The sequence below is a fragment of the Triticum urartu genome, chromosome 3 (assembly GCF_003073215.2).
Source record: "Triticum urartu cultivar G1812 chromosome 3, Tu2.1, whole genome shotgun sequence".
NCBI lineage: Eukaryota > Viridiplantae > Streptophyta > Magnoliopsida > Poales > Poaceae > Triticum > Triticum urartu.
This window is the reverse complement of record NC_053024.1, coordinates 25,006,850-25,078,938: the sequence shown is the minus strand read 5'-3', so window position 1 is coordinate 25,078,938 and position 72,089 is coordinate 25,006,850.

Genomic DNA, 72,089 nt, shown 5'->3' with positions numbered 1-72,089 from the left:
GGTAGTCGTACTCGACGTGATCCAAATCACCGGAGATCCTAGCACCGAACGGACGGCACCTCCGCGTTCAACACACGTACAGTCAGCGTGACGTCTCCTCCTTCTTGATCCAGCAAGGGGGAAGGAGAGGTTGAGGAAGATGGCTCCAGCAGCAGCACGACGGCGTGGTGATGGTGGAGATGCAGTACTCCGACAGGGCTTCGCCGAGCTCGATGGAGGAGGATGAGGTGTTGGAGGGGAGAGGGAGGCGCCTGGGGCAAGGGTATGAGGCCCTTCCTCCCCCCCCCACTATATATAGGGGGCCTAGGGGGGCGCCGGCCCTAGGAGATGCAATCTCCTAGGGGGGCGGCGGCCAAGGGGAGGGGGCTTGCCCCCCAAGCAAGGGGGCGCCCCCTTTAGGGTTTCCCCCAACCTAGGTGCATGGGCCCTAGGGGGAAGTGGCGCCCCAGCCCACTTTGGGCTGGATCCCTTCCTCATACAGCCATAAGGCCCTCCGGGAGAGGTGGCCCCTCCCGGTGGACCCCCGGAACCCCTCCGGTGGCCCCGGTACAATACTGATATGCCCCCGAACCGAGATGGCTCTCCGGTCAATAACCAACAGCGGGATCTGGATACCCATGTTGGCTCCCACATGCTCCTCGATGATCTCATCGGATGAACCACGATGTCGAGGATTCAAGCAACCCCGTATACAATTCCCTTTGTCAATCGGTACGTTACTTGCCCGAGATTCGATCGTCGATATCCCAATACCTTGTTCAATCTCGTTACCGGCAAGTCACTTTACTCGTACCGTAATGCATGATACCGTGACCAGACACTTGGTCACTTTGAGCTCATTGTGATGATGCATTACCGAGTGGGCCCAGATATACCTCTCCGTCATACGGAGTGACAAATCCCAGTCTTGATCCGTGTCAACCCAACAGACACTTTCGGAGATACCCGTAGTATACCTTTATAGTCACCCAGTTACGTTGTGACGTTTGGTACACCCAAAGCACTCCTACGGTATCCGGGAGTTACACGATCTCATGGTCTAAGGAAAGGATACTTGACATTGGAAAAACTCTAGCAAACGAACTATACGATCTTGTGCTATGTTTAGGATTGGGTCTTGTCCATCACATCATTCTCCTAATGATGTGATCTCGTTATCAATGACATCCAATGTCCATAGTCAGGAAACCATGACTATCTGTTGATCAACGAGCTAGTCAACTAGAGGCTTACTAGGGACATGTTGGTGTCTATTTATTCACACATGTATTACGATTTTCGGATAACACAATTACAGCATGAATAAAGACAATTATCATGAACAAGGAAATATAATAATAATGCTTTTATTATTGCCTCTAGGGCATATTTCCAACAGTCTCCCACTTGCACTAGAGTCAATAATCTAGTTACATTGTGATGAATCGAACACCCATGGAATTCTGGTGTTGATCATGTTTTTCTCTAGGGAGAGGTTTAGTCAACGGATCTTCTACATTCAGGTCCGTATGTACTTTACAAATATCTATGTCTCCATCTTGAACATTTTCACGAATGGAGTTGAAGCGACGCTTGATGTGCCTGGTCTTCTTGTGAAACCTGGGCTCCTTGGCAAGTCCAATAGCTCCAGTGTTGTCACAGAAGAGTTTGACTGGCCCCGACGCATTGGGTATGACTCCTAGGTCGGTGATGAACTCCTTCACCCATATTGCTACATGTGCTGCTTCCGAGGCTGCCATGTACTCCGCTTCACATGCAGATCCCGCCACGACGCTCTGCTTGCAACTGCACCAGCTTACTGCCCCACCATTCAAAATATACACGTATCCGGTTTGTGACTTAGAGTCATCCAGATCTGTGTCGAAGCTAGCGTCGACGTAACCCTTTACGACGAGCTCTTCGTCACCTCCATAAACAAGAAACATTTCCTTAGTCCTTTTCAGGTACTTCAGGATATTCTTGACCGCTGTCCAGTGTTCCTTGCCGGGATTACTTTGGTACCTACCTACCAAACTTACGGCAAGGTTTACATCAGGTCTGGTACACAGCATGGCATACATAATAGAACCTATGGCTGAGGCATAGGGGATGACGCTCATCTCTTCTATATCTTCTGTCGTGGTCAGACATTGAGCTGAGCTCAATTTCACACCTTGAAACACAGGCAAGAACCCCTTCTTAGATTGATCCATATTGAACTTCTTCAATATCTTATCAAGGTATGTGCTTTGTGAAAGACCTATGAGGCGTCTTGATCTATCTCTATAGATCTTGATGCCTAATATATATGCAGCTTCTCCAAGGTCCTTCATTGAAAAACTCTTATTCAAGTAGGCCTTAATGCTGTCCAAGAGTTCTATATCATTTCCCATCAAAAGTATGTCATCTACATATAATATGAGAAATGCTACAGAGCTCCCACTCACTTTCTTGTAAACGCAGGCTTCTCCATAAGTCTGCGTAAACCCAAACGCTTTGATCATCTCATCAAAGCGAATGTTCCAACTCCGAGATGCTTGCACTAGCCCATAAATCGAGCGTTGGAGCTTGCACACCTTGTCAGCATTCTTAGGATCAACAAAACCTTCTGGCTGCATCATATACAATTCTTCCTTAAGGAAACCATTAAGGAATGTCGTTTTGATGTCCATTTGCCATATCTCATAATCATAGAATGCGGCAATTGCTAACATGATTCGGACGGACTTTAGCTTCGCTACCGGTGAGAAAGTCTCATCGTAGTCAACCCCTTGAACTTGTCGATAACCCTTAGCGACAAGCCGAGCTTTATAGATGGTCACATTACCATCCGCGTCTGTCTTCTTCTTAAAGATCCATTTATTTTCTATGGCTCTCCGCTCAACGGGCAAGTCAGTCAAAGTCCATACTTCGTTTTCATACATGGATCCTATCTCGGATTTCATGGCTTCTAGCCATTTGTCAGAATCCGGGCCCGCCATCGCTTCTTCATAGTTCGAAGGTTCACCGTTATCTAACAACATGATTTCCAAGACAGGGTTGCCGTACCACTCTGGTGCGGAACGTGTCCTTGTGGACCTACGAAGTTCAGTAGCAACTTGATCTGAAGTTTCATGATCATCATCATTAATTTCCTCTCTAGTCGGTGCAGGCACCTCAGGAACATTTTCTTGAGTTGCGCCATTTTCCGGTTCAAGAGGTAATACTTCATCAAGTTCTACTTTCATCCCACTTACTTCTTTCGAGAGAAACTCTTTCTCTAGAAAGGATCCATTCTTGGCAACAAAGATCTTGCCTTCGGATCTGAGGTAGAAGGTATACCCAATAGTTTCTTTAGGGTATCCTATGAAGACGCATTTTTCCGATTTGGGTTCGAGCTTTTCAGGTTGAAGTTTCTTGACATAAGCATCGCATCCCCAAACTTTTCGAAACGACAACTTAGGTTTCTTCCCAAACCATAATTCAAATGGTCTCGTCTCAACGGATTTTGACGGAGCCCTATTTAAAGTGAATGCGGCAGTCTCTAAAGCATAGCCCCAAAATGATAGCGATAAGTCGGTAAGAGACATCATAGATCGCACCATATCTAATAGAGTGCGATTACGACGTTCAGACACACCATTACGCTGAGGTGTTCCAGGCGGCGTGAGTTGTGAAACTATTCCACATTTTCTTAAGTGTGTGCCAAATTCGTAACTCAAGTATTCTCCTCCGCGATCTGATCGCAAGAACTTGATTTTCCTGTTACGTTGATTCTCAACCTCACTCTGAAATTCCTTGAACTTTTCAAAGGTCTCAGACTTGTGTTTCATTAAATAGATATACCCATACCTACTCAAGTCATCAGTGAGGGTGAGGACATAACGATAGCCACAGCGAGCCTCAACACTCATTGGACTGCACACATCAGTATGTATGATTTCCAATAAGTTGGTTGCTCGCTCCATTGTTCCTGAGAACGGAGTCTTGGTCATTTTACCCATGAGGCATGGTTCGCACGTGTCAAATGATTTGTAATCAAGAGACTCTAAAAGTCCATCTGCATGGAGCTTCTTCATGCGTTTAACACCTATGTGACCAAGGCGGCAGTGCCACAAGTATGTGGGACTATCATTATTAATCTTACATCTTTTGGTATTCACACTATGAATATGTGTAGCATTACGCTCGAGATTCATTAAGAATAAACCATTCACCATCGGAGCATGACCATAAAACATATCTCTCATATAAATAGAACAACCATTATTCTCAGATTTAAATGAGTAGCCATCTCGTATTAAACGAGATCCTGATACAATGTTCATGCTCAAACTTGGCACCAAATAACAATTATTGAGGTTCAAAACTAATCCCGTAGGTAAATGTAGAGGTAGCGTGCCGACGGCGATCACATCGACCTTGGAACCATTCCCGACGCTCATCGTCACCTCGTCCTTCGCCAGTCTCCGCTTATTCCGCAGCTCCTGCTTTGAGTTACAAATATGAGCAACTGCACCGGTATCAAATACCCAAGAGCTACTATGAGTATTGGTAAGGTACACATCAATTACATGTATATCACATATACCTTTCGTGATGCCGGCCTTCTTATCCGCTGAGTATTTGGGGCAGTTCCGCTTCCAGTGACCACTTCCCTTGCAATAAAAACACTCAGTCTCGGGCTTGGGTCCATTCTTTGGCTTCTTCCCGGCAGCTTGCTTGTCGGGCGCGGCAACTCCCTTGCCGTCCTTCTTGAAGTTTTTCTTACCCTTGCCTTTCTTGAACTTAGTGGTTTTATTCACCATCAACACTTGATGTTCCTTTTTGACTTCTACCTCTGCTGATTTCAGCATTGCAAATACTTCAAGAATGGTCTTTTCCATCCCCTGCATATTGAAGTTCATCACAAAGCTTTTGTAGCTCGGTGGAAGCGACTGGAGGATTCTGTCAATGACCGCGTCATCCAGGAGATTAACTCCCAGCTGAGTCAGGCGGTTATGTAACCCAGACATAGTGAGTATGTGCTCACTGACAGAACTATTTTCCTCCATCTTACAGCTGAAGAACTTGTCGGAGACTTCATATCTCTCGACCCGGGCATGAGCTTGAAAAACCATTTTCAGCTCTTCGAACATCTCATATGCTCCGTGTCTCTCAAAACGCTTTTGGAGCCCCGGATCTAAGCTTCAAAGCATGCCGCACTGAATGAGGGAGTAATCATCGGAACGTGTCTGCCAAGCGTTCATAACGTATTGTTCAGCAGGGAGAACAGGTGCTTCACCTAGCGGTGCTTGTAGGACATAATCTTTCTTGGCAGCTATGAGGATGATCCTCAGGTTCCGGACCCAGTCCGTATAGTTGCTACCATCGTCTTTCAGCTTGGTTTTCTCTAGGAACGCGTTGAAGTTGAGGACAACGTTGGCCATTTGATCTACAAGACATATTGTAAATATTTTAGACTAAGTTCATGATAATTAAGTTCATCTAATCAAATTATTCAATGAACTCCCACTTAGATAGACATCCCTCCAGTTATCTAAGTATAACATGATCCGAGTTAACTAGGCCGTGTTCGATCATCACGTGAGACGGACTAGTCAACGTCGGTGAACATCTTCGTGTTGATCGTATCTTCTATATGACTCATGCTCGACCTTTCGGTCTTCTGTGTTCCGAGGCCATGTCTGTACATGCTAGGCTCGTCAAGTCAACCTAAGTGTTTGCATGTGTAAATCTGTCTTACACCCGTTGTATGTGAACGTTGGAATCTATCAAACCCGATCATCACGTGGTGCTTTGAAACAACGAACTGTCGCAACGGTGCACAGTTAGGGGGAACACTTTCTTGAAATTATTATGAGGGGTCATCTTATTTACTACCATCGTTCTAAGTAAACAAGATGCAAAAACATGATAAACATCACATGCAATCAAATAATAATAGTGACATGATATGGCCAATATCACATAGCTCCTTTGATCTCCATCTTGGGGCTCCATGATCATCTTGTCACCGGTATGACACCATGATCTACATCATCATGATCTCCATAATCGTGTCTCCATGAAGTTGCTCGCCAACTATTACTTCTACTACTATGTCTAACATGTTTAGCAATAAAGTAAAGTAATTTACATGGCGTTTCTCAATGACACGCAGGTCATACAAAAAATAAAGACAACTCCTATGGCTCCTGCCGGTTGTCATACTCATCGACATGCAAGTCGTGATTCCTATTACAATGACATGAACATCTCATACATCACATATATATCATTCATCATTCATCACAACTTTGGCCATATCACATCACAAAACACTTGCTGCAAAAACAAGTTAGACGTCCTCTAATTGTTGTTGCAAGTTTTACGTGGCTGCAATAGGGTTCTAGCAAGAACGTTTTCTTACCTACGTGAAAGCCACAACGTGATTTTTCAACTTCTATTTACCCTTCATAAGGACCGTTTTCATCGAATCCGCTCCAACTAAAGTGGGAGAGACAGACACCCGCCAGCCACCTTATGCAACTAGTGCATGTTAGTCGGTGGAACCGGTCTCACGTAAGCGTACGTGTAAGGTTGGTCCGGGCCGCTTCATCCCACAATACCGCTGAAGCAAAATAATACTAGTAGCGGCAAGAAAGTTGACAACATCTACGCCCACAACAAATTGTGTTCTACTCGTGCAAAGAGAACTACGCATAGACCTAGCTGATGATGCCACTGTTGGGGAACGTTGCAGAAAACAAAAAATTTCCTACGGTTTCACCAAGATCCATCTATGAGTTCATCTAGCAACGAGTGATTGGATGCATCTACATACCTTTGTAGATTGCGAGCGGAAGCGTTCAAAGAACGGGGATGAGGTAGTCGTACTCAACGTGATCCAAATCACCGGAGATCCTAGCACCGAACGGACGGCACCTCCGCGTTCAACACACGTATGGTCAGCGTGACGTCTCCTCCTTCTTGATCCAGAAAGGGGGAAGGAGAGGTTGAGGAAGATGGCTCCAGCAGCAGCACGACGGCGTGGTGATGGTGGAGATGCAGTACTCCGACAGGGCTTCGCCGAGCTCTATGGAGGAGGAGGAGGCGTTGGAGGGGAGAGGGAGGTGCCGGGGGCAAGGGTATAAGGCCCTTCCTCCCCCCACTATATATAGGGGGCCTAGGGGGGCGCCGGCCCTAGGAGATGCAATCTCCTAGGGGGGGCGGCGGCCAAGGGGAGGGGGCTTGCCCCCCAAGCAAGGGGGGCGCCCCCTTTAGGGTTTCCCCCACCCTAGGCGCATGGGCCCTAGGGGGAAGTGGCGCCCCAGCCCACTTTGGGCTGGATCCCTTCCTCATACAGCCCATAAGGCCCTCCGGGAGAGGTGGCCCCTCCCGGTGGACCCCCGGAACCCCTCCGGTGGCCCCGGTACAATACCGATATGCCCCCGAACCTTTCCGGCGATCGTACGATGACTTCCCATATATAAATCTTTACCTCCGGACCATTCTGTAACTCCTCGTGACGTCCGGGATCTCATCCGAGACTCCGAACAACATTCGGGTTACTGCATATTCATATCCCTACAACCCTAGCGTCACCGAATCTTAAGTGTGTAGACCCTACGGGTTCGGGAGACATGTAGACATGACCGAGATGGCTCTCCGGTCAATAACCAACAGCGGGATCTGGATACCCATGTTGGCTCCCACATGCTCCTCGATGATCTCATCGGATGAACCACGATGTCGAGGATTCAAGCAACCCGGTATACAATTCCCTTTGTCAATCGGTACGTTACCTGCCCGAGATTCGATCACCGGTATCCCAATACCTCATTCAATCTCATTACCGGCAAGTCACTTTACTCGTACCGTAATGCATGATCCCGTGACCAGACACTTGGTCACTTTGAGCTCATTGTGATGATGCATTACCGAGTGGGCCCAGAGATACCTCTCCGTCATACGGAGTAACAAATCCCAGTCTTGATCTGTGTCAACCCAACAGACACTTTCGGAGATACCCGTAGTATACCTTTATAGTCACCCAGTTACGTTGTGACGTTTGGTACACCCAAAGCACTCCTACGGTATCTGGGAGTTACATGATCTCATGGTCTAAGGAAAGGATACTTGACATTGGAAAAACTCTAGCAAACGAACTATACGATCTTGTGCTATGTTTAGGATTGGGTCTTGTCCATCACATCATTCTCCTAATGATGTGATCTCGTTATCAATGACATCCAATGTCCATAGTCAGGAAACCATGACTATCTGTTGATCAACGAGCTAGTCAACTAGAGGCTTACTAGGGACATGTTGGTGTCTATTTATTCACACATGTATTACGATTTCCGGATAACACAATTATAGCATGAATAAAGACAATTATCATGAACAAGGAAATATAATAATAATACTTTTATTATTGCCTCTAGGGCATATTTCCAACACATACCTAGTTAAATCTCATTACTGGCAAGTGTCTTTACTCGTTCTGTAATGCAACATCCCGTAACTAACTCATTAGTCACATTGCTTGCCACGCTTATAGTGATGTGCATTACCGAAAGGGCCCAGAGATACCTCTCCGACAATCGGAGTGACAAATCCTAATCTCGATCTATGCCAACTCAACAAACACCATCGGAGACACCTATAGAGCATCTTTATAATCACCCAGTTACGTTGTGTCGTTTGATAGCACACTAAGTGTTCCTACGGTATTCGGGAGTTGCATAATCTCATAGTCATAGGAACATGTATAAGTTATGGAGAAAGCAATAGCAATAAACTAAACGATCATAGTGCTAAGCTAACGGGTGGTTCAAGTCAATCAAATCATTCTCTAATGATGTGATCCCGTTCATCAAATGACAACTCGTGTCTATGGCTAGGAAACTTAATCATCTTTGATTAACGAGCTAGTCAAGTAGAGGCATACTAGTGACACTCTGTTTGTCTATGTATTCACACATGTACTAAGTTTCCGGTTAATACAATTCTAGCATGAATAATAAACATTTATCATGATATAAGGAAATATAAATAACAACTTTATTATTGCCTCTAGGGCATATTTCCTTCAGTCTCCCACTTGCACTAGAGTCAATAATCTATTGTAATGATTCTAACACCCATGGAGTCTTGGTGCTGATCATGTTTTGCTCGTGAGAGAGGCTTAGTCAACGGGTCTGCAACATTCAGATCCATATATATCTTGCAAATCTCTATGTCTCCCTCCTAGACTTGACCGCGGATGGAATTGAAGCATCTCTTGATGTGGTTGGTTCTCTTGTAAAATATGGATTCCTTTGCCAAGGCAATTGCACCAGTATTGTCACAAATGATTTTCATTGGACCCGATGCACTAGGTATAACACCTAGATCGGATATGAACTCCTTCATCCAGACTCCTTCATTTGCTGCTTCCGAAGTAGCTATGTATTTCGCTTCACACGTAGATCCCACCACGACGCTTTGCTTAACTCTGCATCAACTGACAGCTCCACCATTCAATAAAAATACATATCCGGTTTGTGACTTAGAGTCATACGGATCGGTGCCAAAGCTTGCATTGACGTAACCGTTTACGACGAGCTCTTTGTCACCTCCATAAACGAGAAACATATCCTTAGTCCTTTTCAGGTATTTCAGATGTTCTTGACCGCTGTCCAGTGATCCACTCCTGGATTACTTTGGTACCTCCCTGCTAAACTAATAGCAAGGCACACATCAGGTCTGGTACACAGCATTGCATACATGATAGAACTTATGGCCGAAGCATAGGGAATGACTTTCATTTTCTCTCTATCTTCTACAGTGGCCAGGGATTGAGTCTGACTCAACTTCACACCTTGTAACACAGGCAAGAACCCTTTCTTTGCTTGATCCATTTTGAATTTCTTCAAAACTTTATCAAGGTATGTGCTTTGTGAAAGTCCAATTAAGCGTCTTGATCTATCTCTATAGATCTTGATGCCTAATATATAAGAAGATTCACCGAGGTCTTTCATTGAAAAATTCTTATTCAAGTATCCTTTTATGCTATTCAGAAATTCAGTATTGTAAGTGCATCTAATGCCACCCCTAGTTGGTTTTGGAGTATTGATGACAAACGTGGTTGAGGGGCTAATGTGTTTGTGAGAATTGCAGGATAACATAGGTCAAAATCCCTCATTGATTCGGTTTACCAACCAGAGATGACCCCTAAAAATGTGTGAAGACATTGAAGACAATGGTGGTCTGTGAAGATATTCACAACGAACATTATAACTTGAGAAGACATTCACATGAAGACTATGGAGTACGAAGACATAGTTGATTCGTAGTTTCCTTTTCTTCTTTGTTGAGTCATAGGAACCACCGTACTGTTAAGTGGGGTCTAAGTGAACGAATTCCGAGTGACTGATGTGATGCTCAACCAAATCCTATGTTTTCGAGCGAAGACAATGAGAGAAAATCTTATCCAGAGCTGGATGAGTCAGCTTTACTTGTAGCCGAAGTCAAGCTGTCGGGTGTATTTGAAATCTGACCGTTGGACACGTGTCAGTTCCTTAGTGACACAGGGTCATTTCGGAAAAATCAGGTCGGGTTGCCTCCTGGCTATAAATAGCCCACCCCTACACCATAAATTGGTGACTGCTCAGAGTTAGTGCACTGTTTTTGTCGTTTGAGAGCAACCCACCTCCGAAGCATTTGAGAGAGAGATCCTTGCGAGGACAAAGCCCTAAACACCCAGAGCCAAAGAGTGTTAGGCATCATTGGAGTCTTTCTGTTTGCGTGATCTGAAGACTTGTTACACTTAAGGACTGTGAATCCTCCAGCCAGTTAGGCGTCGTGCTGTGAGCGTCCAAGAGTCATTGTGGATCGCCGGTGAACGAAGTCTGTGAAGGTTTGGAAGTCTACCTTGAAGAGTTACCAGAGTGATTGGGCGAGGACTGTGTGTCCATAGCTCAAGGGGAATAAGGTGAAGATGCGGTCTTCTGAGTTGAATCTCTGCCTCCCTAACCAGACGTACAGTTTTCACAGCAACTGGAACTGGTCTGCCAAATCTTTGTCTTCACCAAGCTACTAGTTCTATCCTTCACTTCCCTTTACTTTACAGTTTGTCTTCATGAAGTCATTGCTTGCCTGTATGATCTGATTGACTTCACTGAGTGAAGACTGTTTACTGTTTGGCTTCGCACTATCTTCCATCCTGATCTCTACTACCTAGCTGCTGATAGTCTTCGTGCTTTCACTTCATTGGTTACTTGACTATGGGTTGGCTAGTGTAGTCTACCTTCCACTGCATATCAATAGGTTCATCTGTACTGTTTGTCTTCAAAGCCCTCGTGTTTTGAAGACTTTCATAAAAATCGCCTATTCACCCCCCCTCTAATCGATAACTAGCACTTTCAATTGGTATCAGAGCAAGGTGCTCCCTTGTTCTGTGTGATTCGGTTTAACCACCTGGAGTTTTAGCTATGTAGACTGCAGGGATAATCAAAGTCTCCGCTGTGTGCCCTGTCTTCGATGGCACTGATTACCCCTACTGGAAGAATAAGATGTGCATGCATCTTGAAGCCATTGACATCGACCTCTGGTATGTCGTCAAGAACGGTGTTCCCAAGGTCGGTGAAGGTGTCACTACTGCTGATGTCAAGAGGTTCATTCAACTGGACTCGACTGCCAAGAACATCATCTATGGTCATCTGAACAAAGGACAATATGGTCGTGTGAGTGCTCTGGAAACTACGAAGCTAGTCTGGGACTGGCTCTCCAAGGTCAACGAAGGCGTCTCGACCTAGAGACACTCAAGGATCAGTGTTCTCCGCAACCTCTTCAACCACTTCAAGAGAAATGACAATGAGAATGTCCAGCTCACATTTGATCGCCTCACTAATATCACAAATGAGCTTCGTGCACTCGGCGCCACCGAGATCACCAAGCACGAAATCGTCAAAACACTTCTGAGATTGCTTGATAGCTGATTCGACACCCTGGCCGTGATGATTCAAGAACGCCCTGACTTCAAGACTCTCGACTCGTCTGACATACTTGAAAGGCTCAACATACATGAGTTTCAGCAATCTGAGAAAAGAGATATATATATATGGTCCCAACTATGGCCGAACTCACGCTTTGAAGGCAAAGGTTGTTTCCTCATCTGAAGAAGAATCTGACTACAGTTCTAAGGATCCTGAAGACATTGGAAAGGAATTTGCCATGCTGGTGAGGAAGTTCTAGAGGTTCACCAAGAAGAAAGGCTTCAGACTGTCTTCGAGATCCAGCTCAGGAAATGATGAAGCTTCCTCCCGTGACTACAAGAAGAGAACGTGCCACAAGTGCAAGAAACCTGGTCACTACATCTCTGAATGTCCACAGTGGGACAATGAGAAGAAGAAGAAGAATAAGAGCAAGGAATATGATTCTGATGACAAGAAGAAGAACAAATCCTCAAAGTCTTCTTCCAAGTCTTCGTCGAAGTCTTCATCACACAAGAAGAGCTCATCCAGCAAGGCTCGTGCATTTGTTGGCAAGGAGATGGATTCAGAGGAGGAGTCTGCACCCGAGGAGATGGAGGTGGAGTCTGAAGAGGAATCCAATTCAGGCATGGCAAATCTGGCTCTAGCTTAAGCATACGTCGCCAAGTCCATTTTCAACTTTGAAGACAATGGCCTCAACACCAACACTTATGCTGATGATGAGGATGACTCTGCTCCCACCTACTTCTTCATGGCACGAGGTGCCAAGGTAAACTCACGTGATGCTTACTTTCAGACATCAAGTGAAGATGACTCTGAATGTGAATCTAAACCTAGCTACAAAACACTTGCTAAAATTGCAACTAAGCAACATAATGCTATGGAACATATTGAAAAATCGTTAGACAAAAGCGATGACCTGTTGGATGCAGAAATGACCCGATCTCAGTCCTTAATAGAAGACATTAAAAATCTTCATGTTAAGTACGAAGAACTTGAAAGTCGTCATGAAACGCTCTCAACTACTCATGAAAAGCTCTCCTATGATTATCTTCAAAGGAAGAAAGATCTTGAGAACTTGAGATCAGCTCATGAAGACCTTCAAAAGGAGAACGAGTCACTCCGCGCTCAACAGACCAGTTCCGCTCAGGAAGGATTTGAACCACCATGTCTAAAATGTCTTCAGCGTGATAATGTTGTCTCTGTTGCTGGTTGTTCTACTACTCCTACTATTGTAATATCTTCAACTACTGATGTGTTAACTAACCCCTCTGCTGAGGATACCACTACTGTTGCTGATGAGAATGCCAGGTTGAAGACATTTCTTGAGACAGGAATGTACAAAAGTCTCAAAGGGCATCAAACACTATGTGATGTCCTCAAGGAACAGATTCTGAATCGAAACCCTAGGAAAGATGGTGTAGGGTTCGAGAGGAAAATGAATGTTGATGGTTCTTATTGGAAGCCTGAGCAATACCCCAAAACCACATGCGTTGCTGCAAAGGGACCTTTAGTGGATCCATCTACCTTATCTGGTTTCTGTGCTAACCCGATTATCATTGATGAATCCTTTGATGCAAACTATAAACTGTCTAAGAATCAGAATGGTGAAGTGTTTGCCAGGTATATTTGTACTAACTGCAGGAATGGACCGCCTTTGAAGAAGATCTGGGTACCCAAAAGCTGTCTTGAGAATCTTCAGGTGAATGTCATCATGACACCACTTGGGAAGAAGACAAACCCCAGACCAAAGGCTTCATATGGTCCAAAGGCTTTATACAGACAAAGGACTCAACAGAGTCACCCTAACACCAATGTTTTGCAGGGAAACCATACTCAGGCCTATGAATATGAGCGTGTTTCATCAAACCGCCATGTTCATAAGACCAAGAACTACTCTGCTTATTCTTATGAGTATTATTCACCTCTTGTAAGGCTATTTGCTAGGGCTCCAAAGACAAAGTTCTCATATGATGCACTTAGACTTATTGCTTCGAAGCCACCCCTGAGGATGTGGGTGGCTAAGAAAAATTAACTCTCTTTTGCAGGGAAAGGTCTCCAGCCTGAAATCAAAGGCGTCTGATGCTTATGCTGGGGACCTTAAACATCTTGTGGGGCGCAAGATAAAATGCCCAAATGGTCTTATTATGTATTTGTAACATCCCAAAATTCTAAATTTTGGAATGTTATAATAAATAGATAGATTGATTGTTTGTTTGATTGTTGCGAGATTGATTGAGTGAAATTCAAAACTTTTTGAAAGTTAAATGAGAGGGAATAAAAGGACTTTCCCAAACTTTCACCTTTTTGCATTTTGATCTCCGTGAATTCAAATTCTTTTCAAATACAAAACCCTCGAGAGAAGATGATATGACTTCTTCCATTTAATTAAATGAAAAGGGGGTTTTTGAAAAGATTTGAATTTTATTTGGAAATATTTCAAATTCAGAAACTTTAAGCAACTCAATGATTTTCATGAGAGAAGCTAAAATGACTTCTTAAAAATATATGAAATACGAGTTGGAAGTTTAAAAGGATCAAATTTAAAGTCCGTTTGAAATTATTTTCAATTAGGAGTTATTTCGGTTTTATTCAAATTATTTTTCTCCAAAAATAAAATAAATGGAAAATAGGGTAAAATGATTCCCTACATCAGAAAATGGGAGAGAAATAATTTTCAAATCATTTTGGTATTTCTAAAATGATTTTTATTGGGTTTATTGTAGAAGTAGCACTGTTTGAATTATTTGAATTTTTGTGAATTTTATTTGGCACTAGAGAAATGTTCATATTGTAGAAAATCTTTTTCTAAAAATTTTGATATATAATATGGCTATATAAATTTTATTTTATTATCGTTATCCAGTTCTCTTTTTTGTTTCTATATAAAAAAAGAAAAAAAAATCTACAAATAAGCCTGCAACTAACCGCCGCCCACATGTGTAGCGTAGCAGTAGGCCGGCCCGTTTTTATTTTGTTTTCTTTTGCCTTTTTTTATTTATTTTATTTTTGTTAATGTTTAGTTTTTTTTAAACAAATTTAAGAAAAAAATAGACTTCGGAAAAAAAATGCAACCCCTGTATGGCGCGCGGCCGGCCGAGGCCTTTAGGCCCGTGCGAGGCGTTAGCCTTTTTCTTCTCTGTTTCGTATATTTTCGTTTACGTTTAGTCCCACATTGCCTAGCCCTTGACCCTTAAATCTCTTTTCCACCTATAAATATAGACCATAGAGCCTCCAAAAATCATCTGATTCGGGTTAAATCATATTTTGGTTTGACTAGATTCATTTAACAAAAATATATTTCTCCTCTCCGACGCGACTTCTGAAAATTGTCTCTTCTCTCCAAAGTCGTCTTTTCTCTGCCTTATAAAGGTATCTTTCTTTGTTTTTTTATACTTTTGTAGTTTATTATATCTAGACTAATACGATAGAATAATTAGATTATAAATTAGTCTACGTATTTATACATTAGACCTTAGCCGTAGCTATTTTTCTTCCGTAAAACAGCTTGGCCCTGATTTTTCAAATAGCCATAACTTTTTACTCGTTCATCCAAATTAGATGAAACCAACGCCCACTTCTTCGTTACGATCTCCTCTATCCAGTAAAACAATTTAAACATATTTTTGAAAGTTTTAAAATTTAAATTCAAACAGATTGTATTCAAACTTCTTTTGAACATAACTTAAGTTTCATAACTCCGATTTAGTTGATTCTTTTTGCAAATCGAAGCTCTTGAACTAAACTTTTTGATAAGGCCAAATTCACATAATTTTGGTACTGTTAGAAATTGTTTTATGTTGCAAGAGTTATTTGCTTGGTTTTGATGTTTTCTGAACTGTGTTCTTCGTTCTTCCCGATCTTCTGAGTGATTGCTTATGTGTGGTTACTATTGCTTGCTCACAATAGATTGAACGGAGTGTGACGAGTAGAAATATCAAGAGTTATGAGTGCGAATCATCTTCATCAACAGTACAAGGCAAGTTCACACTTTGATCATATCCCTTTCATACCCAATTTTTATGCATTAGTTTCAACCCTCAAACATTGCATAATTAGGACTTGATAACATGTGGGTTGGGAAGTAGTTGGTGAGGTAGAACCTATTACCTTGTTATATTCAAACCCTTGGGAGTTACTTCTACGCGTTGCTTATATTGCTATGCTATGCTCGTAGACGTGGTTTGGGTGAGTGAAATCCATGACAGATGTGAGATTGATAATTAATGGTTCAACTTAAGGTGGCAACTTAAATACACATCTGGGTGGATTGAGGCACCTAGAGTACCCAGTGTTGCCTGTATTTTCGGAAATCCTGGAGTACCCGTGTGATCTTCCTATGGACCGCCACCCAGGCTCAAAGGGAATTGAGATTATTCATGCTAGAAACTTCCGTGTGCAGCCACAAGCTATTATGGGCTCTAGTATAGTTGAGTAAGTTACGTGAAGCTCTTGAAGAGGTGAATCAGCAAGTAGTGGGATTGTACGTTTGGTTTGGTCTGCCCGGAGTAGAGAGTTAATGTTTCTGAAAGACTGTGTCTCGGTCATTTGTTTCTCAAACACCATGTAGTGCGAGAAATCCAACGGAGGAGATTGAGTCTTGTGGGGAAAAGTGCGCAAACCTCTGTAGAGTGTACAAACTAATCATGGTTAGCCATGTACCCGGTTATGGACATCTTGAGTATCTGGTTCTAGGATTATCATATTGATCTCGTCATGTTACTTAAATAATTTGTTGGGTTATTGATGTTAATTTGGGATTGAGTTGGAGGAACCTTCTCAATATTTATCAACCAACTTTGTAGTTAAATAAATTATATTCCTTTGCAGTAGGGAAAAATTGGCTTTACGCAAAAACATATATGTATGTAGTGATAGCTATTATTCATCATTATCCTATATTGTGAATTTGCCAGTACATTCAATGTACTGACCCTTTGTGGCTGCAACGTCTCATGTTGCAGGATTCTTACGACGAGTAAGTGATATGTTAGGGTTACGATTTCTACACTCAACTTTGCCGTTGGTGTTGATGGGAATCCACAACCTTATTGTTACTTCCGCTATTTGGATTGAGGTAATAGTATTTACGTTACTTTATACATGTGATTTACCTCTGTTATAAATCCTCGAGTAATGTGTGTGTCAGCATACCGATCCAGGGATGACACTTAAGCACAAAGACTTTACCGTCTGAGGTCAGGTCGCTACAGTATTTCGTCCCAGGATTCCTTGACATACATCCTACTTATCCTAACCGTGATCTGAACTTTGATAATATGCTTGTTCGACAAATGTTTATGCTTCACACTTCCCTTGGTGAAGCCTATCCCCCAAACTACACTGTAGGGTATGACACCAAAGGCTTCTGAGTGGATTATGGACAGTGGATGCACTAACCACATGACTGGTGATCGGAGTCTTCTCATGGACTCAACCCTACGACCATCTGACAAGAGTCACATCACATTTGCTGACACTGGTAAAAGCAAGGTATTGGGTCTAGGTAGAGTTGCAATCTCAAAGGATCAGCACGTGGATAAAGTGATGCTTGTTGAATCACTTGGTTTCAACTTAATGTTTGTCGCAATGCTTTGTGACTTGAACATGATTGTGATATTTGGAAAATATCGTTGCCTTGTGCTCATGGAATCTGACAAATCTCTAGTCTTTGAAGGATATCGAAAGGACGATTTGTACATGGTAGATTTCTCAGTAGGACCACAATTGGCCGTATGTCTTCTAGCAAAAGCTTCAGAGTGCTGGCTCTGGCATCAGAGGCTAGGGCATACTGGCATGTGGAACTTGTACACTCTCGCAAAGAAGAAGCATGTCGTAGGCATCAAGGGCGTCAAGTTCAAGAAGGATCATCTGTGTGGTGCCTGCGAAGCTGGAAAGATGACGAGGGCCAAGTATCCCTTGAAGACAATCATGACGACATCACGTCCCTTCGAGCTTCTTCACATGGACCTATTCGGCCCTACTCATTACTCTACTCTTACCACCACTGCTTGTCTCTATGGCTTCATTATTGTTGATGATTACTCAAGATATACCTGGGTGCATATAATCCTCTACAAGACTGAAGTGCAGGATGTCTTCAGACGATTTGCAAATCGTGCCATGACGAACTATGGCGTCAAGATCAAGCACATCAGAAGTGACAATGGCACAGAGTTCAAGAACACCAGCCTCGACACCTATCTTGATACGTTGGGCATCACTCATGAGTTCCCAGCTCCATACACACCTCAGCAGAATGGCATCATGGAGCGTAAGAACAGAACCCTCATTGAGATGGCTCGGACGATGCTTGACGAGTACAAGACTCCAAGGAAGTTCTGGCCTGAAGTCATTGATACTGCATGCCACGTCATCAACCGTGTTTATCTTCACAAGCTTCTAAAGAAGACATCATATGAGCTACTAACTGGTAAGAAGCCAAACGTAATTAGCTACTTCAGAGTATTTGGTGTTAGGTGCTGGATCAAGGATCCGCATCACACTTCAAAGTTTGCACCGAAAGCACATGAAGGTTTTATGCTTGGTTACGGAAAGGATTCACACTCCTATAGAGTCTTCAACCTCTTTCACTATAAAGTGGTTGAAACTGTGGATGTGCGGTTCGATGAAACTAACGGCTCGCAAAGAGAGCACCTGCCAAATGTGCTAGATGAAGTCTCACCAAGTGAATCCATCAAGCTTATGGGTACTGGAGAAATCATACCTTCAGAGGCACGGGCTGAAGAAGAACTCATCATTTCTGCACCTAATCAACCTGAAGACATTGCTCAGCCCGAAGTCAATACTGATGATGAAGACAATGATCAGCCAGAGCAAAGTCTTCGTCCAGTACATCCTCGTGTTGCAAATCAAGTACAGATTGAGAAGATAATTGATAGCATCAATGCACGTGGTCCACTCACTCGTTCAAGAGCAACACAGCTAGCAAATTTCTGTGGGAACTTTGCATTTGTCTCTATAGCTGAACCCAAGAAAGTTGCTGAAGCCTTCATGGAACCTGAATGGATTCAAGCGATGCAAGAAGAGCTTCAACAGTTCGAGCTGAACAATGTGTGGGAATTGGTTAAGCATCCTGACTCATGGAAGAATAACATCATTGGCATAAAATGGATCTATCACGACAAACAAGATGAGCATGGTCAAGTTGTCAGAAACAAGGCTCGTCTCGTTGCTCAAGGCTACACTCAAGTAGAAGGGATTGACTTTGATGAAACCTTTGCTCCTCTGGCTAGGCTTGAAGCCATTCGCATACTGCTAGCCTATGCCAATCATCACAACATCCTTCTGTCTCAAATGGATGTGAAGAGTGCCTTTCTGAATGGCAAGATTGAAGAATAAGTGTATGTCGCACAGCCACCTGGCTTTGAAGACCCAAAACGTCCTGATATGGTATATAAGCTCAACAAGGCACTGTATGGCCTCTAACAAGCCCCTCACGCTTGGTATGACACACTCAAAGACTTCCTAAAGAGCAAAGGATTCAAAACTGTTTCTCTGGATCCTACGCTCTTCACGAAGACATATGATGGAGAACTATTTGTATGCCACATCTATGTGGATGACATTATCTTCGGCTGCACTGACAAGAGATACAGTGATGAGTTTGGACCCATGATGCAAGAACAATATCAGATGTCCATGATGGGAGAGCTGAAATTCTTCCTCGGTCTTCAAATCCGTCAACAAAGCAATGGCATCTTCATATCACAAGAGAAATACCTCAAAGATTGCCTGAAGAAGTTTGGAATGCAAGACTACAAAGGATATACGACGCCGATGCCAACCAAAGGTCACCTGGGTCCCGATGACAATGGTAAAGAGTTCGATCAAAAGGTATACTGCTCCATGATTGGTTCTTTACTCTATTTATGTGCATCTAGGCCAGATATAATGCTTAGCATTTGCATGTGTGCCTAATTTCAAGCGGCACCAAAGGAATCGCATCACTTAGTAGTGAAGCGAATTCTTCGATATTTGTCTTACACCCCAACACTAGGATTATGGTATCCAAAGGGCTCAGAGTTTGATCTAGTTGGATTCTTAGATGTTGATTATGCTGGTGACAAGGTCGATCGCAAGTCCACATCAGGCACATGTCATTTTCTTGGACAATCTCTTGTCTGTTGGTCTTCAAAGAAGCAGAACCGTGTATCTCTCTCCACTGCTGAATTTACATCATTCACTTATAGCTATGTCTTCATGATTGAATCTTTTCTTGAACTAAGTGAATGTGATCGGACCCTAACCTCTTCTATGCTTCTACCTCAAACTCTATCTATCCAAATCATATGCATTCTATTGAAACCTGTCATTTGTCTTCTCTAAGTCCTTGTCAGCAGAAGACAAAGAGATAAACGTTTAAATCTGTCTTTAATGCCATATCCTTTTTGCCTGAATACCGGAGAAGCCGAAACGACCACCCGATAATTCAGGCGTGTGTGGGAACGTGGAACAACTTCCAATAAGTTGCATGCATGCCATGTGTCCTTCAGATGTGAACCGCCAGGGGCACCTGTGTAATTATGATGTGTCATCCCTATCCTTATAAATACACAACTCACCGCAGTCATTATCTCATCTTCCTCCTCTTCTCCTCACACCAAAACCCTAGCGCCTCCGCTAGCTCGCGTCGACGCCAGAGACGAAGCGCTTAGCTGCCACGACATCTTCGACGCCGTCCTCACGCCGGCCACAGACCTCGTCCTCTCCGATGCCCTCGTAGGTGTCTTTCGCCGCCAAGTTACGGCACAGGAGATTGAACTGCTCGGCCTCTCTCTCCATCTCGTCTAGCAGTTCGTCAGCGGTAATTAAAACTTTCTTTTTACTACCTTTTTGATCCGACAAATCCATCCACTTCTACCAAAAGTAGTTTCTTCACTTTCATATCTGGATCTATCCATATCTGCATCTCATATCATGCCAAGTATATTCACTTATGCTTCACAACTAGTTAGATTCCTCACTTGTACTTATTCATGGATTCGTACAAATCTGGAACCGACTCTCTTCAAATCCTCACTTGCACTATGAGGTCAATGTCTTCAAACTGATTTACCTTCAAAATCTTCTGAGAATGCATATGACCTCTTCCCCTTCCCTCGCACCTTAATGCTGTCACAGGTACATGTCCGTGGGAGAATCCCTTGGTTATCATAGTCTCCATTCATTTGTAGAGTTCTTGCAGCATCACATCCACTCTCCTGAAGCCAGTTCCTGTCTGACCAGCAAGAGGAAGCCATCCACAGTTTTAAAGTCGTTCAGTCTGAATCCAATGGCCACTGAAAAGTCTGTAAGGAAGGGCGGCAGGCAGCGCCGTGGAGATACAGCTAAGGATCTACCTCCTGATCTATTTGAAATGTACAAGACAAATCCTGAGGAAACCTATGGCGAGCGCAAGACCCAAATCCAATGGATTCGAAGATACTGGGCCGAAGAATGGTTCAAGTATAGATTTGTGACTACTAAATATGCTGAAAAGAATGCTATCAAGCGGCCATGGGGAGATATTTTGTACCGAAATCTGCAGCCCAAGTCCAAGCCCGAAGCCATTGCTCAAGGCTTCTATTCGTGCATGGTTCGAGCGCCACAGCTAGAAAACACCGACCCATCATCTTGGTTATGGTGTCATGACGACAATCTCTTCAAGCGCAACTATCAGTTTGCAAAAGAATCAGCTGTGAAGAACAAGAAGGACCTTGGACTCAATTTCAACCCTGGTCCGTCTGCTCCAAGGGCTGATGGCACCCGTGATGCTAATCCCAATGAAATTGGCCCCTTCTACAACCTCGAAGGCCTCGTCACTCATATAGCTATATAGGGGCCACGGGGATCACTCTGGTGACGATGCAGATTCTGAAGATGTGCCAGCACCACCGAAGTAGAAGCCAAAGAACTCAAAGGCTTCAAAGCCCTCTGCTGCTCCAAAAGCTTCGCATATGAAGCCATTGGCCACTGCACCTCCTGAACCCAGTGTGCATTCTGAGGATCTGTCTCGTGTCTCCAAGAAGGCCGAGAAGACAAAGAAAACCAAGAAGCCCAAGAAGATTTCTGGGCATGAACTGACACTGGCTGCCATTCTTAGGAACGAGGAAGACACTATAGATCTATCCAGTGATGAGGAGCTTGGTGATGAAACCCTTGAACAGCTGATCAAGAGCAAGCAAGAGGCGGAGATCTTCAATGATCTGCCCCTCTTTGACGTTGACATACTAGACAATTTCATTTATGAATGGTTCAATGATCAAAGCCTCAGTATTGATGACCTTCAGCAGCCAATCAGCATAAGTGTCACATTTCATGGAGCCATTGCAAATGAACTAGTCGTGGCTCAGAAAATCGTCGAGTTGAAAAACAAGATTGATTTTGAGAAGGCGCGGTTCAAGAAGAACATGGCAAAGCTCAGTGTGGCAGAAGTTCAAAGCTTCAAGGTGATGATGAATGAGCTCAAGGAATAGTTTCACAAGAAGCGTGAAGAAGCTAAAGGCTCAAGAGAGCGCATGAAGTACTTTGCACAGAAATGCGTTCAAGCTCACAATGAGGCTGAGAAACGCAAGGCTCCGGGGCATCCTGGTATCGACCCCAAAATGGCTTCCAAACAGAAGAAGAAGTCTGCTGCGGCCCGAACTGAAGCACCAAGGCAGGAAGAACCTCACATTGTCTTCCCTGCCAGCATCACAGGCTTGAAGCCTAAGGTCCCCTCAGCAGCTCCAGAACTAAATAAGACAAGGGCAGCTGAAGCCGAAGCCAAGAAGCGCAAGCACAAGGATGCTTCTGATGATTCTCCACCCAAGAAGAATCTGAAGACTAAGTCTTCAAAGAAAGAGTGTGGGGCTGCTGCCTCTGAGCCCCTTGTGGTTGAGCCAATCTCTATTGCCCGTCCTGCCTCCATGAACCAAGAGTGTCATCTAGTGATTCACAATCCTGCTACCACAGAGGCTCCTGAAGATGAAGAAGTACCAGTTGTCGACCCCACCATAGCTGAAGACATTGATCGTGAAGACAATGTTGAAGATGGTGAAGTCCGTCCTCAAATTGAGCACCACATGGTATCATCGCCTGTTCATACAAACTGCGAACTCATCGGTATTGGTCGTCCTTTGACGCCAATCACTCAGGATGCTTCGTGGACCGATCGCCCTCAACAAGACACCCCCATTCTTGATGACACTCCCAGAACTCCACCACCTCAAGACACCGCTCCAGTGATTGAAGATGATAGCTACATGGTAGAGACCACTCCATCTCCACAGGCATCGCCTGCTTTCCGCAGGCTTCACAAAGGCCCCAGGCCACAGGTCACCATGTCGAGCATTCCAGAAGGGGACGTGCAACAAAACTCAGTAGCACGTCAAGTGTTCCCTGAAGCCACCCCAACTGTGAATGTCTCCGAGTCTGAAGACAAAGCTGTTGAAGACATTCCGGCTGCATCAGCCGATGAAGAAAATGAAGAAGAAAGAAGAGAAGAAAGAGTTGCTACACCCCCTCCTACTGAACCAGTCATTCTCGGGGAGAATGAGTCTGTGCCCGACCCTCCTGTCATTGATCAGACAGAGGTTGAAACTACTGAGGCGGCCACAAACACTGATGCTGAAGCCAATGACACTGTCATGGCTGAAGACCATGTGGTGCCTAACAACCATGTGGCGCCTGAAAACAATATGGCATCTGAAGCCAATATGGAATCTGAAGCTAATGTGATGCCTGAAGCTCAAGTACAACCTGAAGCCGTTGTGCATGCTGAAGCCAATGTTCCATCTCCAAGGCCTCAAACAATTGAACATGCCTTTGATCATGGACAACTTGTCATTGTGAAATGGCCCGTCATGGTGCCTCCCACTACTCCCGGACCTCAATATGACTATCATGTGGAGCAGAGGCCCCAAGTTCAGAAGCCAAAGCCAAGGCTGCCAAGGCTTCCAGGGACTGCTACATTGCCTGGATCATTCAGCGTCAATAGCTTCAGAGCCCACAACACCTTCTTTGTTAGCGCCAAGAATCCTTACTCGAAGCCAAAGATCTCATCTAGTCGATTTTGGAGCCATAGCAGCACAGCTACTATTCTTGCATTCTGTACAATCAAGGGTGAATCTTTCCCCACATGCACCTTGATTGTGAAGCTATTGCTGGGCTGCCCTGTCTTGAAGAAGCCCTTGACTGTTTCAGGTAGGTTGGTCTTCTGCCCTTTGTCACTGACAAGGAGCACTGGAATGAAGAACTGTTGCTGCAATTCTATGCCACACTTCATATTTGCGGCGACAACAGGGATCCGAAGACATGGGTTCTTGAGTGGATGACAGGAGATGTGCATCATGAAGCCAAAGCTCAAGATATCATTGAGCTTACTTCCCTGCCCACTCCAGGCGACTTCTATGAGCCTGGTTGTGAGCGTCATCACGATGAACTGCAGAGTGTCTTCTAGAGGCCTGAACCCAATATGAGCGAGATGCTCAACATGATGAAGCCATTGCCCCAAGATGCTGAATATCCCAAGGAATTCTTTGTTAAGGACCTTGAGTACCTGCCCCGCACAGTCTATCACATTCTGAGGCGTACTCTATGGCCTATCAAGCGATATACCGCTAAAGCCAAACTTGAGGGAGCCATGAAGACTATGGTATTCTACATTGTCAATGGCATCAGATTCAACACCCAGGATTTCTTCATCAGACAACTTGCTACATCTGGGATTGATCCATTTGTCCTAAAGTTTTACGCTCCATGGGTGATGCGCCTGATCAAGCTCCACTCATCTATTGACTATCAGCCCTCAGCGCGCAACCATCTTGTATTTCTGCCTGAGGTTGATTTGTCCATCAAAGCCATCTACCCAGAGCTTGCCAAGGAGCCGCTATATCTTCACAATGCTGATCATCAAAGCTTCACGCAATCAATGGAAGGGATTCATGTTCCAAATGCTGCAACTCCTGCTTATCCTCTGGCTAGCATTATGCATGTGCCCCATCGTGCAAACACTGAAGCCACTGAGAGTACAATTGCTCAAAGGCCTCACAAGCGTTCTCGTGCACTCAATGCCCGAGAGCTTCTTGTGGCCCTACATTAGAAGCAGGATAAGCATCAGGACTGGCTAAAGCGTCAGATGCAGAGTATCTTGGTGGACGTCAATCACATCAGAAACTTGGCCACCAACAACTCATTTGTTGCCCATGAAGCCTGTCGGAGGTCCTGGAAGAGTCTCACACTACTATGCCCTGAAGAAGATTTTCACGAAGATGGCTTCGTTGAGGGTTTCAAATTTGATTCCACTCCTCCACGCAATGCAAGCTGGTGCCGCACTCCATCCATTGTAGATTCTGAGTATTCATCTTCGGCTACAACTGTTGTTGCGAGATTCATTGATGAAGAAGACGATGCCACTTCACCAACCATGGCTTTACTGCATCTCGACACTGCACCAGGCCCTTCTGCACCACCGAACTCCAACGTCAACCCTGCACCTGCTTCTACTCCTGATGGGAACAAGTAGATACTCTATGTCTTCAAACCTTTTTGGTCCTTACTGACAAAAGGGAGAGAAGCGTATGAGTTGATAGTCTTCAAGCGGGTCCTTATGGGTGGTTGCACTATTTTTTTGCCAAGTGCTTACAACTCTCGTCTTTTGATACATTTGGTTCTTTGGGGTTATAACACTTAAACTTGATGGTCATCTACTACTTTTTCTGATACTCTGTGATGCGATGATAAATTCCGCATGAAGTCATTTCACAGTCGTCCATTTTTCATTATGCATGTCATTATCTTCATTATATCTTTATATGCATGATGAATTTCCTTCATAGTTGAAGAGGATCTCCAAAAGTAAAACCTGCCATGTGCATTTTCATTCAAAGGAAAACTACTTATATGCACATCTTCAGGGGGAGCCTTTTACTGCTTATGAAGACAATGCCTTAATTCACAAACTTTCACATACTTTTATCCCCGTTGAAAACTTCAACCAGTTTGTCATCAATCACCAAAAAGGGGGAGATTGTAAGTGCATCTAGTGCCACCCCTAGTTGGTTTTGGAGTATTGACAACAAACGTGGTTGAGGGACTAATGTGTTTGTGATAATTGCAGGATAACACAGGTAGAAGTCCCTCATTGATTCGATTTACCTACCAGAGATGACCCCTAAAAATGTGTGAAGACATTGAAGACAATGGTGGTCTGTGAAGATATTCACAACTAAGATTATGACTTGAGAAGACATTCACATGAAGACTATGGAGTACGAAGACATAGTTGATTCGTAGTTTCCTTTTCTTCTTTGTTGAGTCATAGGAACCACCGTACTGTTAAGTGGGGTCTAAGTGAACAAATTCCGAGTGACTGATGTGATGCTCAACCAAATCCTATGTTTTCGAGCGAAGACAATGAGAGAAAATCTTATCCAGAGCTGGATGAGTCAGCTTTACTTGTAGCCGAAGTCAAGCTGTCGCGTGTATTTGAAATCTGACCGTTGGACACGTGTCTGTTCCTTAGTGAACCAGGGTCATGTCGGACAAATCAGGTCGGGTTGCCTCCTTGCTATAAATAGCCCACCCCCTACACCATAAATTGGTGGCTGCTCAGAGTTAGTGCACGGCTTTTGTCGTTTGAGAGCAAGCCACCTCCGAAGCATTTGAGAGAGAGATCCTTGCGAGGACAAAGCCCTAAACACCCAGAGCCAAAGAGTGTTAGGCATCACTGAAGTCTTTCTGTCTGCGTGATCTGAAGACTTGTTACACTTAAGGACTGTGAATCCTCCAGCAGGTTAGGCTTCGCGTTCTGAGCGTCCAAGAGTCATTGTGGATCGTCGGTGAACGAAGTCTGTGAAGGTTTGGAAGTCTACCTTGAAGACTTACCAGAGTGATTGGGCGAGGACTGTCTGTCCTTATCTTAAGGGGAATAAGGTGAAGACGTGGTCTTCTAAGTTGAATCTCAGCCTCCCTAACCAGGCGTACAGTTGTCATAGCAACTGGAACTGGTCTACCAAATCCTTGTCTTCACCAAGCTACTAGTTCTATCCTTCACTTCCCTTTACTCTACAGTTTGTCTTCATGAAGTCATTGCTTGCCTCCATGATCTGATTGACTTCACTAAGTGAAGACTGTTTACTGTTTGGCTTCGCACTATCTTCCATCCTGATCTCTACTACCTAGCTGCTGATAGTCTTTGTGCTTTCACTTCATTGCTTACTTGACTATGGGTTGTCTAGTGTAGTCTACCTTCTGATGCATATCAATAGGTTCATCTGTACTGTCTGTCTTCAAAGCCCTCGTGTTTTGAAGACTTTCATAAAAACCGCATGTTCACCCCCCCTCTAGCCGATAACTAGCACTTTCAAGTATCATTTCCAATCAACAATATGTCATCCACATACAATATCAGAAATGCTACAGAGCTCCCACTCACTTTCTTGTAGACAGGCTACAGGCTTCTCCGAAAGTCTGTATAAAACCATATGCTTTGATCACACTATCAAAGCGTATATTCCAACTCCGAGATGCTTGCACCAGTCCATAAATGGATCGCTGGAGGTTGCACACTTTGTTAGCACCTTTTGGATCGGCAAAATCTTCTGGTTGCATCATACACAACTCTTCTTTAAGATATCCATTAAGGAATGCAGTTTTGACAGCCATTTGCCAAATTTCATAAAATGCTGCAATTGCTAACATGATTCAGACGGAGTTAAGCATCGCTATGGGTGAGAAGGTCTCATCATAGTCAATTCCTTGAACTTGTTGAAAACCTTTCGCAACAAGTCGAGCTTTGTAGACAGTAACATTACCGTCAGCGTCAGTCTTCTTCTTGAAGATCCATTTATTCTCTATGGATTGCCGATCATCGGGCAAGTCAAAGTCCACACTTTGTTCTCATACATGGATCCCATCTCAGATTTCATATCCTCAAGCCATTTTGCGGAATCTGGGCTCGTCATCGCTTCCTCATAGTTCGTAGGTTCGTCATGGTCAAGTAACATGACTTCCAGAATAGGATTACCGTACCACTCTGGTGCGGATCTTATTCTGGTTGACCTACGAGGTTCGGTAGTAACTTGATCAAAAGTTTCATGATCATCATCTTAGCTTCCTCACTAATTGGTGTAGGAATCACTGGAACTGATTTATCTGATGAACTGCTTTCCAATAAGGGAGCAGGTACAGTTACCTCATCAAGTTCTACTTTCCTCCCACTCACTTCTTTCGAGAGAAACTCCTTCTCTAGAAAGGATCCATTCTTAGCAACGAATATCTTGCCTTCGGATCTATGATAGAAGGTGTACCCAACAGTCTCCTTTGGGTATCCTATGAAGACACATTTCTCCGATTTGGGTTCGAGCTTCTCAGGTTGAAGCTTTTTGACATAAGGATCGCAGCCCCAAACTTTTGAGAAATGACAACTTGGGTTTCTTGCCAAACCATAGTTCATATGGTGTCGTCTCAACGGATTTTGATGGCGCCCTATTTAACGTGAATGCAGCCGTTTCTAAAGCATAACCCCAAAACAATAGCGGTAAATCAGTAAGAGACATCATAGATCGCACCATATCTAATAAAATGCGGTTACGACATTCGGACACACCATTACAATGTGGTGTTCCAGGTTGTGTGAGTTGCAAAACTATTCTGCATTGTTTCAAATGTAGACCAAACTCATAACTCAAATATTCTCCTCCACGATCAGATCGTAGAAACTTTATTTTCTTGCTACGATATACCCATATTCTGCATTATTTCCACTTCACTCTGAATTTCTTTGAACTTTTCAAATGTTTCAGACTTATGTTTCATCAAGTAGATATACCCATATCTGCGCAAATGATTTGTGAAGGTTAGAAAATAACGATACCCGCCACGAGCATCAACACTCATCGGAACGCATACATCAGTATGTATTATTTCCAATAAGTCTGTTGCTCGTTCCATTGTTCCGAAGAACAGTGTCTTAGTCATCTTGCCCATGAGGCATGGTTCGCAAGCATCAAGTGATTCATAATCAAGTGATTCCAAAAGCCCATCAGCATGGAGTTTCTTCATGCGCTTTACACCAATATGACCTAAACTGTAGTGCCACAAATAAGTTGCACTATCATTATTAAACTAATATCTTTTGGCTTCAATACTATGAATATGTGTATCACTACTATCAAGATTTAATAAAAATAGACCACTCATCAAGGGTGCATGATCATAAAAGATATTACTCATATAAATAGAACAACCATTATTCTCTGATTTAAATGAATAACCGTCTCTCATCAAACAAGATCCAGATATAATGTTCATGCTTAACGCTGGCACCAAATAACAATTATTCAGGTCTAAAACTAATCCCGAAGGTAGATGTAGAGGTAGTGTGCTAACGGCGGTCACATCGACTTTGGAACCAGTTCCCACGTGCATTGTCACCACGTCCTTAGCCAAACTTCGCTTAATCCGTAGGCCCTGTTCGAGTTGCAAATATTAGCAACAGAACCAGTATCAAATACCCAGGCGCTACTGTGAGCATTAGTAAGGTACACATCAATAACATGTATATCAAATATACCTTTCACTTTGCCATCCTTCTTATCCGCCAAATACTTGGAACGGTTCCGCTTCCAGTGACCAGTCCCTTTGAAGTAGAAGCACTCAGTCTCAGGCTTAGGTCCAGACTTGGGCTTCTTCACTTGAGCAGCAACTTGTTTGCTGTTCTTCTTGAAGTTCCCCTTCTTCCCTTTGTCCTTCTTCTTGAAATTGGTGGTCTTGTTGACCATCAACACTTGATGCTCCTTCTTGATTTCTACCTCTGCAGCCTTTAGCATTGCGAAGAGCTTGGGAATTGTCTTATCCATCCCTTTGCATATTATAGTTCATCATGAAGCTTTTGTAGCTTGGTGGTAGTGATTGAAGAACTCTGTCAATGACACTATCAACCGGAAGATTAACTCCCAGCTGAGTCAAGTGATTGTGGTACCCAGACATTCTGCGTATGTGTTCACTGACAGAACTATTCTCCTCCATTTTGCAGCTGTAGAACTTATTGGAGACTTCATATCTCTCTATCCGGGCATTTGCTTGACATATTAACTTCAACTCCTGGAACATATCATATGCTCCATGATGTTCAAAACATCGTTGAAGTCCCGGTTCTAATGCATAAAGCATGGCACACTGAACTATCAAGTATTCATCAGCTTTGCTCTACCAGGTGTTCATAACATCTGGAGTTGCTCCTGCAGCGGGTTTGGCACCTAGCGGCGCTTCCAGGACGTAATTCTTCTGTGCAACAATGAGGATAATCCTCAAGTTATGGACCTAGTCCGTGTAGTTGCTACCATCATCTTTCAACTTAGCTTTCTCTAGGAACGCATTAAAATTCAATGGAACAACAACATGGGTCATTAATCTACAACAACATAGACATGCAAAATACTATCATGTACTAAGTTCATGATAAATTAAGGTTCAATTAATCATATTACTTAAGAACTCCCACTTAGATAGACATCCCTCTAATCATCTAAGTGATCACGTGATCCATATCAACTAAACCATGTCCGATCATCACGTGAGATGGAGTAGTTTTCAATGGTGAACATCACTATGTTGATCATATATACTATATGATTCACGCTCGACCTTCCAGTCTCAGTGTTCCGAGGCCATATCTGCATATGCTAGGCTCGTCACGTTTAACCCGAGTATTCTGCTTGTGCAAAACTGGCTTGCACCCGTTGTATGTGAACGTAGAGCTTATCACACCCGATCATCACATGGTGTCTCGGCACGATGAACTGTAGCAACGGTGCATACTCAGGGAGAACACTTATACCTTGAAATTTAGTGACAAATCATCTTATAATGCTACCGCCGTACTAAGCAAAATAAGATGCATAAAGGATAAACATCACATGCAATCATTATAAGTGATATGATATGGCCATCATCATCTTGTGCCTTTGATCTCCATCTTCAAAGAACCGTCATGATCACCATCTTCACCGGCTTGACACCTTTATCTCCATCATAGCATTGTTGTCATCTCGCCAACTATCGCTTCTATGACTATCGCTACCGCTTAGTGATAAAGTAAAGCAATTACATGGCGATTGCATTTCATACAATAAAGCGACAACCATATGGCTCCTGCCAGTTGCTGATAACTGTGTTACAAAACATGATCATCTCATACAACAATTTATATAATCACGTCTTGACCATATCACATCACAACATGCCCTGCAAAAACAAGTTAGACGTCCTCTACTTTGTTGTTGCAAGTTTTACGTGGCTGCTATGGGCTTAGAAAGAACCGTTCTTACCTACGCATCAAAAACCACAACGCGGTATAGTGATTGCTTTTTGATCTTCAAAAAGAACCCTGTTCATTGAATCTGATTCAAGTAAAGTTGGAGAAACTGACACCCGCTGAGGGAATCCTGGATTAGGGGGTCTCCGGACAGCCGGACTATTAGACTACGAAGATACAAGATTGAAGACTTCGTCTCGTGTCCGGATGGGACTTTCCTTGGCGTGGAAGGCAAGCTTGGCAATACGGATATGTAGATCTCCTCCCATTGTAACCGACTCTGTGTAACCCTAGCCCTCTCCGGTGTCTATATAAACCGAAGGGTTTTAGTCCATAGGACGAACAGACAATCATACCATAGGCTAGCTTCTAGGGTTTAGCCTCTCCGATCTCGTGGTAGATCTACTCTTGTACTACCCATATCATCAATATTAATCAAGCAGGACGTAGGGTTTTACCTCCATCAAGAGGGCCCAAACCTGGGTAAAACATTGTGTCCCTTGTCTCCTATTACCATCCGGCCTAGACGCACAGTTCAGGACCCCCTACCCAAGATCCGCCAGTTTTGACACCGACATTGGTGCTTTCATTGATAGTTCCTCTGTGTCGTCGCCATTAGGCTTGATGGCTCCTACTATCATCGATAGCGATGCAGTCCAGGGTGAGACTTTTCCCCCCGGACAGATCTTCGTGTTTGGCGGCTTTGCACTGAGGGCCAATTCGCTTGGCCATCTAGAGCAGATCAAAAGTTACGCCCCTGGCCACCAGGTCAGGTTTGGAAACTTAAACTACACGGTCGATGTCTGCGGAGACTTGATCTTCGACGGATTCGAGCCTCTGCCTTGTGCGCCACGCGATCACGATGAGTACGATTTAGCTCTACCATCGGACAGTGTTCAGGAGATCGCACCGGCAGCCGCTCCGACCCTCGATTCGGAGCCAGTTGCGCCTTCCACGGACGGGTGGATGGACCCTGCCACGGAGGCCTTACCCTCAGCGGCGATCAAGCCGAACATCGACCTTACCTTGCACAAGAGCCGTGTTGATAAACTGCCGGATCTTTCTCCGGACACGGACTCCGAACCGCAGGCGCTCGTTCCTATCGAATCCAATTGGGCGCCGATCATGGAGTTTACCACCACGGATATTTTTCAGCACTCGCCCTTTGGCGACATACTGAACTCATTAAGGTCTCTCTCCTTGGCAAGAGGATCCTGGACGAACTATGTCCGGCAGGACTGGGATGCGGACGATGAAGAAATTCGCGACCCACCCACCACCCACTTAGTAGCCACTGTCGATGACTTAACCGACATGCTCAACTTCGACTCCGAAGACATCGACGGTATGGACGACGATGCGGGAGACGAAGAGGAACCACTGCCTACGGGGCACTGGACATCCACCTCATCATACGATATATACATGGTGGATACACCCAAAGAAGGCAATGGAGACAATATAGCGGAGGATGACCCCTCCAAGAAGCAACCCAAGCGCCGACGTCAGCGGCGCCGCGCTAAGTCCCGCCATAGCAAAAGTGGTGATACCGGCACAGGAGATAATAACACTCCAGATAGTGCCGAAGACAACAACAATCCCTTCCAGCAAGATTTAGAGTAGGAGGATGGAGGAGCCAGCCCTCCTGAGAGAGCGGCAGATGGACAGGAGGAGGATGATAATTACATGCCCCCCTCCGAGGACGAGGCAAGCCTCGGCGACGACGAATTCGTTGTGCCAGAGGATCCCATCGAATAAGAGCGCTTCAAATGCCGGCTTATAGCCATGACAAATAGCCTTAAGAAAAAGCAGCAGCAGCTTCAAGCTGATCAGGATCTGCTAGCTGATAGATGGACTGAAGTCCTCGCGGCCGAGGAATATAAACTCGAGCGCCCCTCCAAGAGTTACCCAAAGTGCAGGTTGCTACCTCGACTGGAGGAAGAAGCGTATGATACGGCTGATCGGCCACCTCGTGGCCGCGAAAGAAAGGCATTCCAGCCAAAAACTCAGCCTCCACCCCGACGCCATTCAAATAAAAAGGCATGGGGAGATACGCTAGACCTGCGAGACATATTGGAGGAAAAAGCAAAGCATGCAAGATCGATCTACGGATCACGAGGGCGCACCACTCTGCGAGACGATAAATGTCACGCCGGATACAGTAAAAGCAAATCCGGCCGGGCCGAACACGGCGGGCAAGACCCATTCGAGCTGCGTCGCGATATAGCCCAATACAGAGGCGCCGCACACCCCTTATGCTTCACAGACGAAGTAATGGATCATCAAATCTCAGAAGGTTTCAAACCTGTAAATATTGAATCATACGACGGCACAACAGATCCCGCAGTATGGATCGAGGATTTCCTCCTCCACATCCACATGGCCCGTGGTGATGACTTACACGCCATCAAATACCTCCCACCCTAGCTCAAAGGACCAGCGCGGCATTGGCTTAACAGCTTGCCAGCGGACTCCATTAGCTGTTGGGAAGATCTGGAAGCCGCATTCCTCGACAACTTTCAGGGCACTTATGTGCGACCACCAGACGCTGATGACTTGAGCCACATAATTCAACAGCCAAAAGAGTCGGCCAGGCAATTCTGGACTCGGTTCCTTACAAAGATAAATCAAATCGTCGACTGCCCGGATGCAGAGGCCTTAGCGGCTTTCAAACACAACATCCGAGACGAGTGGCTAGCCCGGCACCTTGGTCAGGAAAAGCAGAAATCTATGGCAGCTCTCACGACGCTCATGACCCGCTTTTGTGCGGGAGAAGACAACTGGTTGGCTCGCAGTAATAACATATCAAAGAACCATGGTACCTCGGATACCAAGGACGGCACTAGCAGGTCATGTCGCAACAAACATAAGCGCCGCATTAACAGCGAAAATACCGAGGATACGGCAGTCAATGCTGGATTCAAAGGCTCTAAACCCAGTCAGCGGAAAAAGCCATTCAAACAAAGTATGCCGGGTCCGTCCAGCTTGGACCGTATACTTGATCGCATGTGTCAAATACACGGCACCCCAGACAAGCCAGCCAATCACACCAACAGGGATTGTTGGGTGTTCAAGCAGGCCGGCAAGTTAATTTCCGAAAACAAGGACAAGGGGCCGCATAGCGATGACGAGGGGGAATCCCGACAGCCACACACCGGAGGACAGAAGAGGTTTCCCCCACAAGTGCGGACAGTGAGCATGATATACGCAACCCACATCCCCAAGAGGGAGCGGAAGCGTGCGCTCAGGGACGTGTATGTGTTGGAGCCAGTCACCCCAAAGTTCAACCCTTGGTCCTCCTGTCCGATCACCTTCGATCGCAGGGACCACCCCAATAGTATCCATCATGGCGGATTCGCCACACTGGTCCTTGACCCAATCATTGACAGATTTCACCTCACTCGAGTCCTTATGGATGGCGGCAGCAGCCAGAACCTGCTTTATCAAGACACAGTGCGCAAAATGGGTATAGACCCCTCAAGGATCAAACCCCCAAAAACGACCTTTAAAGGCATCATTCCAGGTGTTGAGGCCCATTGCACAGGCTCAATTACAGTGGAAGTGGTCTTCAGATCCCCGAATAACTTCCGAAGCAAAGAGTTAATCTTCGATATAGTCCCATTCCGCAGTGGTTATCATGCGCTGCTCGAGCGAACCGCATTTGCTAGATTCAATGCGGTGCCGCATTATGCATACCTCAAGCTCAAGATGCCAGGACTTCGCGGAGTTATTACAGTCAATGGAAACACAGAGCGCTCTCTCCGAACAGAGGAGCACATTGCGGCCCTCGCAGCAAAAGCGCAAAGTAGCCTCTCAAGGCAATCAACCAGTTCGGCGCTTCAAAGCCCGGACACCTTCAAGCCCGCTCAGAGCAATCGGCAAATAGACCGCATGGCGCGATCTGAGCTCGCGTAGCAATACGGCGGCCACCCCAATCCCAGCCCAACGGCGAACCTCGTGCTACGCGTACATAATTACGCATTAAAAATACCATGGGCACAGGTGAGGAGGGGGGCACAACTGCGGCATGCCCCAAGACGCGGCTTAAACCGCACTAGGGGCTTCCCGTTTGGTTATTTTTCTCTTTTTTTTCAGGACCTTAATCTCTGGAAACACTGTCCGGCAGCACTATTGCCGAACACATGATGCAGCAACCAAGGAGGCAGACAGCTACGTCATACCATGGAATTCCCAGGTGGATTATAGTAACGAGTGAAATATTCGATTTAATATCATTCCTCAGCTTGCCCATGGAAGGGACATAGTCCTACTCTTTGCTTATCGCACTATCTGTATCACTCTGCTTTAACGCAATTTTTTGAATAAACAATGCATGACATTACGACTATTATTGCATTCTTGTTATATATATGTGTGTGTGTGTGTGTTCATTAATGACGCCTTGCAACCGTACACTTTGGTACGGCCAATACACCAGGGGCTTACGTACCCCACAATACGGTGTGAAAAGTCCGAACACTTTCACAAGTGTGGCACCCCGAACTTATAACATTATATGCATCAGCTCCGAATCATGTCTTTGGTCAAATGTTTGGTTTGCCCGGCTCCTATGTTTGGTACCTTATGTTCCGCTCTATCGGCTAAGGTAGCGCTAGGAGAACTACTGCGATTGTGCCCCGGTTCTGCTAGGTTCAGCACCTCAATAGAGAAAGCTAAAACTGACTGTCATGATAAGGCGAGAGACTGGTCGCTGTTCGGCGAGGTTTTCGAGTCCCTAAAGACTTATGCCGCTTAGAGCGAGGGGACGGCCCTGTCCGGCTTAAAGGCGTGTATCGCGCCCCGAATTCGGCCTTCCGAATACCAAGGGATTCGCCGAAATTTAAAACTATACAATTCTATGGCTAAGTGAGAGTGATAAAGCATTATTAGTCCGGTTGCCTTGTTCGCTGTGCTGAGCACCTCCCTCGAAGGACCAAAACATGGGAACAAGAGTGCTCAGGTTTATCCCGAACACCCTAGCACTCGTGGCATCGGGGCAGAAGCCGAGGACTAGCCATCTCTCAGATTGGATAAACAGCCAAACAGAAGGTAATATTTTAAATTCAAACAAGCGTTGCATAGCGCATATGAAACAAGTTTTCATAAATACAGGATAAAAATAGCAAGTCTCACTCAAATATTACATCTTTGAACACTCGTCCGCTATGAGACGGGCACCTGGCAAAACACCCTCATAGTACATCTCGGGGTGGCGGTGCTCCTTGCCCTCCGGCGGCCCCTCCTTGATCAGCTTCACGGCATCTAGCTTGACCCACTGCAATTTCACACGGGTGAAAGCCCGGCGTGCACGTTCAATGCAGACAAATCACTTGACAACCTCCAGCCGCTGGCAGGCATCCACAAGCCGCCTCACCAGGCCGAAGAAGCTGTTCGGAAGGGCTTCGCCGGGCCACAGCCAGACTATAAAGCCCTTCATGGCCTGATTGACCGCCTTATGTAGCTCGACCATCTGCTTCAGTTGGTCGCTCATTGGCACCGGGTGTTCGGCCTCAGTATACTGAGACCAGAACAGCTTCTCCGTTGAGCTTCCATCCTCGGCCTGGTAAAATTGTGCGGCATCGGACACGCTGCGGGGCAAATCTGCGAATGCTCCTAGAGAGCTCCGGATTCGGGTAAGTAATCGGTAATTTACTTTTATATGCTTGCTTTGCATATAGAAAGCCTTACTCGCCGCTATCTTCTTCATTGCGTCGATCTCCTAGAGGGCCTTTTGGGCTTCGGCCATGGCACTTTTTGCGCTCTCGAGGGCCGTGGCAAGCTTAGACTCCCACGTCTTTGAGTCAAGCTCCAATGCCTCGTGCTTCGCCACGAGAGCCTGGCGCTCTTGCTGCACCTCGCCCACCCGAGCCTCATTCTTCTCTCGGTCGGTGCGCTCCTTGGCCGCTTTATCTTCGGCCTCAGACAGCGCTTGCTTTAGGGTCGCCACTTCGGTCGCGGCCCCTGGCAAATTCATGATAATCCTGTCATTTTGCAATCGCATTCTTTTTATACATATCTATAGACAGGGTATTACTTACCCTTGTTCTCCTCGAGCTGCCTCTTGGCAAGGCTGAGCTCTTTCTTGGGCCCCTCGAGGTCCTGCTTCAGTACGGCAACCTCCGCAGTCAGTGCGGCGGATGCCAGCAGCGAGGCATGCATACGCATATTGACATACTTATATTAGACTCCTGCGATATTATTTGATCCTCTGTTTGGCTTTTCTTTGTGAACACCGAACAAAGCATCAAGGGCTACTGTCTATGCGGTAATATTTTTCCTATATTTTAAAAAACATTACCTCAAAGCCTATTAGAAGGCTGGCACAGGCTTCAGTCAATCCGCTCTTGGCGGACTGAACCTTCTGGACCACCGCACTCATAATAGTACGGTGCTCCTCGTTGATGGAAGCGCTGCGAAGCGCTTCCTGCAGATTGTCCGGCGCCTCTGGATGGACAGAGGTCACCGGCATAGGCGTCTTGCCCCTCTTGGAAGGAGGCTGCCTGCCCGAGCCCGGAACCACTGGAGGTTCCGGCGCGGTGTTCGGTTGAGGGCCGAACTCGGAGCTCTCAGGGGCCCCGTCCCCTCGGCTCCCGGAGTCCGGAAGGTCGCCTTGAGGCACCTCCGGGACTGTCTCCCCTCGACCCGGTGCCTCTTGAGACAGCACCTCGGCGTCGTCAGCAGGATGAGGAGAGGTGGCGGTCGGGACTGGATCGCTATCCATGTCCGACGAGCCCAGGGAGTCGTCCGATGATACATCGATACTGGCTCGTGGCGGCCTGCATAATTATGTTCGGCGTTAGGGAAAGCAGTGCGACAAAGGAATGCTATGAGTTATCTGGTATCCGAATACTTACGATCTCCCCAGGGGCTTGGCCCTGGGCAACCACTCGTCTTCGCATTCATCAGTGGCGGTGGAACTGTCCGGAAGGAGAGTCCTTCCCTTCTTGGACCCTTCGGCCCCCCCAGTTGGGGCGTCCTTCCTTTTCTTATCTCCCCCAGATGGAGGGGGAGCATCTTCTTCTTCTTCCTCGTCTTCGGGGAGGATTGCGCCGCAGAGTCATCGGACGGAGCGTCCGATGACGCCTGGCGTCGAGAACTCTTTCGGGTTCCCTTGGCCTTCTTGGTCTTCTCCGGCACCGTATAAGGAGCCGGAGTCAGCATCTTCGCCAGAAGAGCATCCGCTGGGCCTTCGGGCAAAGGAGCCGGACAGTCGATCTGTCCGGCCGTCTCCTGCCAGTCCTGTCAAAGGTACGGGAGTTTAGATCCCGCATGGAGTCAATCTATAAAAGATAAGTATCATGTGAATGGTAAAGCAGCTTACCGCACTGGCATGGCGCCTCGGCTTTTGAACAGCACCCTCCAGGCATCTTCGTGAGTTGTGTCGAAGAGCCTGTTCAGAGTTCGGTGCTGCGCGGGGTCGAACTCCCACAAGTTGAAGTCCCGTTGTTGGCACGGGAGGATCCGGCGGTGGAGCATGACCTGGACTACGTTGACGAGTTTGAGCTTCTTGCTCACCATGTTTTGAATACATGTTTGGAGCCCGGTCAGCTCTCCCGAACTACCCCAGGACAGGCCCTTCTCTTTCCAGGAGGTAAGCCGCATGGGGATGCCAGATCGGAACTCGGGGGCCGCTGCCCATCCAGGGTCACGCGGCTCGGTGATGTAGAACCACCCCGATTGCCACCCCTTTATGGTTTCCACAAAGGAGACCTCAAGCCATGTAACGTTGGGCATCTTGCCCACCATGGCGCCTCCACACTCCACCTGGCGGCCGCCCACAACCTTCGGCTTGACATTGAAGGTCTTCAACCCTAAGCCGAAGTGGGGCTTGATGCGGAGGAAGGCCTCGCACACGATGATAAACGCCGAGATATTGAGGATGAAATTCGGGGCCAGATCGTGGAAATCCAGGCCGTAGTAGAACATGAGCCCCCGGACGAATGGGTGGAGAGGGAATCCCAGCCCGCGAAGGAAATGGGTGAGGAGCACTACCCTCTCATGGGGCCTGGGGGTGGGGATGAGCTGCCCCTCATCTGGGAGCCGGTGCGCGATGTCGTCGGGCAGGTATCTGGCTCTCCTTGGCTTCTTGATGTCTCCCACCGTGACGGAGGAGACCATCCACCTGCCTCCCGCTCCGGACATGGTGGGGGAAGGTTGAGGTGGGAAGTGCGGACTTAGGCCTAGAGCTCAAGTGTGCAAAATTGGATGAGCAAAGGAGGAAGAAGGCGTGGATGAAAAGGTGAATCCTTATCCCTTTATATGGGCGGATGAAACTAAGTGTCCCTACTAGCCTGGTAAAACTCGCTCGTCCCCCAAGAGCCGTAATCGATGGCGCGGTTGGGTTGCCCACACCCGTATTGATGAGAATCTCGTGATAAGGGGACACGATCTCTGTTTTGACAAGACGTGTCAAAAAACTGCCTCGCGTTATGTACGGAGCTAGTTAAAGGAAACGGTTCGAATAATCACCGGGCCATGACATAATGTCATGCTGCCAAAACAAGTCGGCAAATTAGATTTGCGAAAATATTATTCTCTCTACGGTGGTATGTGGAACTTATTTTGCAGGGTCGGACACTATCCTTGTATTCAAATTCTTCCGTGGTGTATTCGGAGGAGGAACCCGCCTTGCAATGCCGAAGACAATACTGCGCGTCGGACTCATCGTCATTGAAGCCTGGTTCAGGGGCTACTGAGGGAGTCCTGGATTAGGGGGTCTCCGGACAGCCGGACTATATCCTTTGGACGGACTGTTAGACTATGAAGATACAAGATTGAAGACTTCGTCCCGTGTCCGGATGGGACTTTCCTTGGCGTGGAAGGCAAGCTTGGCAATACGGATATGTAGATCTCCTCCCATTGTAACCGACTCTGTGTAACCCTAGCCCTCTCTAGTGTCTATATAAACCGGAGGGTTTTAGTCCATAGGACGAACAGACAATCATACCATAGGCTAGCTTCTAGGGTTTAGCCTCTCCGATCTCGTGGTAGATCTACTCTTGTACTACCCATATCATCAATATTAATCAAGCAGGACGTAGGGTTTTACCTCCATCAAGAGGGCCCGAACCTAGGTAAAACATTGTGTCCCTTGTCTCCTGTTACCATCCGGCCTAGACACACATTTCGGGATCCCCTACCCGAGATCCGCCGGTTTTGACACCGACACCCGCCACCACCTGTGTGCAAAGCACGTCAGTAGAAGCAGTCTCATGAATGTGGTCATGTAATGTGGTGTAACACCCCGGGTGTAATTTACCTTATTTGTATTCTGACTCTTGTCGTTTCCGGCACTAAGTTATTCTATTTCATCGTTGTCGGGTTTTTGTCTCCGTGTGTTTTTGTCTTTGTCATGCATCTCATATCATGTCATCATCTGCATTGCCTTTGCATACGTGTTCGTCTCATGCATCCGAGCATTTTCCCTGTTGTCCGTTTTGCATTCCGGCGCTCCTATGTCCTCCGGTGTCCCTTTCTACCTCTTTTCGTGTGCGGGTGTTAAATGTTTTCGGATTGGACCGATACTTGCCATGCGGCCTTGGTTTACTACCGGTAGACCACCTGTCAAGTTTTGTACCATTTGGACTTCGTTTGATACTCCAACGGTTAACCGAGGGACCGAAAAGGCCTCGTGAAGTGGCCCAAAACCCACTTAAACCTCTCCCATCATCTAGAGCGTTTGATCACGATCGTGTGGCCGCAAACCGTGCTCAATTTGGAGCCTCCTAGCTCCTCCTACCTATAAAAAGTCATCCCCTCTCGAAATTCCGGATCAAAAACACCCCTAACCTAGCTCCTCTTCCACCGCGCCGCGCCGGACACGTCCGTTGCCGACCGGACAAGTCGCCGCCGCCGCCCGCAACGAACCAGGGCGCGCCACATGTCTCGAGCGGGTCCCCAGTTCGCCGCCAACCCCGCGGGCCCGCGAGGCCCAGCGAGGGCCCTCCTGGCCCGGCTCCTTCCACTGATCGACGCCGCCCGCTCCTCGGGTCCTCGCCGCCATCGCCCTCGGCGCTGACCCACTTCGCCGCTCCCTCCCCGCAGGCCACCGCGCCGGCCGCCGTGCCCCTCGCCGGCATCGACGCTCGACCTCGCCGCCGTCCTCCTCCACAGGCGCCGCGCCGCCCGGCCCCCGCAGCGCTGCGCCGGCGACCTCTCCGCATCCCTCGTCTCCGGCGCCGCCACCGCCGACATCTCCTCCGGCCACTGAAGCTCCGGCCTCCTTCCTCGGCGATGACGAGTTCTTCTCCGACGAGATTCACGCTGCTACAGTGCGGTCCCGAACCCTAGATCTCAGATCCACTTTTTGGGTCGACTTTTCCCTCTCCTCTCAGTAATTTTATGCAAACTTTGATATGCCATAACTCTGCATCTGTAGCTCCGATTCGTGCGTGTAGCATATCAAAATGTTCGCCTCGACGAGTAAATCATTTCATATCTTTGCATCATTTTCATTTGAGCTCACCTTGGTGCCCGAAATGTTGTTGGAAGAGGGCTATGTCAGGAATATGTCAGATCTGTTTCAGCAAATGGCCTTTTATCATTTTTGCCATGATTAATGTGTGCATGCTATGATCCTGAGCTCTACATGTGTTTTGTAGAATGCCATGCCATCTTTACATGGGTGTATGCCATGTATTTTTGTGATCTTTTTGGTGACTAGCACAAGCATGCAAAGTAGCTTACTCGATGATGCTGATTTCAGGGACTTAGAATTTCTCTAAGTCCTTGTCCTGTTATTGTTTTTATGCCATATGTTCATGTTGTTTCCTAGTGATCCGTGCCTCTTTTGAGGATGATCAGTAAGGATGTTTTGTTAATAGTGTGGTGCTCTATCCATCCATGTCTTTGTTTACAATTATGGAGTACCCTAGCTTGAGTCAATCGAGCTCTACTTTTTCTATAAAATGTTCCTGGCAGATTGTTAACATGCTTAGCGATTTTGCCGAGCTTGTTGTTGTTGATCCGTGCATGCTATGTTCTTGATCTTGCCATGTCTAGCTTCTACGCCATGTCTTCTTGATGGTTGTATGCTTAGTTTGTCATGCAATGCTTCGTAGTGAGTGCATCGAGCTCGTAAACATGCCTACTTGTTAATCTGTTTGCATGCTCCAGTTTTTCACTAAATCTGAATCTGTTTATGTTTTTGCTATGTTCGCATGCTTGCAATTGTATTTTCTGATCCCTTTTGGCTCATGGTCACTAAGGGACTTTTGTTATATGCTTAGAGTAGCTTCATGCCATGCCTTGCTTTGTCATAGTATGTTCCTGTAGCATGTAGTTTTCATGCTCTAAAGTTTGCTTCCTGATGATAAATTCCTGACATGCTGTTAATTTCACTAAGTCTGAAACCAGTAATGTTTTGCACTTTTGCCATGCTTGTTTGAACCTGTTAATGAGTGAATTAGCCGTAGCTCAGTGTTCATCTTTTGTCAAGCATCATGAGTGGATCCCTGCCATGTATTTTGTTGTCATGTTTGAGTGCTGTAGCATATTTATCTTGATGCATTTAGATGGCTACTTGCTGATTATCGCAGACCGGTGCCATATTTGTTTTGCTTGCCATTTCCAAACCGTGCATCCGATTCCGGTGATCTTTATATCGATTTCAACCAAAATCAACTCCCCTTTCCAGTGGCACTCTTGGATTTCCAAGTTGAGGCAAGGTTCAATCATTCCTTGCCAAATCTTGCATATGCATCACATACCGCATCCCGCATATCATACCATGTTTGCATCATGTTGTTTGAGCATTGCACGTGGTTGATTGTGTTCCTTTTGCTTGTTGTTCTTGTTTGGGTAGAGCCGGGAGACGAGTTCGTGAACGAGGAGCCCGTTGAGTTTGCTTACGAGGATCAAGGCAACTCTGAGAACTTTGCAGGCAAGATGACCATACCCTCGAAATCACTTCTATCTTTGCTTGCTAGATGCTCGCTCTTTTGCTATGCCTATGCTACGATACCTACCACTTGCTTATCATGCCTCCCAAATTGCCATGTCAAACCTCTAACCCACCATGTCCTAGCCAACCATTGTTTGGCTATGTTACCGCTTTGCTCAGCCCCTCTTATAGCGTTGCTAGTTGCAGGTGAAGTTTGGAGATCGTTCCTTGTTGGAACATGTTTATTGTTGGGATATCATAATATTATCTTGTTTATCTTAATGCACCTATATACTTGGTAAAGGGTGGAAGGCTCGTCCTTATGCCTGGTGTTTTGTTCCACTCTTGCCGCCCTAGTTTCCGTCATATCGGTGTTATGTTCCTGGATTTTGCGCTCCTTAGATGGTTGGGTTATAATGGGAACCCCTTGACAGTTCGCCTTGAATAAAACTCCTCCAGCAATGCCCAACCTTGGTTTTACCATTTTCCACCTAGCCTCTTTTTCCCTTGGGTTTCCGGAGCCCAAGGGTCATCTTTATTTAACCCCCCCCCCCCGGCCAGTGCTCCTCTGAGTGTTGGTCCAAACTAGAGCCCCTTGCAGCGCCACCTCGGGGAAACTCGAGGGCTGGTTTTAGTTGTATGGATTGCTTATCTGAGTGTGCCCTGAGAATGAGATATGTGCAGCTCCTATCGGGATTTGTCGGCACATTCGGGCGGTGTTGTTGGACTTGTTTTACCATTGTCGAGGATGTCTTGTAACTGGGATGCCGAGTCTGATCGGATTGTCTTGGGAGAAGGAATATCCTTCGTTGACCGTGAGAGCTTGTGATGGCCAAAGTTGGGACTCCCCTGCAGGGATTTGAACTTTCGAAAGCCGTGCCCGCGGTTATGGGCAGATGGGAATTTGTTAATGTCCGGTTGTAGATAACTTGAAACTTAACTTAACTAAAATGCACCAACCGCGTGTGTAACCGTGATGGTCTCTTCTCGGCGGAGTCCGGGAGGTGAACACGGTGTTGGAGTAATGCTTGACGTAGGTTGTTCTAGGATCACTTCTTGATCATAGTTGTTCGACCATCCTTTTGCCTTCTCTTCTCGCTCTCTTTTGTGAATATGTTAGCCACCATATATGCTAGTCGCTTGCTGCAGCTCCACCATCATACATTTACCTTACCTATAAGCTTAAATAGACTTGATCGCGAGGGTGTGAGATTGCTGAGTCCCCGTGACTCACAGATTACTTCCAAAACCAGATGCAGGGACCGATGATGGCGCTCCAGATGATATGACCGAGCTCAAGTGGGAGTTCGATGAAGACTCTCGTCGTTACTATGTGTCTTTCCCAGATGATCAGTAGTGGTGCCTAGTTGGGGCAATCGGGGACTTTGTCGCATTTGGGGGTTGATCTTTATTTTGGTTCTATAGTCGGACCTTGAGTGTATTGGATGAATGTAATGACTTATTTATGTATTTGTGTGACATGGCGAGTGTAATCCAACTATGTACCTTTCCCCTTTATTTATGTACATGGGTTGTTTGTGAAGATTACCTCACTTGCGATATTGCTTTCAATGCGGTTATGCCTCTAAGTCGTGCTTCGACACGTAGGAGATATAGCCGCATCGAGGGCGTTACATGTGGTCCATGCCGCTTCATCCAACAATACTGCCGAATCAAGAAACAACTAGTGACAACAAGCAATATGTATATACCCACGCCCACAACTGCTTTGTGTTCTACTTGTGCATATAACATCTACGCATAGACCTGGGTCGGATGCCACTGTTAGGGAACGCAGTATTTCAAAAAAATTCCTACGATCAGGCAAGATGTATCTAGGGATGCATACCAACGAGAGGGGAGAGTATGTCTACGTACCCTCGTAGACCGAAAACGGAAGCGTTAAGAAACGCGGTTGATGTAGTCGAACGTCTTCGTGATCCAACCGATCAAGTACCGAACGCACACCACCTCCGAGATCTGCACACGTTCAGCTCGGTGACGTCCCTCGTACTCTTGATCCAGTTGAGGCCGAGGGAGAGTTTCGTCAGCACGACGGCATGTTGACGGTGATGATGAAGTTACCGGCGAAGGGCTTCGCCTAAGCACTACGACGATATGACTGAGGTGTGTATTAGTGGAGGGGGGCACCGCACACGGCTAAAACAATTGTCAACTTGTGTGTCTATGGGGTGCCCTCCTCCCCCGTACATAAAGGAGGGGAGGAGGGGGCCGGCCGGCCGGCCTCATGGTGCGCCCCCAAGGGGGATTCCTACTCCTACTAGGAGTAGGTTTCCCACCCTTTCCTAGTCCTAATAGGAGGGGGAAGGAAGGGGAAGAGGAGAAGAAGGAAAGGGGGGCCGGGCCCCCTCCCAATTCGGATTGGGCTTGGGGGGCGCGTCCCCACCTCTTGGTCGCCTCCTCTCTCTTCCACTAAAGCCCATGTAAGCTCATTAAGCCCCCGGGGGGTTCCGGTAACCCCCCCCCCCCCCCCCCCCCCCCCCCCCCCCCCCCCCCCCCCCCCGGTACTCCGGTATATGCCCGAACTCATACGAAACCATTTCGGTGTCCAAACATAACCTTCCAATATATCAATCTCCATGTCTAGACCATTTTGAGACTCCTCATCGTGTCCATGATCACACCCAGGACTCCGAACTACCTTTGGTACAACAAAACACATAAACTCATAATATCAATCATCATCGAACGTTAAGCGCGCGGACCCTACGAGTTCGAGAACTATGTAGACATGACCGAGACTCATCTCCGGTCAATAACCAATAGCGGAACCTGGATGCTCATATTGGTTCCTACATATTCTACGAAGATCTTTATCGGTCAAACCGCATAACAACATACGTTGTTCCCTTTCTCATCGGTATGTTACTTGCCCGAGATTCGATCATCGGTATCATCATACCTAGTTCAATATCATTATCGACAAGTCTCTTTACTCATTCTGTAATGCAACATCATGTAACTAACTCATTAGTCACATTGCTTGCAAGGCTTATAGTGATGTGCATTACCGAGAGGGCCCAGAGATACCTCTCCGACAATCGGAGTGACACATCCTAATCTCGATCTATGCCAACTCAACAAATACCATCGGAGACACCTGTAGAGCATCTTTATAATCACCCGGTTATGTTGTGACGTTTGATAGCACACTAAGTGATCCTACGGTATTCGGGCGTTGCATAATCTCATAGTCATAGGAACATGTATAAGTTATGGAGAAAGCAATAGCAATAAACTAAATGATCATAGTGCTAAGCTAACAGATGGGTCAAGTCAATCACATCATTCTCTAATGATGTGATCCCGTTCATCAAATGAAAACTCATGTATATGGCTAGGAAACTTAACCATCTTTGATTAAGGAGCTAGTTAAGTAGAGGCATACTAGTGACACTATGTTTGTCTATGTATTCACACATGTACTGAGTTTCCGGTTAATACAATTCTAGCATGAATAATAAATATTTACCATGATATAAGGAAATATAAATAACAACTTTATTATTGCCTCTAGGGCATATTTCCTTCAAAATCGACCCCACTCTTTTTACTAAGAAGGTCAAAGGGGAGTTGTTTGTATGCCAACTATATGTTGATGATATTATCTTTGGTTCCCCTAACAAAGCTTTCAATGAGGAATTTGCCGCTCTCATGACCTCAAAGTTCAAGATGTCCATGATGGGAGAGTTGAAGTTCTTTCACGGTTTCGAAATCAAGCAAAGAAGAGAAGGAACCTTCATTAACCAAGCCAAATACACTCAAGACAAGCTCAAGAGATTCAAGCTAACTGATGTCAAGCCAGCTTCCACTCCAATGCCCGTCAAATGCCAACTTGACATAGATCCCAATGGTAAAGCGGTGGATCAAAAGGTATATCGCTCCATGATTGGCTCCTTGCTTTACCTTTGTGCATCTAGACCGGATATCATGTTGAGTGTGGAAATTTGTGCACGGTTTCAAGCCACACCTAAGGAAAGCCACTATGTGGCGGTCAAGTGAATCTTTCGATATTTGGCTCATACCCCAAACTTTGGCTTATGGTACCCAAGAGGAGCAAACTTCAACCTTGTGGGCTTTTCGGACTCAGATTGGATGGGAGACAAAGTGGATAGGAAGTCAATTTTCGGAGGGTGCCAATTTCTTGGTTGCTCTTTGGTGAGTTGGTCTTCTAAGAAGCAAAGTTGTCTCTCTCTCTCTCTCTCGTCCACCGAAGCGGAGTATGTGGTCGCCGGTAGTTGTGGTGCACAACTTCTATGGATGAGGCAAACTTTAAAGGATTACGATGTCATTTGTGACAAAGTGCCTCTTTGGCGTGACAATGAAAGTGCCATCAAGATTTCTCTCAACCCGGTGCAACACTTCAAGACGAAGCACATTGAGATTCAGTATCACTTCATTCGGGATCATACTAGGAGAGGGGAGATCAAGCTCAAATATGTCAATACTCATGATGACCTTGCAGATATCTTCATGAAGCCCTTGGATGAAGCAAGATCTTGTGAGTTAAGGCATGATCTAAATATCATTGATTCGAGCAATGTGGCTTGAACCCTTGCACACCCCACCATACTCATCGTGATGTCATTGTGATGTCTTGTTTAGGTGTAGGCATGGACATAGGGGGAGTGTTGTTCTCTCAATAAACCTCCTCCCCCCCCCCCCCCGATTATGCATAAATTGATCAACTCTTTCACATTAGCCATTTTTATGGTACTTGTGCTTCAAAGACGAGTTTTGGTCATGGGCCCAAGGATAATTCTTCGCGGTGCCATACCAATTGACTCAAACGTAGGTGGTCCCGTCCACCGCCCTCTCTTTGGAGAGGTTGTGTTTCGTGGTTGGTCCTTGTTGTCCTTCGCCCCTTTCTTTGTGTCGAGCTGGTGTTTGTGTTGCCTCGTGTGTGTGCTATTTTGAGTGTCTGGTTGCCTGAAGGTTGCGTTGCAAAGGTCGTGTTCTTCTTTTATTGTAGAAACTTGCACTTTCTTGGGGTTACGGTACTACCGTGGCAAGCCACAGTACTACCGCCAGAGGTGGGCTTCTCTGTGTGTGCACAACTGCATCCTAGGCACGGTACTACCGCTTCCATCGCTGCAGTAATTTTTTACTGCCGCTGGAAGAGTGGTACTACCGCCTAGCGAGCGGTACTACCGTGAGGACCTACGGTACTACCGCGCCGTCGCGAGCGAGTGGGGGTTAAGACCGGGGCGGGGGGAGTTCCAACTCCCCATACCCATTCATCTATTTTCCCCATCCCATCTCTCTCTCTCTCTCCTAGCCAAGAACGGCGCCGGAGGACCTCGCTGGATCTCCGTCTCCGGCCGCTCTCCTCGCATTCCGACAGGTGGGATCGTTCCCCACCTCGCCCTCTTGCCATGGACCCCGGTATCTCCCCTAGTCCCTCTCTTTTTGTTCCGTTCTTGTGCTTCTAGGTCTTGTGGAGATGCTTGTATAGTTCATGTGATTTTTGTCTAAATCTTTGCAAGAGGGGATTGTAGGAGGGTGCTAGTGCAGCAGGCATGCTATTTGGAGTGATACATCAGTATAGTTTGATCAACGGTAGTACCGATCCATTGTTGCAGATTTTTCTAGATCCGGATCTGCGGTTCTTGTGGATTTCGAATCCATGAGGTACTACCGCTCCGCTGGAGCGGTACTACCACCCATGGCGCGCAAGTAAAAAATTCCTTCCGCTCCAGGCGCGGTACTACCGTGCCATCCCAGCACAGTACTACCGCGGCTAGAGCGGCTGTAATTTTTTACATCCGTAAGCCGGTCTTGTACTACCGTAGAATTGCAAACTATGCTGTTTTGCCCTTCCAAATCTCATGTTTGCTTGTTTCTTTTGGTTTTGGCCCTCGTCTTTGCAATAACCCTTCTCAGTTTTCTCATCTGTCTGTGTGTTGTGTGTCATAGGTGGTGGCTCCGGTTCCAATGTCCGACGCTCTAATCCCAGCCGTGACACAAGCTCGAAGCGCCTGCGCAACCAAGAGGCTCCAGAGGGCTCTAGTGCCCCACAACGCCGAACCAAGTCCACAACTACCAAGACCAAGGAGCCAACAATGGGAATGGATGAGATACCTCAAGCGGAGTTTCTGGTGCGAAGGAAGCTCAACCCTTACGTCAACCCTAGGGAGGTCACAAGGGGCAATGACTTGTTCTGGACCAAGCAAAAAAATCTTATCTTCCTGGATGTGATCAAGTCCAAGCATAATATTTATGTGCCAGTGCAGTGGATTGACATGCATCATATGGAGAAGGAGAGCAACATGACATACTTTGGTGAGCCTCTGTACTTGGTGGACCAATTTGGCATTGAGGAGCTCATCACCTTTCACTTGGATTTTGACCCTGCGATTGTGGCTCAGTTCTTTCCTTCTGTCCACTTTCTCACGGATGAACAGCGGACAATGACTTGGATGACTAATGGGAAGAGGATGTCTGCTAAGTGGAAGGATTTCATGGATATGTTGAACGTTCGTGATGAGGGGCTAAATAAGCCCGTTAGTGTCTGCCCACATGCCAACCCTGAGTCAGCCAACAAGAACAAGCTTCAACCCTACCTCGTTGAGAAGAAGCTTGCCAATGACAAGAAGACTTGGGTGTTGAACCCATTCCTTGACATCATGCACCGGATCTTCCGCAACACACTCTTTCCTCGCATAGGCGACAAGGACAAGGTGCATACCTATCTTGTGGATATGATGCTCATTTTTGAGAAGGCGTTTCTCCAACAGACGGCTCCCCTTGATGTCTCTCATATCATGTGGTGTGAGCTGCAGTTTGCTGTGTTCAACCATAAGGTTCCCATCTATGTCCCTTACTTGTTTTTCTTGATCTCGAAGACTTGGGAGAAGCTTTTTCCAGGTGAAGAATTTCATGCTCTTGACTGGACCCGCTATGAGCCTATCCAGCTACGTATCAAGAGAAAGTGGGCTAACACCACCACTCGGGTTGAGGCAAAGGCTGCTAGGATGGATGTGGATGAGGATGAGATTGAGGAGGAGGAGGCGGCTAAGGACAGTTCTGAGGGATACACTCCTCCCTCCACTAAGCCCTCTTGGGATAAGAAGCTAAAGGCCAAAATGAAGGCTTTGTTCTGCATGCAGGCCAAGGATCAGTATCGGGCTCATGTGAACGCCAAGATGGCTCGTCGTCGCGACAAGGCCATTATGAGGCAGGTTGGCCTTGAGGTTCAGGATGGATCTGAGGAGACGATCATAGATGAGGAGCCATGGATCAAACAGCACTGCTGGTGGAGCGAGTCAGAGGATAGGCTGGGTTTCCATCTACATCCCGCACCGCAGAGTCTTCGGAGGATGAACATGACTGGTGATGCCGTGGAGTTATGCCACCACCTATGTCATAGGTGTCCTCTCTGTTAGGGAATGTAGTAATTTCAAAAGAATTACTACGCACACGCAAGATCATGGTGATGCATAGCAACGAGAGGGGAGAGTGTTGTCTACGTACCCTCGTAGACCGTAAGCGGAAGCGTTATAACAACGCGGTTGATGTAGTCGTACGTCTTCACGATCGACCGATCCTTAACACCGAACATACGACACCTAATCGTTCAGCACACGTTCAGCTCGGTGACGTCCCGCGAGCTCACGATCTAGTAGAGCTTCCGGGAAGAGCTTCGTCAACACGACGGCGTGGTGACGGTGATGATGATGCTACCGACGCAGGGCTTCGCCTGAGCACCGCTACGATATGACCGAGGTGGATTATGGTGGAGGGGGCACCGCACACGGCTAAGAGATCAATGATCAATTGTTGTGTCCTATGGTGCCCCACTGCCCCCGTACATAAAGGAGCAAGGGGGAGGCCGGCCGGCCCCTGTAGGGCGCGCCAAGAGGAGGAGGAGTCCTCCTAGTAGGAGTAGGACTCCCCTTTCCTACTCCTACTAGGAGGAGGAAAGGAAGGGGAAAGAGGAGAAGGAAGGAGAGGGAGGAAAAGGAGGAAAGGGGGCCCGACCCCCTAGTCCAATTTGGTTTGGGCTAGGGGGGCCGCGTGCCCTGCCTCCTCACTTCCACCACTTGGCCCATGAGGCCCATTACTTCTTCCTCGTATTCCCGTAACTCCACGGTACTCTGAAAAATACCTGAATCACTCGGAACCTTTCCGATGTACGAATATAGTCGTCCAATATATCGATCTTTACATCTCCACCATTTCAAGACCCCTTGTCATGTCCCCGATCTCATCCGGGACTCCGAACTACCTTCGGTACATCAAAACACACAAACTCATAATACCGATTGTCACAGAACTTTAAGCGTGCGAACCCTACGGGTTCGAGAACTCTGTAGACATGACCGAGACACGTCTCCGGTCAATAAATAATAGCGGAACCTGGATGCTCATATTGGTTCCTACATATTCTACAAAGATTTTATCGGTCAAACCGCATAACAGCATACATTGTTCCCTTTGTCATCGGTATGTTACTTGCCCAAGATTCGATCGTCGGTATCTCAATACCTAGTTCAATCTCGTTACCAGCAAGTCTCTTTACTCATTCCGTAATGCATCATCCCGCAACTAAATCATTAGTTACATTGCTTGCAAGGCTTATAGTGATGTACATTACCGAGAGGGCCCAGAGATACCTCTCCGACAATCAGAGTGACAAATCCTAATCTCGATCTATGCCAACTCAACAAGTACCATCGGAGACACCTCTAGAGAACCTTTATAATCACCGAGTTACGTTGTGACGTTTGGTAGCACATAAAGTGTTCCTCCGGTATTCGGGAGTTGCATGATCACATAGTCATAGGAACATGTATAAGTCATGAAGAAAGCAGTAGCAATATACTAAACGATCAAATGCTAAGCTAACGGAATGGGTCAAGTCAATCACATCATTCTCTAATTATGTGATCCTGTTAATCAAATGACAACTCATGTCCATGGCTAGGAAACTTAACCATCTTTGATTAAACGAGCTAGTCAAGTAGAGGCATACTAGTGACACTCTGTTTGTCTATGTATTCACACATGTACTAAGTTTCCGGTTAATACAATTCTAGCATGAATAATAAACATTTATCATGATATAATGAAATAAATAATAAATTTATTATTGCCTCTAGGGCATATTTCCTTCAGTCTCCCACTTGCACTAGAGTCAATAATCTAGTTCACATCTTTATGTGATTAGTTCACATCTCTATGTGACTAATACCCAAAGGGTTTACTAGAGTCAATAATCTAGTTCACATCGCTATGTGATTAACAGCCAAAGTGTGATCATGTTTTGCTTGTGAGAGAAGTTTAGTCTATGGTTCTGCTACATTCAGATCCGTATGTATTTCACAAATTTCTATGTCTACAATGCTCTGCATGGAGCTACTCTAGCTTATTGCTCCCACTTTCAATATGTATCCAGATCGAGACTTAGAGTCATCTAGATTGATGAAAAAATCTTGCATCGACGTAACTCTTTACGACGAACTCTTTTATCACCTCCATAACTGAGAAATATTTCCTTAGTCCTCTATGGATAATTTTGACCGCTGTCCAGTGATCTACTCCTAGATCACTATTGTACTCCCTTGCCAACATCATGCTAAGGTATACAATAGGACTGGTAAACAGCATAGCATAATTTATAGAACCTATGACTGAGGCATAGGGAATTACTTTTCATTCTCTTTCTATTTTCTGCTATGGTCGGGTTTTGAGTCTTTACTCAACTTCATACCTTGCAACACAGGCAAGAACTCCTTCTTTGACTGTTCCATTTTGAACTACTTCAAAATCTTGTCAAGGTATGTACTCATTGAAAAAACTTATCAAGCATCTTGATCTATCTCTATAGATCTTGATGCTCAATGTGTAAGCAGCTTCATCGAGGTTTTTCTTTGAAAAACTCTTTTCAAGCACACCTTTATGCTTTCCAGAAAATTCTACATTATTTCCGATCAACAATATGTCATTCACATATACTTATCAGAAATGTTGTAGTGCTCCCACTCACTTTCTTGTAAATACAGGCTTCACCGCAAGTCTGTATAAAACCATATGTTTTGATCACTTTATCAAAGCATATATTCCACCTCAGAGATGCTTGCACCAGTCCATAATTGTATCATTTCCAATCAACAATATGTCATCCACATACAATATCAGAAATGCTACAGAGCTCCCACTCACTTTCTTGTAAATACAGGCTTCTCCAAAAGTCTGTATAAAACCATATGCTTTGATCACACTATCAAAGCGTATATTCCAACTCCGAGATGCTTGCACCAGTCCATAAATGGATCGCTGGAGGTTACACACTTTGTTAGCACCTATAGGATCGACAAAACCTTCTGGTTGCATCATATACAACTCTTATTTAAGGAATCCATTACGGAATGCAATTTTGACATCCATTTGCCAGATTTCATAAAATGCAGCAACTGCTAACATGATTCAGACAGACTTTTAAATATCGATACGAGTGAGAAAATCTCATCGTAGTCAACACCTTGAACTTGTAGAAAACATTTTGCGACAATTCGAGCTTTGTAGATAGTAACACTACTATCAGCGTCCGTCTTCCTCCTGAAGATCCATTTATTCTTAATGACTCACCGATCATCGGGCAAGTCAATCAAAGTCCATACTTTGTTCTCATACCTGGATCCCATCTCAGATTTCATGGCCTCAAGCCATTTTTAGGAATCTGGGCTCATCATCGCTTCCTCATAGTTCGTAGGTTCATCATGGTCAAGTAACATGACTTCCAGAAAGGATTGCCGTACCACTCTGGTGTGGACCATACTCTGGTTGTCTACGAGGTTCGGTAGTAACTTGATCTGAAGTTTCATGATCATCATCATTAGCTTCCTCACTAATTGGTATATCGATCACTAGAACTGATTTCTATGATGAACTACTTTCCAATTCGGGAGAAGGTACAATTACCTTATCAACTTCTACATTCCTCCCACTCACTTATTTCAAGAGAAACTTCTTCTCTAGAAAGGATCCACTTTTAGCAACAAAATATCTTGCCTTCGAATCTGTGATAGAAGGTGTACCCAACAGTTTCTTTTGGGTATCCTATGAAGACGCAATACTCCGATTTGAGTTTGAGCTTATCAGTTTGAAACTTTTTCACATAAGCACCGTAACCCCAAACTTAAGAAATGACAGCTTTGGTTTCTTGCCAAACCATAGTTCATACGGTGTCATCTCAATGGATTTAGATGGTGCCCTATTTAACGTGAATGCAGCTGTCTCTAATGCATAACCCCAAAACAATAGTGGTAAATCGGTAAGAGACATCATAGATTGCACCATATCTAATAAAGTACGGTTACGATGTTCGGACACACCATTACGCTGTGGTGTTCCAGGTGGCGTGAGTTGCGAAACTATTCTGCATTGTTTCAAAATGAAGAACAAACTCATAACTCAAATATTCTCCTCCACGATCAGATCGTAGAAACTTTATTTTCTTATTACTATGATTTTCCACTTCACCCTGAATTTCTTTGAACTTTTCAAATGTTTCAGACTTATGTTTCATCAAGTAGATATACCCATATCTGCTCAAATCATCTATGAAGGTGAGAAAATAATGATACCTGCCGCAAGCCTCAACACTCATCGGACTGCATACATCAGTATGTATTATTTCCAACAAGTCTGTTGCTCGCTCCATTGTTCCGGAGAATGGAGTCTTAGTCATCTTGCCCATGAGGCATGGTTCGCAAGCATCAACTGATTCATAATCAAGTGATTCCAAAAGCCATCAGCATGGATTTTCTTCATGCGCTTTACACCAATATGACCTAAACGGCAGTGCCACAAATAAGTTGCACTATCATTATTAACTTTGCATCTTTTGGCTTCAATATTATGAATATGTGTATTACTATGATCGAGATTCAATAAACCATTCACCTTGGGTGTATGACCATTGAAGGTTTTATTCATGTAAACAGAACAACAATTATTCTCTGACTTTAAATGAATAACGGTATTGCAATAAACATGATCAAATCATATTCATGCTTAACGCAAACACCAAATAACATTTATTTAGGTTCAACACTAATACCGAAAGTATAGGGAGTGTGCGATGATGATCATATCAATCTTGGAACCACTTCCAACACACATCGTTAGTTCACCCTTAACTAGTCTCTGTTCATTTTGCAACTCCCGTTTCGAGTTACTAATCTCAGCAACTGAACTAGTATCAAATACCGAGGGGTTGCTATAAACACTAGTAAAGTACACATCAATAACATGTATATCAAATATACCTTTGTTCTCTTTTCCATCCTTCTTATCCGCCAAATACTTGGTGCAATTCTGCTTCTAGTGACCAGGCCCTTTGTAGTAGAAGCACTTAGTCTCAGGCTTAGGTCTAGACTTGGGCTTCTTCACTTGAGCAGCAACTTGCTTGCCGTTCTTCTTGAAGTTCCCCTTCTTCCCTTTGCCCTTTTCTTGAAACTAGTGGTCTTGTCAACCATCAACACTTGATGCTTTTCTTGATTTCTACCTTCGTCGATTTTAGCATCACGAAGAGCTTGGGGATCGTTTCCGTTATCCCTTGCATATTATAGTTCATCACGAAGTTCCAGTAACTTGGTGATAGTGACTAGAGAACTCTGTCAATCACTATCTTATCTGGAAGATTAACTCCCACTTGATTCAAGTGATTGTAGTACTCAGACATTCTGAGCACATGATCACTAGCTGAGCTATTCTCCTCCATCTTATAGGCAAAGTGCTTGTCAAAGGTCTCATACCTTTTGACATGGGCATGAGTCTGAAATACTAATTTCAACTCTTGGAACATCTCATATGCTCTGTGGCATTCAAAACATTTTTCAAGCCCCGATTCTAAGTCGTAAAGCATGGTGCACTAAACTATCAAGTAGTCATCATATCGAGCTCGCCAAACATTCATAACGTCTCCATCTGCTCCTGCAATCGGTCTGTCACCTAGCGGTGCATCAAGGACATAATTCTTCTGTGCAGCAATGAGGATAATCCTCAGATCATGGATCTAATCCGCATCATTGCTACTAACATCTTTCAATTTATTCTTTTCTTTAGGAACATATGAAAATAAATGGAGAGCTACATCGCGAGCTATTGATCTACAACATAGTTATGCAAATACTATCAGGACTAAGTTCATGATAAATTAAAGTTCAATTAATCAAATTACTTAAGAAATCCCACTTAGATAGATATCTCTCTAATCATCTAAGTGATCACATGATCCAAATCAACTAAACCATAACCGATCATCACGTGAAATGGAGTAGTTTTCAATGGTGAACATCACTATGTTGATCATATGTACTATATGATTCATGCTCGACCTTTCGGTCTCAGTGTTCCAGGCCATATCTGTATATGCTAGGCTCGTCAAGTTTAACCCGAGTATTATGCGTGTGCAAAACTGGCTTGTACCTGTTGTATAAGAACGTTGAGCTTATCACACCCGATCATCACGTGGTGTCTCGGCACGACGAACTTTTTCAACGGTGCATACTCAGGGAGAACACTTGTACCTTGCAATTTTTAGTGGGAGATCATCTTATAATGCTATCGTCAATCAAAGCAGAATAAGATGCATAAAGGATAAACATCACATGCAATCAAAATATGTGACATGATATGGCCATGATCATCTTGCGCCTTTGATCTCCATCTCCAAAGTACCTTCATGATCTCTATCGTTTGCGGCATGACACCATGATCTCCATCATCTTGATCTCTATCAACGTGTCATCACATGGTCGTCTCGCCAACTATTGCTTTTGCAACTATTGCTATTGCATAGCGATAAAGTAAAGCAATTATTTGGTGCTTGCATCTTATGCAATAAAGAGACAACCATAAGGCTTCTGCCAGTTGCCGATAACTTTAACAAAACATGATCATCTCATACAACAATTTATATCTCATCACGTCTTGACCATATCACATCACAACATGCCCTGCAAAAACAAGTTAGACGTCCTCTACTTTGTTGTTGCATGTTTTACGTGGCTGCTACGGGCTGAGCAAGAACCATTCTTACCTATGCATCAAAACCACAACGATAGTTCATCAAGTTAGTGATGTTTTAACCTTCTCAAGGACCGGGCGTAGCCACACTCGGTTCAACTAAAGTTGGAGAAACTGACACCCACCAGCCACCTGTGTGCAAAGCACGTCGGTAGAACCAGTCTCGCGTAAGCGTACGCGTAATGTCGATCCGGGCCGCTTCATCCAACAATACCGCTGAACCAAAGTATGAGATGCTGGTAAGCAGTATGACTTGTATCGCCCACAACTCACCTGTGTTCTACTCGTGCATATAACATCTACGCATAAACCTGGCTCGGATGCCACTGTTGGGGTACGTAGTAATTTCAAAAAAAATCCTACGCACACGCAAGATCATGGTGATGCATAGCAATGAGAGGGGAGAGTTTTGTCTACGTACCCTCGTAGACCGTAAGCGGGAGCATTATAACAACGCGGTTGATGTAGTCGTACGTCTCCACGATCGACCGATCCTCAACACCGAACGTACGACACCTCCGCGTTCAGCACACGTTCAGCTCGGTGATGTCTCGCGAGCTCACGATCCAGTAGAGCTTCCGGGAAGAGCTTCGTCAACACGGCGGTGTGGTGATGGTGATGATGATGCTACCGACGTAGGGCTTCGCCTAAGCACCGCTACGATATGACCGAGGTGGATTATGATGGAGGGGGGCACCGCACATGGCTAAGAGATCAATGATCAATTGTTGTGTCCTAGGGTGCCCCTGCCCCCATATATAAAGGAGCAAGGGGGAGGTCGGCCAGCCCCTGTAGGGCGCGCCAGGAGGAGGAGTCCTCCTCCTAGTAGGAGTAGGACTCCCCTTTCCTACTCCTACTAGGAGGAGGAAAGGAAGGGGAAAGAGGAGAAGGAAGGAGAGGGAGGAAAAGGGGGAAAGGGGGCCGGCCCCATAGTCCAATTCGGTTTGGACTAGGGGGGCCGCGTGCCCTGCCTCCTCACTTCCACCACTTGGCCCATGAGGCCCATTACTACTTCCTCGTATTCCCGTAACTCCCCGGTACTACGAAAAATACCCGAATCACTCGGAACCTTTTCGATGTCCGAATATAGTCATCCAATATATCGATCTTTACGTCTCGACCATTTCGAGACTCCTCATCATGTCCCCGATCTCATTCGGGACTCTGAACTACCTTCAGTACATCAAAACAAATAAACTCATGGTACCGATCGTCACAGAACTTTAAGCGTGCAGGCCCCATGGTTTCGAGAACTATGTAGACATGACCGAGACACGTCTCCGGTCAATAACCAATAGCGGAACCTGGATGCTCATATTGGTTCCTACATATTCTACGAAGATCTTTATCGGTCAAACCGCATAACAACATACGTTATCCCCTTTGTCAACGGCATGTTACTTGCCCGAGATTCGATCGTCGGTATCTCAATACCTAGTTCAATCTCGTTGTCCGCAAGTATCTTTAATCGTTCCGTACTGCATCATCCCTCAACTAACTCATTAATACATTGCTTGTAAGGCTTATTGAAATTGCTAGTTATCGACTAGAGGGGGGTGAATAGGCGATTTTTATGAAAGTCTTCAAAACATGGAAGTTTCGAAGACAAACGATAGAAATGAACCTATTAACATGCAGCGGAAGGTAGACTACACTAGGCAAGCCATAGTCAAGTATTCAATGAAGTGAAACCACAAAGAGTAATAGCAGCTAGGCAGTATGGATCAGGATGGAAGATAGTATGAAGCCAATCAGAACAAGCAGTCACATAGTGAAGACAAATAGATAATGCAAACAGGCAATGACTTCACAAGGACCAACTGTAAACAAGGAGATGGGAAGGATAGAACCAGTTGCTCGTTGAAGACAATGATTTGTTGGATCAGTTCCAGTTGCTGTGACAACTGTACGTCTGGTTAGAGAGGCTGAGATTTAACTCAAAAGACCGTGTCTTCACCTTACTCCCCTTGATCTAAGGACAACCAATCCTCGCCCAATCACTCTGGTAAGTCTTCAAGGTAGACTTCCAAACCTTCACAGACTTCGTTCACTGGCGATCCACAATGACTCTTGGATGCTCAGAATGCGACGCCTAACCGGCTGGAGGATTCACAGTCCTCAAGTGTAACAAGTCTTCAGATCACACAGACAGGAAGACTTTAGTGATGCCTAATACTCTTTGGCTCTGGGTGTTTAGGACTTTGTCCTCGCAAGGATTTCTCTCTCAAAGGCTTCGAGGTGGGTTGCTCTCAAACGACAAAAGCCGTGCACTAACTCTGAGCAGCCAACCAATTTATGGTGTAGGGGGTGGGCTATTTATAGCCACTAGGCAACCCGACCTGATTTGTCCGAAATGACCCTGGGTCACTAAGGAACTGGGAACGTATCTGGTGCACCGGGGCAATTGGTGCTACCGGTGCACCGCACTCCGTTGCACACTCAAAAATGTTCGAAAAAATCCGGACAAAAATTTAGTGCATTGACACAACATCAATGTAAGTTGTCACAAAAATTTAAATCAAAATTCGAAACATTGCTTGAGATACAAAAATGACAAATTTGACATCAATGTGCTAATGGGCCAAAACTAAAGCCCAACTTGTGTTATGTACTATTCAGTGTCAAATTTGTCATTTTTGTATCTCGAGCAATGTTTCAAATTTTGATCTGAATTTTTGTGACAACATACATTGATGTTGTGTCAATGCACTAAATTTTTTACAGATTTTTTCGAACATTTTTTAGTGTGCAACATGGGGCCGGTGCACCGGTAGCACCAATTGCCCCGGTGCACCAGATACATTCCCCTAAGGAACTGACACGTGTTCCAATGGTTAGATTTCAAACACACGTGGCAACTTTACTTGGGCGACAAGTAAAGCTGACTCATCCAGCTCTGGATAAGATTTGCTCTCATTGTCTTCGCTCGAAGACATAGGATTTTTGGTTAAGCATCACTTCAGTCATTCTGACTTTGTTCACTGGGACCCCACTTAACAGTAAGGTGGTTCCTATGACTCAACAAAGAAGAAAAGGAAACAACGAAACAACTAAGTCTTCGCGCTCCATAGTCTTCACGCGATGTCTTCTCTTGTCATAGTCTTCAATGTGAATATCTTCACATACCACCTTTCTCTTCAATGTCTTCATACATTTTTAGGGGTCATCTCCGGTAGGAAAACCGAATCGATAAGGGACTACTACCTGTGTTATCCTGCAATTCTCACAAACACATTAGTCCCTCAACCAGGTTTGTCGTCAATACTCCAAAACCAACTAGGGGTGGCACTAGATGCACTTACAATCTCCCCCTTTTTGGTGATTGATGAGAAACTAGTTGAAGTTTTCAACGGGGATAAAGTATGTGAAATTGTAAAGGATTTAGACATTGTCTTCGTAAGTAGCAGAAGGGCTCCCCCTGAAGATGTGCATATAAATATTTTGCTTTTGAATGCAAATGCACATGGCAGGTTGTACTTGCGGAGCTCCTCTTCTACTTATGAAGACAATTTATCATGCATGAAAGGATATAACGAAGATAATGACATGCATAATGAAAAATGGACGTCTGTGAAATGACTTCGTGCGGAATTTATCGTCGCACATGCGGAATTTATCATCGCATCACATAGTTGTCGAAAAGGTAGCAGACGACCATCAAGTTTAAGTGTTACAACTCAAAAAGAACCAAATGTATCAAAAGCGAGAGTTGTAAGCACTTGGCAAATGAAGCGAAAGATAGAAACCACCCATATGGACCCGCTTGAAGACTATCAACTCATATGCTTCTCCCCCTTTTGTCAGTAATGACCAAAAAGGTTTGAAGACATAGAGCTTCTACTCGTTCCCATGAGGAGTAGGCAAAGCAGCAGGGTCGCTATGGAGGTTCGGTGGTGCAGAAGAACTTGGTGCAGTGTCGACACATGCTGAAGTTGGAGGTGGTGAAGTAGCGTCATCTTGATCATCTATGACTCTGGCATTCACTGTTGCAGCTGAGGAGGAATAGTCAGAGTCTTCGAGTGAGGGAGTCCGATGCAAGTGAGCATTCCTTGGAGGAGCCGAGTCAAACTTGAATCTTTCTGTGAAGCCATCGTCTTGCAGATCAGCTTCAGCACTGAGCAATGTCAAGCTCTTCCAAGACCTCCGACAGGTTTCATGTGTAACAAAGGCATTCCTGGTGGCAAGATTGCGAATGCGATTGACGTCCACCAAGAGGCTTTGCATCTGACGCTTAAGCCAGTCATGATGCTTATCCTGTTTCTGATGTAGAGCAACGAGAAGCTCTCGGTCATTGAGAACACGAGATCGCTTCTGAGGCCTTTGGGCAATGGTACTTGCAGTGGCTTCAGTTTGGATGCGAGGGGCATGTGTGTTGCCAGCCAAGGGGTAAACACGGGAAACGGCCTGAACTCCTTCAATGGGCTGGGTGAAGCTTTGACGATCGACATTGTGAAGATAAATTGGCTCCTTTGCAGGCTCTAGGTAAATGGCTTCAACAGACAGATCAACCTCTGGCAAGAATATGAGATGATTGCGCGCAGACGGCCAATAGTTGAAAGCAGAGTGAAGCTTGATGAGGCGCATTACCCATGGAGCATAGAACTTCAGACCAAAGATGTCGGAGCCAGATGCAGCCAACTGCCTGATGAAAAAGTCTTGAGCATTGAAGATAATGCCATTGAAGATATAGAAAACCAAAGTCTTCATTGCTCCTTCAAGCTTTGCTGCAGATGAATGTCCTTTGACAGGCCATAGAGTTCGCCTGATGATATGATAGATGGTGCGGGGCAGATACTCTAGGTCTTCAAAAAAAAGAATTCCGTTGGGTATTCAGCGTCGCATGGCAGAGGCTTCATCATGCTTAGCATTTGGCTCATATTAGGCTCTGGCTTCTGGAAAATGCTCTCCAAAGCATTCTGGTGTTGCTGACAACCTGGTTCATAATATTCGCCATGAGTGGGCAGGGTTGTGAGCTCAATGATGTCTTGGGCTTTAGCTTCATGATGTACATCGCCCATCATCCACTCAAGGATCCAAGTCTTCGAATCCTTGTTGTATCCACGAATGTGGAGGGTAGCATAGAATTGAAGCAGAAGTTCTTCATTCCAATGTTCCTTGTCAGTCACAAAGTTGAGCAGACCTGCATCACGGAAGCAGTCAAGGGCTTCTTCAAGGCAAGGCAATCCAGCAATGGCTTCACAGTCAAGACGCATATGTGGGAAGATGCGCCCCTGATTGTACAAGATGCAAGAATAGTAGTTGCGCTGCTGATAACTCCAGAATCGATCGGAGGAGATTCTTGGCCTTGTGTAGGGGTTCTTGTCACTGTCAAAGAATGTGTTGTGTGCCTTGAATCCATTCAGATTAAACGATCCTGGTGACATTGCAGTACCTGGAAACCGTGGTAGCCTTGGCTTTGGCTTCTGGACCTGAGGCCTGTGCTCCACATGATAGGCAAATTGAGGTCCGGGAGCAGGCGGAGGAACCAGAATTGGCCAGTGGACGGTAACAAGATGACCTCGATCATATGCTTGCTCGATGGTGTGTGGCCTGGGAGGTGGTACAGGAGCAGAGGCATTGTCTTCGAGTAGAGGATTTGCTTCGAGTGCTCCATTGGCGTCAGGTGCATTCACTTCTGGCACCACATTAGCTTCAGGCGCCACATTAACTTCAGCCATGACAATGTCATTGGCTTCAGTGTTGATTTTGGTGGCTACCTTAGTATTGGTAACCTCCACTTCAGGAGCTGGAGGGTCGGACACGTTCTCCTCGAGAACAACTTCAAGGTTGGACGAGGGTGTAGCAACACGTTCTTCTTCTCTTGGTTCTTCTTCTTGGTCATCGGCTGATGCAGCCAGAATATCTTCAGTCGCTTTGGCTTCAGACTCAGGGATGTTCGCAGTAGGAGAGGCTTCAGGAAAGACTTCGCGTGAAACGGATTGGCGCTCTTCTCCTACTGGAACACTGGACAAAGTGACATGTAGCCTTGGTCCTTTGCGAAACCTGCGAAACGCTGGCGACGCCTGTGGAGATGGAGTTGGTTGGGCCTCAGAGTCTTCATCGTCAATCACTGGAGTGGTGACCTAAGTTGGGGGAGTAACTGGTGTTTCTTCATCACGAGGGGATTCTTGAGGGTGATCAGCCCATGAGTCATTCTAAGCAATTGGCGTCAATGGACGACCAATGCTGATGAGTTCGTTGTTCGTGAGAACAGGCGATGAAATCAAAATGTGCTCGATCTGAGGAAGGACTTCATCATCTTCAACATTGTCTTGATGACCAATGTCTTCAGCTGCGGTGGGGTCAACAGCTGGAATGTCTTCAGCTTCAGGAGCCTCTGTGGAAGCAGGCTCATGAACTATCAACTGGCGCTCATGATGTTCAGACATAGGACGAGACACTGAGATTGGCTCGACAACAAGGGGCTCTGTGGGAGCAGCCCGGTCTCTCTTCTTTGTCTTTCTCTTCTTACTCGGTGGAGCATCATCAGTGGTGGCCTTGGTCTTGCGCTTTCGGGCTTCGGCTTCAGCTGCCCTAGTTTTCTTGAGCTCCGAAGCCACTGTGGGGGCCTTTGGCTTCGAGCCTGTCATACTGGCCGGGAAGACAATGCGAGGTTCTTCCTGCCTTGATGCTTCTGGTTGGGCCACAGCAGGCTTCTTCTTCTTCTTGGCAGCCACTCTGGGGTCGATGCCTGGTCGCCCCAAAGCCTTTCGCTTTTCAGCTTCATTGTAGCCTTGAGCACATTTGGCAGCGAGATTCTTCATGCGCTCACGAGAACCTCTTGCTTCTTCACGTTTCTTGTGAAACGCCTCCTTGAGCTCATGCAGCATGACCTTGAAGTTTTGAAAGTCTTCAACATTGAACTTGGCCATGTGCTTCTTGAACTGAGCCTTTTCATAATCAATCTTGTGCTTCAGCTCAACAATTTTCTGAGCAAGAGCCAGCTCAGGAGCAATGGCTCCATGGAAAGAGACGTTGAGGCCAATTGGGAGCTGAGGATCATCAAAACTGAGGTCTGGGCTGTCAAACCACTCATCAATAAACTTGTACAGGATCTCCACATCAAAGAGGGGAAGATCATTGAAGATTTCGCCTCTTGCTTGCTCTTTATCAATTGCTCAAGAGCGTCATCGCCAAGATCGTCGTCGCTAGACAGATCAATGGTTTCGTTCTCGTTCCTCAAAACAGCAGCAGGGGTCAGAACAGGACTAGAGGAGTGCACGGGCTCCTTTTTTTCTCAGTCTTGGGGATGCGAGAGAGATCTCCAAACTGCACACTTAGTGCAGGAGGAGCAGTGGCCAGAGGCTTCGTGCGTGACACTTTTGGTGGAGTGGAAAGCTTCGAAGCCTTAGGTTTCTTCTGCTTCTTTGGCTTTGGTGGTGCAGGCGCTTCGTCAGAGTCAGCGTCGTCTGCAGAGTGATCCACGGCTGCCCCTTGAACCTGAATGTGTGTGATGAGATCTTCTAAGTTGTAGAAGGGCCCAACAAGATTGGGTTCAGCTTCGCGTGTGCCATCGGCATGTGGCGCAGAGGGGCCTGGGATGAAGTCTAATCCCCAAGACTTCTTGTTTTCCCTGGCTGAGTTCTTGGCAAACTGAAAGTTGCGCTTGAACAAATTGTCATCTCAACACCATAGCAATGATGATGGGTCGGCATCAGTAGGTTGTGGCCCTCGGACCATGCAAGGGTAGAATCCTTGAGCAATGGCTTCAGTTCTGGTCTTGGGTTGAAGATTTTTATAGAGAATATCTCCCCAAGGACGCGTGATAGCATTCTTCTCAGCATACTCCTTGGTGACAAATCTGTACTTGAACCATTGCTCGGCCCAGTATCTTTGAATCCATTGGATTCGTGTCTTACGCTGACCATAGCTTCCTTCGGGTCAGTTTTGTATAGTTCATAGAGATCTTCGGGCGGTTGATGTACCCCCATGGCGCTGTCTGCCACCCTTCTTGTTGATTTCTCTATTGCCATGAAGTTTAGACTGAAAGGCTTCAACACTATCAAAGTCTTCCGTCTGCTGGTCAGACAGGAACTGGCTTCGGGAGAATTTATGTGATGCTGTAAGAACACTTCAAATGAATGAAGACTATGAGAACCAAGGGATTCTCCCATGGACATGTACCTATGAAAGCATTAGAGATGCGAGGGAAGGGGAAGAGGTCATATGCATTCTTAGAAGATTTTGAAGATAAATCAGTTTAGAAGACATTGACCTCATAGTGCGAAGACATTCACTCATATGTAGAGAGTTGGTTCCCGATTTGTACAAATCCACGAATAAGTACAAGTGCCGGTGTCAAAACCGGCGGATCTCGGGTAGGGGGTCCCGAACTGTGCGTCTAAGGCGGATGGTAACAGGAGGCAGGGGACACGATGTTTTATCCAGGTTCGGGCCCTCTTGATGGAGGTAAAACCCTACGTACTGCTTGATTATTCTTGATAATATGAGTAGTACAAGAGTTGATCTACCACGAGATCAGAGAGGCTAAACCCTAAAAGCTAGCCTATGGTATGATTGTATGTTGTCCTACGGACTAAAACCCTCCAGTTTATATAGACACCGGAGGGGGCTAGGGTTACACAAGGTCGGTTACAAAGGAGGAGATATACGTATCTGTATTGCCTAGCTTGCCTTCCACGCCAAGTAGAGTCCCATCCGGACACGGGACGAAGTCTTCAATCTTGTATCTTCATAGTCCAATAGTCCGGCCAAAGGATATAGTCCGGCTGTCCGGAGACCCCCTAATCCAGGACTCCCTCAGTAGCCCCTGAACCAGGCTTCAATGACGATGAGTCCGGCGTGCAGTGTTGTCTTTGGCATTGCAAAGCGGGTTCCTCCTCCGAATACACCACAGAAGAGTTTGAATACAAGGATAGTGTCTGACCCTACAAAATAAGTTCCACACACCACCGTAGAGAGAATAATATTCCCACAAATCCAATCTGCTGACACGTTTTGGCAGCATGACATCATGCCATGGCCCGGTAATTATTCGAACCGTTTTTCCTTAACCAGCCCCGCACATAACGCGAGGCGGTTTCTTGACACGTCTTGTCAATGCAGAGATCGTGTTCCCCTTATTACGGGATTCTCATCAATACGGTCGTGGGTAACCCAACCGTGCCATCAATTACGGTGCTTGGGGGATAAGCGAGTTTTACCAGGCCAGTGGGGGCGCATAGTCTAGTCCGCCCTTATAAAGGGATAAGATCTCATCTTTTTCTACCCACGCCTTCTTCCTCCCTGCTCATCCATTCTTGCGCACTCGAGCTCCAGCGCCCAAGTCCGCATCCTCCTTCTCAACTCTCTCCAAAACATGTCCGGAGCGGGAGGCAAGTGGATGTCCTCCTCCGTCACGGAGGGGCACATCAAAAAGTTACGTGGAGCCGGATACTTAGCCGCAGACATCGCGCACCGGCTGCCAGCCACGGGGCAGGTCATCCCTACCCCAGAACCTCACGAGAGGGTGGTCTTCCTCCACCACTTCGTCCGCAGACTGGGGTTTCCCCTCCATCCACTCGTCCGCGGCCTCATGTTCTACTACGGGCTGGACTTTCATGATCTGGCCCCAAATTTCATCCTCAATATCTCGGCGTTCATCTCGTGTGCGAGGCCTTCCTCCGCATCTGGCCCCACTTCGGCCTGTGGCTGAAAACCTTCAATATCAAGCCAAAGGTGGTGGGCGGCCAACAAGAGGAATGTGGCGGAGCCATGGTGGGCAAGATGCCCAACGTTACATGGCTCGAGGGCTCCTTCGTGGAGACCATAAAGGGGTGGCAATCGGGGTGGTTCTACATCACTGAGCCGCGCGACACCAACTGGGTGGCGGCACCCGAGTTTCGATCCGGAATCCCCACGCGGGTTACTTCCTAGAAGGAGAAGGGCCTATCATGGGGTTCATCAGTGGAGCTGGATGGACTCCAGAAGTGTATCCGGAACATGACAAGCAAGAAACTTAAGCTTGTCAACATAGTCCAGGTCATGCTCTTCCGCCGGATCCTCCTGTGTTAACAACGGGATTTTAACTTATGGGAGTTCGACCCGGCCCGACACCAGATTCTAAGCGAGCTCTTCGACACGACGCACAAAGACGTTTGGAGGGTGCTGTTCAACGGCGCCGAGGTCCCTCGTTCTCTTACCAAGGACCGTGGGCTAAGTGCGAAGCACCTTGCGCATTCAGTAAGTTCCGTACATAGGGTATTTATTTCCCATAGCTTAAACATGTGCGGGATCTAAGCTCCCATGCCTTTGACAGGACTGGGTGGGGACATCGGAGTAGATTAACTGTCCGGCCCCTCTGCCCGAAGACACTGCGGATGCTCTCCTGACGGAGATGCTGACTCCGGCTCCTTATGAGGTGCCGGATAAGACCAAGAAGAAGGCCAAGGGAACCCGAAAGAGTTCTCGGCGCCAGGTGGTATCGGACTCATCGTCCGATAACTCCGCGATGCACTCCTCCCATGACCACGAGGAGGAAGATGAAGATGCTCCCCCTCTAGCCGGGGGAGACAAGAAAAGGAAGGCTGCCCCAACCGGGGAGGCCGAAGGGTCCAAGAAGGGAAGGACTCTTCTTCTGGACTGCTCCACCACCACCACCGAAGGCGAAGACGAGTTGCTGCTCAGGGCCAAGCCCCTGGCGAAGTCGTAAGTATTCGGATACCAGAGTAACTCATAGCATACCTTTGATGCACTGCTTCTCCTAACGCCGAATATGATTATGCAGACCGCCCAAGCCCGTATCGACGTATCCTTGTCGGACGGCTCCTTGGATTCGTCGGATATGGATAGCGATCCACTTCCGACCGCCTCCTCCCCTTGCCCTACGGACAATGCCGAGGTATTGTCTCAAGGGGAACCGAGCCAGGGGGAGACAATCTCGGAGGCGCCTCAAGGCGACCTTCCGGACTCCAGGAGCAAAGGGAGCGAGACTCCCGGGGGCTCCAAGTTCGGCTCTCAGCCGAACACCGCGCCGGAACCTCCAGTGGTTCCGGACTCGGGCAGGCGGCCCCCTTCCAAAAGGGGTAAGACGCCCGTGCCGGTGACCTCTGTCCATCTAGAGGCACCAGACAACCTGTTGGGAGCGCTTCGAGGTGCTTCCATCGACGAAGAGCACCGCACTATTATGAGTGCGGTGATCAAGAAGGTTCAGTCCGCCAAGAGCTGACTAACTGAAGCATGTGCCAGCCTTCTAACAGCCTTTGAGGTAAGTATTGAAAATGTAGGAAAAATATTACCGCATAGATAGTATCCCCTGATGCTCTGTTTGGTGTTCACAAAGGAAAGCCGAATAGAGGATCAAATAATATCTGCAGGAGTCTAATATAAGTATGTTTATATGTGTATGCAGTCTTCGCTGCTGGCCTCTACCGCACTGACTACGGAGGTCGCCGCACTGAAGCAGGACCTCGAGGGGTCCGAGAAAGAGCTCGGCCTTGCCAAGAGGCAGCTCGAGGAGAACAAAGGTAAGTAATACCTTGTCTATATATATATAAAGATGCGATTGCAAAATGATAGGATCATTATGAATTTGCCAGGGTCCACGACCGAAGTGGCGACCCTGAAGCAAGCGCTGTCCGAGGCCGAAAACAAAGCGGCCCAGGAGCGCACCGAGCGGGAAAAGCAAGAGGCACGGGTGGGCGAGGTGCAGCAAGAGCTCCAAGCTCTCGTGACGAAGCATGAGGCATTGGAGCTTGACTCAAAGACACGAGAGTCTGAGCTTGTTGCGGCCCTTGAGAGCGCAAAGAGTGCCAAGGCAGAAGCCCAAAAGGCCCTCCAGGAGATTGAGGCGATGGGGAAGATAGCGGCGGGTAAGGCATTCAATATGCAAAGCAAGCATGTGAAAGTAAATTACTTGTTACTTACCCAAGTGCGGAGCTCTCCAGGAGCATTCGCAGATTTGCCCCGCAGCGTGTCGGATGCCGCAAAGTTTTACCAGGCCGAGGAGGGAAGATCGACGGAGAAGCTGTTCTGGTCTCAGTATACTGGGACCGAACACCCGATGCCTATGAGCGACCAGCTGAAGCAACTGGTCGAGCTGCACAAGGCGGCCGAACAGGCCATGAAGGGCTTTATAGTCCGGATGTGGCCTAGCGACGCCCTTCCCCATAGTTACTTCGGCCTGGTGAGGCGGCTTGTGGATGCCTGCCCATTTCTGGAAGTCATCAAGCGGTCCGTCTGCATCAAGGGTGCACGTCGGGCTTTCACCCGTGCGAAGGTGCACTGAGCCAAGATGGACGCCGAGAAGCTGGTGAAGGAGGGGCCGCCGCAGGGCAAGGAGCATTGCCACCCCAAGATGTATTATGAGGGTGTCCTGAAGGGTGCCCATCTTGTAGCGGACGAGTGCGGACGAGTGTGCGAAAGATGTAATATTTGAATGAACTTGCTTGTGTGACCCTGTGGTATGAAAACTTGTTCATATGCGCTATGCAACGCTTGTTTGAATTTAAAATATTACCTTCTGTTCGGCTGTTTATGAAATCTGAGAGATGGCTAGTCGTCGGCTTCTTCCCCCATGCCACGAGTGCTGGGGTGTTCGGGATAAACCTGAGCACTCTTGTTCCCATTTTTGGGTCCTTCGAGGGAGGTGCTCAGTGCAACGAACAAGGAAATCGGACTATAATGCTTTATCACTCTCACTTAGCCATAGAATTCTATAATTTTAAATTTTGGCGAAGCCCCTAGTATTCGGAAGGCCGAATTTGGGGCGCTATACACGCCTTAAGCCGGACAAGGCCGACTCCTCGCTCTAAGCAGCATATGTCTTTAGGGGATCGAAACCTCTCGAACAGCGACCAGTCTCTTGCCTTATCATGACAGTCAGTTTTAGCTTTCTCTACTGAGGTGCTTAGCCCAGCTGAACCGGGGCACAATCGCAGTAGTTCTCCCAGTGCTACCTTAGCCGATATAGCGGAACGTAAGGTACCAAAACATGGGAGCCGGGCAAACCCAACTATTGACCCAAGACATGATTCGGAGCTGATGCATATAATGCTATAAGTTCGGGGTGCCGCACTGTCTAAAGTGTTCGGACTTCTCACGCCGTATTATGGGGTATGCTTAAGCCCCTAGCGTATTAGCCGTACCAGAGTGTACGGGTGCTGGATGTCATGAAATGAACATATATATATATAAAGGAAGAATAAAGAACGAGATAATAGTCTAGTGCTATGCGTTGTTTATTCAAAAAGGTGCGTTAAAGCAAAATGATACAGGTAGTGTGATAAGAAAAAAGTAGGACTATTTGACATGTACACTCCAAGCGCAAGCTGAGGAATGGCATTAAAGCAAGTATTTCACTCGTTATCGTAATCCACCTGGGAGTTCCGTGGTGCGACGTAGCTTTCTGCCTCCTTGGTTGCGGCATCATGTGTTCGGCAATCATACTGCCGGACAGGGTTTCCAGAGATTAAAGTCCTGAAAGAGAGAAAAATAATAAAGAGGGAAGCCCCTAGTGCGGTTGAGCCGCGTCTTGGGGCGTGTCGTAGTCGTGCCCCCTCCCCATCTATGCCCATGGTATTTTCAATGCGTAATTATGTACGCGCGGCACGGATTTCTCCATTTGGCTAGGACTGGGGTGGGGGCCGCATTGCTATGCGATCTCGGAATGTGTCAGGCAGTCTTGTTGCCGATTACTCCGGGCGCGCTTGAAGGTGTCTGGGTCCATAATCGCCGAACTAGTGGATTGCCTTAAGAGGCTGCTTTGTGCTTCTGCTGCGAGGGCCGCAGTGTGCTCCTCCGTGCGGAGAGAGCGCTCTGTGTTTCCATTGACTGTGATGACCCCCCGAGGTCCTGGCATCTTGAGCTTGAGGTATGCATAATGCGGTACCGCATTGAATCTCGCAAATGCGGTTCGCCCGAGCAGTGCATGATAGCCACTGCGGAACGGGACTATATCAAAGATTAACTCCTCGCTTCGGAAGTTATCCGGGGATCTGAAGACCACTTCCAGTGTGACTGAGCCTGTGCAATGGGCCTCTACACCTGGTATGACGCCTTTGAAGGTCGTTTTTGTGGGTTTGATCCTTGAGGGGTCTATACCCATTTTGCGCACTGTGTCCTGGTAAAGCAGGTTCAGGCTGCTGCCGCCATCCATAAGGACTCGAGTGAGGTGAAATCCGTCAATGATTGGTTCTAGAACCAGTGCGGCGAATCCGCCATGACGGATACTAGTGGGGTGGTCCCTGCGATCGAAGGTGATCGGGCAAGAGGGACATGGGTTGAACTTTGGGGCGACTGGCTCCAACGCATATACGTCCCTTAGCGCACGCTTCTGCTCCCTCTGGGGGATGTGGGTTGCGTATATCATGTTCACCGTCCGCACTTGTGCGGGGAACCTCTTTTGTCCTCCGATGTTCAGCTACCGGGGCTCCTCCTCGTCATCGCTATGTGACCCCTTATCTTTGTTTTCGACATTTAACTTGCCGGCCTGCTTGAACACCCAACAATCCCTGTTGGTGTGATTGGCTGGCTTGTCGGGGGTGCCATGTATTTGACACGAGCGATCGTGTATACGGTCCAGACTGGATGGGCCCGGAGTGCTTCTTTTAAATGGCTTTTTCCGATGACCGGGTTTAGAGCCTTTGAATCCGGCATTGACTACCGTATCCTCGGTATTGTCGCTGTTAATGCGGCGCTTGTGTTTGTTGCGACGTGACCGGCCATTGCCATCCTTGGTATCTAAAGTACCATGGTTCTTTGATATGTTATTGCTGTGAGCCAGCCAGCTGTCTTCTCCCACGCAAAAGCGGGTCATGAGTGTCGTGAGGTCTGCCATGGATTTCGGATTTTCCTGGCCAAGGTGCCGGGCGAGCCACTCATCGCGGATGTTGTGCTTAAAGGCTGCTAGGGCCTCTGCATCCGGACAGTCGACGATTTGATTTTTCTTTGTTAGGAACCATGTCCAGAATTTCCTGGTCGATTCCTCTGGCTGCTG